Here is a 72,089-nt window from a genome sequence, read left to right on the forward strand (position 1 = left end):
CGAGGGAGAGTTTCGTCAGCACGACGGCGTGATGACGGTGATGATGAAGTTACCGACGCAGGGCTTCGCCTAATCACCACTACGATATGACCGAGGTGGAATATGGTGGAGGGGGGCACTGCACATGGTTTGGAACAATCAACTTGTGTGTCTTAGGGTGCCCCCCCGCCCCCGTATATAAAGGAGCAAGGGGGGAGGCTGGCCGGCCTTGGTGCGCCTCAAGGAGAGGAGGAATCCTCCTCCTAGTAGGAGTAGGATTCATCCTTTCCTAGTCCTACTAGGAAGGGGGAAGGGGGAAGGAAGGAGAGGAAGAGGGAGAGGGAAAGAGGGGCCGCGCCCCCCTCCCCTAGTCCAATTAGGAATCCTCATGGAAGGGGGTGCGCCACCTCCTGGGCTGCTGCCCTCTCTCTCCCCTCAGGCCCACTAACGCCCAATACTTCCCCGGGCGGTTCCGGTAACCCCTCCGGCAATCCGGTTTTCTCCGAAACTTCTCCGGAACACTTCCGATGTCCGAATATATCCGTCCAATATATCAATCTTTATGTCTCGACCATTTTGAGACTCCTCGTCATGTATGTGATCATATCCACGACTCCGAACTATCTTCGGTACATCAAAACACATAAACTCATAATACCAATCGTCACCGAACGTTAAGTGTGTGGACCGTACAGGTTCGAGAACTGTGTAGACATGACCGAGACACGTCTCCGGTCAATAACCAATAGCGGAACCTGGATGCTCATATTGGCTTCTACATATTCTACGAAGATCTTTATCGGTCAAACCACACAACAACATACGTTGTTCCCTTTGTCATCGGTATGTTACTTGCCCGAGATTGGATCGTCGGTATCCAATACCTAGTTCAATCTCGTTACCGGCAAGTCTCTTTACTCGTTCCGTAATGCATCATCCCGCAACTAACACATTAGTTGCATTGCTTGCAAGGCTTATAGTGATGTGCATTACCGAGAGGGCCCAGAGATACCTCTCCGACAATCGGAGTGACAAATCCTAATCTCGATCTATGCCAACTCAACAAGTACCATCGGAGACACCTGTAGAGCACCTTTATAATCACCCAGTTACGTTGTGACGTTTGGTAGCACACAAAGTGTTCCTCCAGTATTCGGGAGTTGCATAATCTCATAGTCATAGGAACATGTATAAGTCATGAAGAAAACAATAGCAATATACTAAACGTTCAAATGCTAAGCTAAAGGAATGGGTCAAGTCAATCACATCATTCTCTAATGACGTGATCCCGTTAATCAAATGACAACTCATGTCCATGGCTAGGAAACTTAACCATCTTTGATTCAACGAGCTAGTCAAGTAGAGGCATACTAGTGACACTCTGTTTGTCTATGTATTCACACATGTACTAAGTTTCCGGTTAGTACAATTCTAGCATGAATAATAAACATTTATCATGATATAAGGAAATATAAATAACAACTTTATTATTGCCTCTAGTGCATATTTCCTTATGTCTCCCACTTGCACTAGAGTCAATAATCTAGATTACACAGTAATGATTCTAACACCCATGGAGTCTTGGTGCTGATCATGTTTTGCTCGTGAGAGGGGCTTAGTCAACGGGTCTGCAACATTCAGATCTGTATGTATCTTTCAAATCTCTATGTCTCCCTCCTTGACTAGATCGTGGATGGAATTGAAGCGTCTCTTGATGTGCTTGGTTCTCTTGTGAAATCTGGATTCCTTTGCCAAGGCAATTGCACCGGCATTGTCACAAAAGATTTTCATTGGACCCGATGCACTAGGTATGACACCTAGATCGGATATGAACTCCTTCATCCAGACTCCTTCATTTGCTGCTTCCGAAGCAGCTATGTACTTCGCTTCACACGTAGATCCTGCCACAACGCTTTGCTTAGAACTGCACCAACTGACAGCTCCACCGTTCAATATAAACATGTATCCTGTTTGTGACTTAGAGTCATCCGGATCAGTGTCAAAGCTTGCATCGATGTAACCATTTACGATGAGCTCTTTGTCACCTCCATAAACGAGAAACATACCCTTAGTCCTTTTCAGGTATTTCAGGATGTTCTTGACTGCTATCCAGTGATCCACTCCTTGATTACTTTGGTACCTCCCTGCTAAACTTATAGCAAGGCACACATTAGGTCTGGTACACGACATTGCATACATGATAGAGCCTATGGCTGAAGCATAGGGAACAATTTTCATTTTCTCTCTATCTCCTGCAGTGGCCGGGCATTGAGTCTGACTCAACTTCACACCTTGTAACACAGGCAAGAACCCTTTCTTTGCTTGATCCATTTTGAACTTCTTCAAAAAACTTTATCAAGGTATGTGCTTTGTGAAAGTCCAATTAAGCGTCTTGATCTATCTCTATAGATCTTGATGCCCAATATATAAGCAGCTTCACCGAGGTCTTTCATTGAAAAACTCTTGTTCAAGTATCCTTTTATGCTATCCAGAAATTCTATATCATTTCCAATCATCAATATGTCATCCACATATAATATTAGAAATGCTACAGAGCTCCCACTCACTTTCTTGTAAATACAGGCTTCTCCAAAAGTCTGTATAAAACCATATGCTTTGATTACACTGTGAAAACGTTTATTCCAACTCCGAGATGCTTGCACCAGTCCATAGATGGATCGCTAGAGCTTGCACACTTTGTTAGCATCCTTTGGATCGATAAAACCTTCGGGTTGCCTCATATACAACTCTTCTTCCAGAAATCCATTCAGGAATGCAGTCTTTACATCCATTTGCCAAATTTCATAATCGTAAAATGCGGCAATTGCTAACATGATTCGGACGGACTTAAGCATCGCTACGGGTGAGAAAGTCTCATCGTAGTCAACCCCTTGAACTTGTCGAAAACCTTTCGCGACAAGTCGAGCTTTGTAGACAGTAACATTACCGTCAGCGTCAGTCTTCTTCTTGAAGATCCATTTATTCTCGATGGCTTGCCGATCATCGGGCAAGTCAACCAAAGTCCACACTTTGTTCTCATACATGGATCCCATCTCAGATTTCATGGCCTCAAGCCATTTCGCGGAATCTGGGCTCATCATCGCTTCCTCATAGTTCATAGGTTTGTCATGGTCAAGTAACATGAACTCCAGAACAGGATTACCGTACCACTCTGGTGCGAATCTTACTCTGGTTGACCTACGAGATTCGGTAGAAACTTGATCTGAAGTTACATGATCATCATCATCAGCTTCCTCACTAATTGGTGTAGGAGTCACAGGAACAGATTTCTGTGATGAACTACTTTCCAATAAGGGAGTAGGTACGGTTACCTCATCAAGTTCTACTTTCCTCCCACTCGCTTCTTTCGAGAGAAACTCCTTCTCTAGAAAGGATCCATTCTTAGCAACGAATATCTTGCCTTCGGATCTGTGATAGAAGTTGTACCCAACAGTCTCCTTTGGGTATCCTATGAAGACATATTTCTCTGATTTGGGTTCGAGCTTATCAGGTTGAAGCTTTTTCACATAAGCATCGCAGCCCCAAACTTTAAGAAACGACAACTTTGGTTTCTTGCCAAACCATAGTTCATAAGGCGTCATCTCAACGGATTTAGATGGTGCCCTATTTAACGTGAATGCAACCGTCTCTAAAGCATAACCCCAAAACGATAGCGGTAAATCAGTAAGAGACATCATAGATCGCACCATATCTAGTAAAGTACGATTACGACGTTCGGACACACCATTACGTTGTGGTGTTCCGGGTGGCGTGAGTTGCGAAACTATTCCGCATTGTTTCAAATGAAGACCAAACTCGTAACTCAAATATTCTCCTCCACGATCAGATCGTAGAAACTTTATTTTCTTGTTCCGACGATTTTCCACTTCACTATGAAATTCTTTGAACTTTTCAAATGTTTCAGACTTATGTTTCATTAAGTAGATATACCCATATCTGCTCAAATCATCTGTGAAGGTGAGAAAATAACGATATCTGCCGCGAGCCTCAACATTCATCGGACCACATACATCTGTATGTATGATTTCCAACAAATCTGTTGCTCGCTCCATTGTTCCGGAGAACGGCGTTTTAGCCATCTTGCCCATGAGGAATGGTCCGCAAGTACCAAGTGATTCATAATCAAGTGATTCCAAAAGTCCATCAGAATGGAGTTTCTTCATGCGCTTTACACCAATATGACCTAAACGGCAGTGCCACAAATAAGTTGCACTATCATTATGAACTCTGCATCTTTTGGCTTCAATATTATGAATATGTGCATCACTACTATCGAGATTCAATATAAATAGACCACTCTTCAAGGGTGCATGACCATAAAAGATATTACTCATATAAATAAAACAACCATTATTTTCTGATTTAAATGAATAACCGTCTCGCATCAAACAAGATCTAGATATAATGTGCATGCTCAACGCTGGCACCAAATAACAATTATTCAGGTCTAAAACTAATCCCCAAGGTTGATGTAGAGGTAGCGTGCCGACTGCGATCACATCGACTTTGGAACCATTTCCCACGCGCATTGTCACCTCGTCCTTAGCCAATCTTCGCTTAATCCGTAGTCCCTGTTTCGAGTTGCAAATATTAGCAACAGAACCAATATCAAATACCCAGGTGCTACTGCGAGCATTAGTAAGGTACACATCAATAACATGTAGATCACATATACCTTTGTTCACCTTGCCATCCTTCTTATCCGCCAAATACTTGGGGCAGTTCCGCTTCTAGTGACCAGTCCCTTTGCAGTAGAAGCACTCAGTCTCAGGCTTAGGTCCAGCCTTGGGCTTATTCACTTGAGCAGCAACTTGCTTGCTGTTCTTCTTGAATTTCCCTTTCTTCCCTTTACCCTTCTTCTTGAAACTGGTGGTCTTGTTAACCATCAACACTTCATGCTCCTTCTTGATTTCTACCTCCGCAGCCTTTAGCATTGTGAAGAGCTCGGGAATCGTCTTATCCATCCCTTGCATATTATAGTTCATCACAAAGCTCTTGTAGCTTGGTGGCAGTGATTGAAGAATTCTGTCAATGACACTATCATCCGGAAGATTAACTCCCAGTTGAATCAAGTGATTGTTATACCCAGACATTCTGAGTATATGCTCACTGACAGAACTATTCTCTTCCATCTTGCAGCTATAGAACTTATTGGAGACTTCATATCTCTCAATCCGGGCATTTGCTTGAAATATTAACTTCAACTCCTGGAACATCTCATATGCTCCATGACGTTCAAAACGTCGTTGAAGTCCCGGTTCTAAGCCGTAAAGCATGGCACACTGAACTATCGAGTAGTCATCAGCTTTGCTCTGCCAGACGTTCATAACATCTGGCGTTGCTCCTGCAACGGGTTTGGCACCTAGCGGTGCTTCCAGGACGTAATTCTTCTGTGCAGCAATGAGGATAATCCTTAAGTTACGGACCCAGTCCGTGTAATTGCTACCATCATCTTTCAACTTTGCTTTCTCAAGGAATGCATTAAAATTCAATGGAACAACAGCACGGGCCATCTATCTACAACAACATAGACATGCAAAATACTATAAGGTACTATGTTCATGATAATTTTAAGTTCAATTAATCAAATTAGTTAAGAACTCCCACTTAGATAGACATCCCTCTAATCATTTAAGTGATCACGTGATCCATATCAACTAAACCATGTCCGATCATCATGTGAGATGGAGTAGTTTTCAATGGTGAACATCACTATGTTGATCATATCTACTATATGATTCACGCTCGACCTTTCGGTCTCAGTGTTCCGAGGCCATATCTGCATATGCTAGGCTCATCAAGTTTAACCCGAGTATTCTACGTGTGCAAAACTGGCTTGCACCCGTTGTATGTGAACGTAGAGCTTATCACACCCGATCATCACGTGGTGTCTCGGCACGACGAACTTTCGCAACGGTGCATACTCAGGGAGAACACTTATACCTTGAAATTTAGTGAGAGATCATCTTATAATGCTACCGTTGATCTAAGCAAAATAAGATGCATAAAAGATAAACATCACATGCAATCAATATAAGTGATATGATATGGCCATCATCATCTTGTGCCTTTGATCTCCATCTCCAAAGCACCGTCATGATCACCATCGTCACCGGCACGACACCTTGATCTCCATCGTAGCATCGTTGTCGTCTCACCAACTATTGCTTCTACGACTATCGCTACCGCTTAGAGATAAAGTAAAGCAATTACATGGCGATTGCATTTCATACAATAAAGCGACAACCATATGGCTCCTGCCAGTTGCCGATAACTTTGCTACAAAACATGATCATCTCATATAATAAAATTTAGCATCATGTCTTGACCATATCACATCACAGCATGCCCTGCAAAAACAAGTTAGACGTCCTCTACTTTGTTGTTGCAAGTTTTACGTGGCTGCTATGAGCTGAGCAAGAACCGTTCTTACCTAGGCATCAAAACCACAACGATATTTCGTCAAGTATGTGCTGTTTTAACCTTCACAAGGACCGGACGTAGCCACACTCGATTCAACTAAAGTTGGAGAAACTGACACCCGCCAGCCACCTGTGCGCAAAGCACGTCGGTAGAACCAGTCTCACGTAAGCGTACACGTAATATCGGTCCGGGCCGCTTCATCCAACAATACCACCGAATCAAAGTATGACATGCTGGTAAGCAGTATGACTTGTATAGCCCACAACTCACTTGTGTTCTACTCGTGCATATAACATCTACGCATAAACCTGGCTCGGATGGCACTGTTGGGGAACGTAGTAATTCCAAAAAAAATCCTATGCACACGCAAGATCATGGTGATGCATAGCAACGAGCGGGGAGAGTGTGTCCACGTACCCTCGTAGACCGAAAGCAGAAGCGTTATATCAACGCGGTTGATGTAGTCGTACGTCTTCACGATCCGACCGATCCTAGCACCGAACCTATGGCACCTCCGTGTTCAGCACACCCTCAGCTCGATGACGTCCCTCGTACTCTTGATCCAGTTGAGGCCGAGGGAGAGTTTCGTCAGCACGACGGCGTGATGACGGTGATGATGAAGTTACCGACACAGGGCTTCGCCTAAGCACCGCTACAATATGACCGAGGTGGAATATGGTGGAGGGGGGCACCGCACACGGCTTGGAACAATCAACTTGTGTGTCTTAGGGTGCCCCCCCGCCCACGTATATAAAGGAGAAAGGGGGGCGGCCGGCCGGCCTTGGTGCGCCCCTAGTAGGAGTAGGACTCATCCTTTCCTAGTCCTACCAGGAAGGGGGAAGGGGGAAGGAAGGAGAGGGAGAGGGAGAGGGAAAGAGGGGCCGCACCCCCCTCCCCTAGTCCAATTCCGACTCCTCATGTGAGGGGGCGCGCCACCTCCTCGGCTGCTGCCCTCTCTCTCTCCTCAGGCCCACTAAGGCCCAATACTTCCCCGGGGGGTTCCGGTAACCCCTCCGGCACTCCAGTTTTCTCCGAAACTTCTCCGGAACACTTCCGGTGTCCGAATATATCCGTCCAATATATCAATCTTTATGTCTCGACCATTTTGAGACTCCTCGTCATGTCTGTGATCATATCGGGGACTCCGAACTATCTTCGGTACATCAAAACACATAAACTCATAATACCGATCGTCACCGAACGTTAAGCGTGCGGACCCTACGGGTTTGAGAACTATGTAGACATGACCGAGACATGTCTCTAGTCAATAACCAATAGCGGAACCTGGATGCTCATATTGGCTCCTACATATTCTACGAAGACATACGTTGTTCCCTTTGTCATCGGTATGTTACTTGCCCAAGATTCGATCGTCGGTATCCAATACCTAGTTCAATCTCGTTACCGGCAAGTCTGTTTACTCGTTCCGTAATGCATCATCCCGCAACTAACTCATTAGTTGCATTGCTTGCAAGGCTTATAGTGATGTGTGATACGTCTCCGTCGTATCTACTTTTCCAAACACTTTTGCCCTTGTTTTGGACTCTAACTTGCATGATTTGAATGGAACTAACCCGGACTGACGCTGTTTTCAGCAGAATTGCCATGGTGTTATTTATGTGCAGAAACAAAAGTTCTCGGAATGACCTGAAACTCCACGGAACTTATTTTTGGAAAATATTAAAAATATTGGCGAAAGAATCAAGGCCAGGGGGCCCACCACCTGTCCACGAGGGTGGGGGGCGCGCCCCCTGCCTCGTGGGCCCCCTGGAGCTCCACCGACCTCAACTCCAACTCCAACTCCATATATTCGTGTTCGGGGAGAAAAAAATCAAAGAGAAAGATTCATCGCGTTTTACGATACAGAGCCGCCACCAAGCCCTAAACTCTCTCGGGAGGGCTGATCTGGAGTCCGCTCGGGGCTCCGGAGAGGGGGATCCGTCGCCGTCGTCATCATCAACCATCCGCCATCACCAATTTCATGATGCTTACCGCCGTGCGTGAGTAATTCCATTGTAGGCTTGCTGGACGGTGATGGGTTGGATGAGATTTATCATGTAATCGAGTTAGTTTTGTTAGGGTTTGATCCCTAGTATCCACTATGTTCTGAGATTGATGTTGCTATGACTTTGCTATGCTTAATGCTTGTCTGGGCCCGAGTGCCATGATTTCAGATCTAAACCTATTATGTTTTCATGAATATATGTGAGTTCTTGATCCTATCTTGCAAGTCTATAGTCACCTACTATGTGTTATGATCCGGCAACCCCGAAGTGACAATAATCGGGACCACTCCCGGTGATGACCATAGTTTGAGGAGTTCATGTATCCACTATGTGTTAATGCTTTGGTCCAGTACTCTATTAAAAGGAGGCCTTAATATCCCTTAGTTTCCATTAGGACCCCGCTGCCACGGGAGGGTAGGACAAAAGATGTCATGCAAGTTCTTTTCCATAAGCACGTATGACTACATTCGGAATACATGCCTACATTACATTGATGAATTGGAGCTAGTTCTATGTCACCCTATGTTATGGTTGTTACATGATGAACCACATCCGGCATAATTCTCCATCACCGATCCAATGCCTATGAGCTTTTCACATATTGTTCTTCGCTTATTTACTTTTCCGTTGCTACTGTTACAATCACTACAAAACCCAAAAATATTACTTTTGCTACCATTACCGTTACTTCCATATTACTTTGCTACTAAATACTTTGCTACATATATTAAGTTATCCAGGTGTGGTTGAATTGACAACTCAGCTGCTAATACTTGAGAATATTCTTTGGCTCCCCTTGTGTCGAATCAATAAATTTGGGTTAAATACTCTACCCTCGAAAACGGTTGCGATCCCCTATACTTGTGGGTTATCAAGACTATTTTCTAGCGCCGTTGCCGGGGAGCATAGCTCTATTCTTTGAGTCACTTGGGATTTATATCTGCTGGTCACTATGAGGAACTTGAAAGACGAGAAAACAAAAATTTATCCCTCAACTACGAGGGGAGGTAAGGAACTGCCATCTAGCTCTGCACTTGATTCACCTTCTCTTTTGAGTAAGCTTGCGACACCTAAACCTGCTTCTGCTATTAATTCTGATATGTCGCATGTTATTGATGATGCCACTTCTGCTATGCATGATACTTATGATGAAACTACTTCTATGCTTGATACTAATGTGCCACTTGGTGAATTTCTTAATGAACAACTTGCTAGGGCTAGAGAGAATGAAATTATTGAAACTGATAATATTGATGATAGTGATGATGAAGACTCTCTCCCTAATAAATATGAATTGCCTATTGTGCCTGAGGGCTATGTTATGGATGAAGAAACTAAAGGAGACTTTCTTGCTTGCAATGATAGAAGTGATCTTAAGAAATTATTAGCTAAGCTTAAACAAAAAACTCTAAATGCTAGAATGAAATATGATCCTGCTTATGCTACTTCACCTATCTTTGTTACTGATAAGGATTACGAATTCTCTATTGATCCTGATATAATTACTTTGGTTGAATCTGATCCTTTCTATGGCTATGAATCTGAAAATGTTGTGGCACATCTTACTAAATTAAATGATATAGCCACCCTGTGTCACTAATGATGAGAGAACCCGCTACTTTTATATCCTTAAAATATTTCCGTTCTCATTAAAGGGTGATGCTAAGATATGGTTCAACTCTCTTGATCCTGGTTGTGTGCGTAGTCCCCAGGATATGATTTATTACTTCTCTGCTAAATATTTCCCTGCTCATAAGAAACAAGCTGCTTTAAGGGATATATATAATTTTGTGCAAATTGAAGAAGAGAGTCTCCCACAAGCTTGCGGGAGGCTTCTCCAATTACTTAATGCTTTGCCTGATCATCCTCTTAAGAAAAATGAAATACTTGATATCTTTTATAATGGACTAACCGATGCTTCCAAAGATTACCTGGACAGTTGTGCCGGTTCTGTTTTCAGGGAAAGAACACCAGATGAAGTTGAAATTCTATTGAATAATATGTTGACCAATGAAAATAATTGGACAGTTCCTGAACCAACTCTAGAGCCAACTCCAAACAAGAGGGGTGTTCTATTTCTCAGTCCTGAAGATATGCAAGAGGCAAAGAAATCTATGAAAGAAAAAGGTATTAAAGCTGAAGATGTTAAGAATTTACCTCCTATTAAAGAAATACATGGTCTTAATTTACCGCCTGTTGAAGAAATATATGGTCTTAATCCATCACCTATTGAAGAAACTCATGATCTTGATAACCTGACACAGGTAGTAAAGGTAAATTCTCTCTATAGATATGATAAAGCTGAAATCCCTCCTACTAAGTTTGCTAGCTAATGTTTGGATGAGTTCGACAATTTTATTGTTAAACAAGAAAATTTTAATGCTTATTTTGGTAGACAATTAAAACAAAATGCTTATATGATTGAACACTTGGGTGATTATATGTCTAGAGTTAAAGGTGAACTTAAACTCATTAGTAAACATGCTTCTATGGTTACCACTCAAGTAGAACAAGTACTTAAAGCTCAGAATGATTTGCTCAATGAATTGAATAGTAAAAATAATGACTATGCTGTTAGAGTGGCTACTAGAACTGGTAAAATGACTCAGGAACCTTTGTATCCTGAAGGCCATCCTAAGAGAATTGAGCAAGATTCTCAGAGAAATAATATTGATGCACCTACTCCTTCTAAAAAGAAGAAAAAGAAAAATGATAGGACTTTGCATGCTTCTAGTGAACCTGTTGCTGACACACCTGAGAATTCCAATGATGTTTCTATTTCTGATGCTGAAACACAATCTGGTAATGAACATGAAACTAGTGATAATGTTAATGATGATGTTCATGTTGATGCTCAACCTAGCAATGACAATGATGTAGAAATTGAACCCGCGGTTGATCTTGATAACCCACAATCAAAGAATCAACGTTATGATAAGAGAGACTTTGTTGCTAGGAAACACGGTAAAGAAAGAGAACCATGGGTTCAGAAACCCATGCCTTTCCCTCCCAAACCATCCAAGAAAAAGGATGATGAGGATTTTCAGCGCTTTGCTGAAATGATTAGACCTATCTTTTGCGTATGCGATTAACTGATATGCTCAAAATGAATCCTTATGCTAAGTATATGATAGAAATTGTTACTAATAAAAGAAAGATACCGGAAGCTGAAATTTCCACCATGCTTGCTAATTATACTTTTAAGGGTGGAATACCAAAGAAACTAGGAGATCCAGGAGTACCACTATACCATGCTCCATTAAAAGAAACTATGTTAAAACTGCTTTATGTGATCTTGGAGCCGGTGTTAGTGTTATGCCTCTCTCTTTATATCGTAGACTTGATTTGAATAAGTTGACACCTACTGAAATATCTTTGCAAATGGCTGATAAATCAACTGCTATACCTGTCGGTATTTGGTTTGAGGATGTGCCTGTTGTGGTTGCAAACGTTACTATTTTAACGGACTTTGTTATTCTTGATATTCCCGAGGACGATAGTATGTCTATTATTCTTGGAAGACCCTTTTTGAATACTGCAGGGGCTGCTATTGATTGCAACAAAGGCAAGGTCACTTTTCATGTTAATGGTAATGAGCTTACGGTACACTTTCCGAGGAAACAACCTCAGGTCCATAGTATCAATTCTATTGAAAAAATTCCATCGATTATTTTTGGAGGTTTTGAATTTCCTCTTCCTACTGTCAAGAAGAAATATGATATTCTTATTATTGGGGATGTGCATATCCCCGTTGAGGTAACATAGTGTCATTCGGAATTTCTCCGGTTCCAAGTTATTCGGAATGAATTTGTTAACAAGACTTGATCAACCTTGTTAGTGGATTCCTTTTGATGAGCATGAGATGGATGAAGTTACAAAGCACAACCTTCTGTACCCTCTCTCTACTTTCTGTTATTTAGTCGAAATAAAGTAAAATTAGTATTTTCCTGTCAGTTTTCTGAATTATCCGTGCAATATAAAAATACCCCAAAAATAAAAGTTCTCCAAATGCCTTGCCAATTTAATATGATTTTTTCTGGAATATTTGAGAATATCTGGCACTGAGAACACAGCAGGGGAGCAAGCACCTGGCCACGAGGGTCCAGGGCGTGCCCCCTGCCTCGTGGGCCCATGGTGGCTCCCCTCCACTTATTCATGCACCCACACACTTCTTCTTCCTCCCCAAAAAATCACCATCCAGCTCAAGCACGAGTTCTAGCTCATTTTGCTGCGATTTTCGATCTCCTTGCTCAAAGCACCTCTCACAAAACTGCTTTGGGGGATTGTTCTTTGGTATGTGACTCCTCCATTGGTCCAATTAGTTTTTGTTCTAGTGCTTTATTCATAGCAAATTTGTGCTGCCTAGGTGACCATGTTCTTGAGCTTGCGTGTCAAATTTATATGGTTCCAAGTAGTTCTAATGCATGATATAGTCTCTAGGCACTTGTGGGAGTAGTTGCTATCAATTTTGTTGAGCTTGGTTCACTTTTATTTGAAGTTACTAAAAATTTCAGAATTTTTCAGAAAATAATGAAGAGATTTTTGAGGGGCTCAGCGAGCCGAAGCTCGAAGGAAAAGCAAAGTGAAGAAGCAGAGAGGCCCAGATATAATCTGCCTCGCACCGCGGAGGTTCGGCCGTGTGAATGGCGTTCCGATGATTTCTTGAGAGCAGCCGGGATTTATGATGATTTTTATGAATTGGCCGAGAATGCAGGCCTCACCGACTTCCTCCGCGACCAACGCGAACAGTATCTCATACTCACCAGCACTTTTGTGCAAAACTTCTACTATTATCCTAAGGAATCACCTCCTTCGGTAGAGTTTCATTTATATGATGTGGTTAAGAAGATGTCACTAGATGAATTTTGCAGGGTTTGCAAAATACCTTTCGAGGGTAGCTTAGAGGAACCACATCGTAAAGATGTGGACGGGTTTATTGATACTATTACTGTAGGGGAAACTAGGAAGGTTTCCGATGCAAGAATCACTAGCATACATTTTCCTGTTTTATGCTACTTTGCAATATTTGCTAGCCGTTGCTTAATTGGTCACGGAACTGTGGAAACCTTAGCGTTCCTGATATTATTATTTTGTTCCATGGGTTATTCCGTGATGACTCTATTAGTATGGGCGGTATTATTGCCAAACGTTTAAGTCTGAACCGTACAAAGGGCCCCATCTTTGGAGGTGTCTATGCTTCACGCCTTGCTACATATTATAACATACCCATTAGGCACTATGAAAAATAAGAAAAATTGCTGCCCACTGTTTATTTAGATTATAAGAGTATGGTAGCGCATGATTTTATTGTTAAGAACAGGGAAAGGGCGCTTAAATACAAATTGTTCTTTGATAAACATCACCCTGAGACTATTACCTTGCCTGCTCCTTCCTTGTTTGATTTATCTGCAGGCCAGTATCTCGTTCCGCTGGCGGCCATTCACGCCTACCGGAACCCTAGGTCAGCTACAGAGCCAGAGCCGGAACCACAATTTGATCCTCCACGACAGTCTAATTACCAGTGGGATCCGGAGATGATTGCCAACCAGTGGCAATCAGGGGCTTCTTCATCGCAGTAAGACCCCAGCTATAACTTTGGATATCCACCAGGCCATCCGTGGCAATAAACCAACTTAGGCAGAAAGCCTAAGCTTGGGGGAGTACGTATTCTCACCGACATTACATTCATGTTCACACACACTCATTGCTAGATGTCGGTGCTCATACTTTTTCACTGTAATATCCATGCTAGTTTATTTTCTTTTTACGCTTTCTTCTTGTGTGTTTAATAAACCTTAAGAAAAAACCAAAAAAAAATTAGTTGTAGCTTTTAGTTAGTTTACTTTTCTTGCTGTAGTAATAATTAAAAGAAAACCCAAAAATATTTCATGTTCTTCTTTTGCTTGTTGGGAGCTTTCCCATGTAAATAGTTTTATTTCTTTCTTTTCTTTGGGGGTCGATAGGAGAAGACCATGATAAAATTGTTGAAGTGGCTTTATTATGCATTATTGTTGATTTAACCAAGAGCCCATATTGCCTTGTCTTCTCCTGTTTATTGAATGCTCACAGATTCCAGCTTAGTCCAATGCACGTGCACAATTATTATTATTCACATCGTTCAGTCGTGCAAGTGAAAGGCAATTATGATGATATATGATGGACTGATTGAGATGGGAGAAGCTAGTATGAACTCGACCTCTCTTGTTTTTGTAAATATGATTAGTTCATCGTTCCTGATTCAGCTTATTATGAATAAACATGTTTGCAATGACAATTAGAGATTATAGTTGCTTATGCCATGCTTGATTAGCTATGAGTTATAATGGTTTACCTTGCGTGCCAACATGCTATTAAAATGGTTGTGATGTGGTATGATAGGGTGGTATCCTCCTTTGAATGATTCAAGTGACTTAACTTGGCACATGTTCACGCATGTAGTTGAAACAAAATCAACATAGCCTTCACGATATTTATGTTCATGGTGGATTATATCCTACTCATGCTTGCACTCAATGTTTATTAATTTTAATGCATGTTCACGACTGTTGTCGCTCTCTAGTTGGTTGCTTCCCAGTCTTTTGCTAGCCTTCACTTGTACTAAGTGGGAATACTGCTTGTGCATCCAATCCCTTAAATCCCAAAGTTATTCCATATGAGTCCACTATACCTTCCTACATGCGGTATCTACCTGCCGTTCCAAGTAAATTTGTATGTGCCAAACTCTAAATCTTCAAATGAAATTCTGTTTTGTATGCTTGAGTAGCTCATGTATCAACTAGGGTTGTCCGTATTTTCCATGCTCGGCGGGTTATTCTCAAGAGGAGTGGACTCCGCTCCTCACTCACGAGAAAATGGCTGGTCACCGGGATGCCCAGTCCCATGCTTTATGCAAATCAAATCAAAATAATTGCAAACAAAACTCCCCCGGGATTGTTATTAGTTGGAGGCACTCGTTGTTTCGAGCAAGCCATGTATTGATGCTTGTTGGTGGAGGGGGAGTATAAATTTTACCATTCTGTTTGGGAACCGCCTATAATGTGTGTAGCATGGAAGATATCGCCATCTCTTGGTTTTTATGTTGACAATGAAAGTATGCCGCTCAAAATATTATTTATCTCTGCTTCAAAATCGAGCTCTGGCACCTCTACAAATCCCTGCTTCCCTCTGCGAAGGGCCTATCTATTTACTTTTATGTTGAGTCATCACCCTCTTATTAAAAAGCACCGCTGTCATTTGCATTCATTACTATTAATTTATATTGGGTATGACTATGACTGGATCTCTTTTACCATGAATTACAATGTTTAGTCAGTCCTTGATCTTTAAAGGTGCTCTGCATTTATGTTTTGCGGTCTCGGAAAGGGCTAGCGAGATACCATCTTGTTATATCATATCATGATTGTTTTCAGAAAGTGTTGCCATCCGAGATTTATTATTATTGCTCGCTAGTTGATTATGCCATTGATATGAGTAAACATGAGACCTAAGTGTTATTGTGAATATGGTTAGTTATAATCTTTGCTGAAAACTTGAATGCTGGCTTTACATATTTACAACAACAAGACCAAACAGAGTTTGTAAATTTTTTTCTTTACCACTTTCAGTTTATCAACTGAATTGCTTGAGGACAAGCAAAGGTTTAAGCTTGGGGGAGTTGATACGTCTCCGTCGTATCTACTTTTCCAAACACTTTTGCCCTTGTTTTGGACTCTAACTTGCATGATTTGAATGGAACTAACCCGGACTGACGTTGTTTTCAGCAGAATTGCCATGGTGTTATATGTACAGAAACAAAAGTTCTCGGAATGACCTGAAACTCCACAGAACTTATTTTTGGAAAATATTAAAAATATTGGCGAAAGAATCAAGGCCAGGGGGCCCACCACCTGTCCACGAGGGTGGGGGGCGCGCCTGCCCCCCTGGGCGCGCCCCCCTGCCTCGTTGGTCCCCTGGAGCTCCACCGACCTCAACTCCAACTCCATATATTCGTGTTCGGGGAGAAAAAATCAGAGAGAAAGATTCATCGCGTTTTACGATACGGAGCCGCAGCCAAGCCCTAAACTCTATCAGGAGGGCTGATCTAGAGTCCGTTCGGGGCTCCGGAGAGGGGGATCTGTCGCCGTCATCATCATCAACCATCCTCCATCACCAATTTCATGATGCTCACCGCCGTGCGTCAGTAATTCCATCGTAGGCTTGCTGGATGGTGATGGGTTGGATGAGATGTATCATGTAATCGAGTTAGTTTTGTGAGGGTTTGATCCCTAGTATCCACTATGTTCTAAGATTGATGTTGCCATGACTTTGCTATGCTTAATGCTTGTCACTAGGGCCCGAGTGCCATGATTTCAGATCTGAACCTATTATGTTTTCATGAATATATGTGAGTTCTTGATCCTATCTTGCAAGTCTATAGTTACCTACTATGTGTTATGATCCGGCAACCCCGAAGTGACAATAATCGAGACCACTCCCGGTGATGACCATAGTTTGAGGAGTTCATCTATCACTATGTGTTAATGCTTTGGTCCGGCACTCTATTAAAAGGAGGCCTTAATATCCCTTAGTTTTCATTAGGACCCCGCTGCCGCGGGAGGGTAGGACAAAAGATGGCATGCAAGTTCTTTTCCATAAGCACGTCTGACTATATTCGGAATACATGCCTACATTACATTGATGAATTGGAGCTAGTTCTGTGTCACCCTATGTTATGATTGTTACATGATGAACCACATCCGGCATAATTCTCCATCACCGATCCAATGCCTACGAGCTTTTCACATATTGTTCTTCGCTTATTTACTTTTCCGTTGCTACTGTTACAAGCACTACAAAACCCAAAAATATTACTTTTGCTACCGTTACCGTTACTTCCATATTACTTTGCTACTAAATACTTTGCTGCAGATATTAAGTTATCCAGGTGTGGTTGAATTGACAACTCAGCCATGTGCATTACCGAGAGGGCCCAGAGATACCTCTCTGACAATCGGAGTGACAAATCCTAATCTCGATCTATGCCAACTCAACAAGTACCATCGGAGACACCCGTAGAGCACCTTTATAATCACCCAGTTACGTTGTGACGTTTGGTAGCACACAAAGTGTTCCTCCGGTATTCGGGAGTTGTATAATCTCATAGTCATAGGAACATGTATAAGTCATGAAGAAAGCAATAGCAATATACTAAACGATAAAATGCTAAGCTAACGGAATGGGTCAAGTCAATCACATCATTCTCTAATGATGTGATCCCGTTAATCAAATGGCAACTCATGTCCATGGCTAGGAAACTTAACCATCTTTGATTCAACGAGCTAGTCAAGTAGAGGCATACTAGTGACACTTTGTTTGTCTATGTATTCACACATGTACTAAGTTTCCGGTTAATACAATTCTAGCATGAATAATAAAAATTTATCATGATATAAGGAAATATAAATAACAACTTTATTATTGCCTCTAGGGCATATTTCCTTCAGGTACCAGCATGCATGCCAATGAATGTCACATGGTCTGTCTAATCTCTAATGCTTGGTTCGTCATTCTTTTTCCTAGTTCATGATTTCTTTTCAATTATGCAATTAAGAATGTAAGTATGTTTATTATGCCATTATAACATGTTAGCATAGGTTATGAAGGACGGTAAAGTGAAGTTTGGTACAGAGTGGACTGTTCTGAATGGCCTGTCGGAAGTGAGGTGTCCTCATAGCCGAGGAAGATGATGTGCAAACATTGGAGAAGATTATGATTAGAATTCCAGTGATACTATTGATTAGTGTCTAAATAAAAAATTCCATGATTTTCTACTTATAAATTTTAGGCTCCACTATAACATTGCTAGTGATAGATTAGCACAACATATTCTTGTAAGACTAGTGCTAAATATTCTTGCTGGCTTCGAACTATTTGGATAAAATTATGTATGCTTAGTGTGTTTCCGTTCATCCCAAATAATAAGGATGAAGCGTTTTCACTCTTTACAATACCCAGGTGCCAACAACAGGTGGGGTGAGAATCAATGCAATTCTTGATGTGAATCTCCAATTCTTCAAAATGTGATTTTGAAAGCAATTGGTGTTGATGGAGCCAATTTAGGCAACATCACTCCTTAGTACACAGCTCAAGATGTTGGCAGAAGTGTTATTCTTTTCATTGTTTTCGAGCATGTTTAGGCTCTAGTGTTGATGTAGGCAAGCATCACCACTGTTTCTGTTCCTGTGGGTATGTTTCTTGTACTTTGGATGAAGTTTTTGGTGGTGATGACCGGCTGGAAGTATTGTTATATTTCGGATCCATATGTATTCCTGGTTCTGGCAAACAATTGGTGCTTCATTGGTTTCTGTTTGATATATGTTCATATATTCCTTGAATAAACACAAATCCATGGGTGTTAATTAACTTTCACTTTTGTGTACACGTATAGTACATGACAAGCAATTAGTAGATGACATTTATGTCGACAAGCTGATAATTCATGATGTGCTAGTTGATATTATCTGCACCCAACACATGACATCATGAAAAATACTGTGATCCCAAAGACACAAGGTTTGACTTATTCATCTCACTTGGTAAACGTGCAAATAGATAAAATTAGTGTTAATCCTTGGATATGACCTTAATAATTTGTTTTATTCATTTATAAGCACTCTAGCCCGTAGTAACGCATGGGCGTACTAGTCTTCCTAGTTTTAAACTATTAGGAACATAAAATTTGTACATAGTGGTTTTATGTTTAACACAGATGCATATATCTTTGCCTGGCCATGCATTCAAACTGAATTTCCTTTAATTTCGTGTGCATATATTGGGGTATTCTCACCTGAGACTTAATCATAACAATCCATCCACTTGCTATCCTTCCAACATTAAAGTGGCTATCCCCAATCGCCATTTATCCTCTCAACCAAACAACAAAAGTTAGCTATCCCTAAGTAGGTGGACAAGGATACCCTCAGCAGATCCAACATCGTCATTAAACCAAACACCCCCTATATCAATAACCACAACCAGCTTTATTCTTTTCTATTTGATTTGCTATTGTGGTGAGTGAGGAAGCAAATAGTCAAAAGCATCATCTATGGAGAAAGTAGAGCAGTAGATGCAAAAATAGACCTCAATCAAGAAAAAAGAATGACCCACTTAGACCTCGTTAGCTAATAGCCAAGAGAAACATGTATATTACCTCCTCAACAAGCTTGTGGACGCGTTCCTGCTTTTGTCGTGGACTTGTCCACTTCCAACTACATACATGGAAGGAAAGATTTTCAAGCAATCAACCATGATAGTCATTGGTAAATTCAATCATAAGAACAAAAAGTTTCATCCTTGTATGGCCAAGCGATACATCGCCCTTGAGCTAGCCAAAATGCAGTAAGAATGTCATCATCTATAAGAATAAAAGCATATCACATGATATGTCCACATATTGGATTTCGCGAAACACAAACAAAGATGCTACTACTTTTGGGCATCAACTAAACAACTTAGCCAGGTGGACTAAACAAGTGGGCTGACGACATAAAATAATTAGCATTCTTTCATCTCAAATTAAAATGAACTCTAATAAACTAAACAACTTAGTTAGGTGTCAACGAATCTAATTAAAGTATGCACTTGTTAATCACCCCCCGCTAGATGTACTATAGAGAAATTCCAATATCACAAGTTCTACTACTGACCCATATATGCTTTAAGGGACTTCAGTTTTAGAATAAACTCAAATATTAATATTGTGGTGTTTTGTCAAACTCTGGCAACTTCAAATTTGAATAATCACCATTTTAATACCAAGTTTTTTTCTGTTTTTCTTTGTTTCACTACCGGATTTCTTCATTTTTTTTCTTTTTCCCCTTCTTTTTGTGTTATTTTTTTTTCAACACATGTCTACTTATTTCCAATACACAATGCATATTTTTAGTATACATGTTGAACATTTTATTATACACATTGCACATTTTTCAAATGCACAATGTACATTTTTTCAAATACTTGATATTTTCACATACCCGTTGAACATTTTTTGAAACTACACATACATTTTTTTACATTGTATACACATTTTTATTTAAATGACATTAATATTTTTTTCGAACGCATGCATATTTCTTTCAAATGTCAGATAAACTATTTTCAATGGTACTCCCTCCGTCCCATAATATAAGAGCGTTTTTGACACTGCACTAGTGTAAAAAACGCTCTTATATTATGGGACGGAGGGAGTACTTAACATTTCTTTATACTACTCGTATATTTGTTTTGCATTGTATAAACGTTAAAAATGGAATATCACATAAGTTTTCTTGAAACAAGGGAACATTTGTTTGAAATGACATGTAGAATTGTTTTGAATGGTATGCTTTTTTTTAATCATGTGTACATTTTTCTTCATTTTATAAGCATATTTAAAAAACTATTACGTACACCCTCCTATCCGAATTACATGATGCAGCCTCTATACAATGTAATTGTATACCTCTATACAATGTAATTTTTATAGTGTAGCGGCTGCGTTGTTTAATTTGGATCAGAGGGAGTACATTTTGACAAGATGTGAACATTTTTTAAATCTCACAAACATTTTTTGTGAATGCTATCAACAGTTTTTAAAAATTACACTAACAAATTTAATAGACCACGTAATTGTTTATCAATTTTGTTGTTTTTGAAAAATATATGTATTTTGAATATTTTCAAAAGTATGAAAAAACGACAAAGAATAAAAAAAGGCAAAAAAAAAGAATTAACCTGCATGAAGCTACTTGGGCAGTCCCATTAGTAGCATTGCCGCCACATGTGGTAATCGTCTATGTGGTTGCATAATTCCTATTTGGGGCTTCCAGCGCTGTTTATAGTGCTACTGTTACAACGCACATACTCTCCCTCCCTTTGTTTGATATAGTGGGCCAACGCATGTAAGGCCCGAGCGGGACACTCCCCTTCCCCAGTTTTAGGAAGCTTTTAGATGCGTCCGAACTTTTTCAAATGCATGCATTTTTTCAACTGTTTGAACCTTTATCCAAATTCATGAACATATATCAAAGCCCGTGTAGTTTTCTAAAATTTGTGTTTTTTATTCAAAATACATGTTTTCTTTCAAAAAATTAAACTTTTTCCATATTTGTGAACTTTTTTTTTGTAATCTAGGATTTGTTTTTCCGAATCCACTTTTATTTGATTTTCATTTTTTATGAATTTCCCAATTCATTTTATTATTAAGACTGTGGAAACTTTTTGCTTTCGGTCATGGCCACTTCCAGTGTTATTCCTATTTTCTTTTGAAAATAAAAATATAAAGCATGTCAAATTTTTGAATGGGCCAACACTATTATTTTTGGGCCAATACTTTCTTAATTAATATGCAAACTTGTTTATTTTCAGTTTTTTCCAGGCGAACACTGATTTTTACACTGGTGGTGAGTGGGTTGTAGTTCGCCACTTTTTTGGGCCTGGAGCCACACTCGCAAAAGTCGTTGGGGAATTGGTTCTTTTGATCGAGCCAACTCCAGCGATATCTCTCGAAGCAACCCCCAGCTAATGTCCCCCAACTAACGGGGTCCTAGTATTAATGTCTTGGTATATACCAAAAACAAAGATGCATTTAATAACCAGCTGTCGACAACCTATATTTTGGCATGTATATTCCAATAACTCTTATGATAGTATTAATGTCTTGTATATAAAGAACAAGAAGACATTTAGTAACCAGTTGTTGACATAATATATTTGGGTATATTCCAATAACTCTTATAATAGTATTAATTGACATGAGTTGACTATGCATATAGATACAAAGGATGACAACACTAACATTGGATTCTCCATTATTTTCTTCCTGAAATGAAGATGCTCCGAGATGTGATAGTGCCTCTATATAATACCACAATAAGGACTCAAATAGAACAAGCAATATCAACCTCAAGGAATATCTTGCAAGGGAGGAAAAAAAATAGGTACCCACACTTCTGATGGCACTTACCAAGAACAACACAAATGCCTTGTGTTTGGTAATTCTTATGATGTCTACCACTTTGTTGCCATGCGAGGCAACGGGGAGAAACAAAGGTACCCTCATTTGTTTAGACCAGTCAAATTTTGTATTAATATACACAGACTATAGGTTTTGAGACATTCTTGAGTAACATGTGTAATTTATACTACATTACTAATCCGAAATGGGACTTCTTTGGGCGTAGGTACAATTGCATTGATTGATGTGTGCAAACCTGACCGGTTATGCGAGAACCCGATAGGATACAATGTTACCTTGTGTAAGGTTTCATGTGAATGGTCTGGCTACAGTTTCGACAACAGCTATTGTGAAGAGGGTAAATGCTGCTGCGCATCCTAAGGAATTAAACGAGGTGCCAAAACGCCATGCTTGGAAGATATGGTGAATATCAATAAACAATAAAAGTTAGTTTTGGCACGACTGTGCAACTTCATGATTTCATCAATATGAATGCTATATCCAAGTTATTTTGATATCAAAACCATGTTTCAAAGTCGTCAAGAGACGAGGGATGACTAATTACTGTGTCACACTCTCCTTTTGTACTTGCAGTCCCTCTTACCAAAATCGCTTTTCTCCCTCTGAAGATCCAGGACCCTTTGCCAAGTGCGGCGACACCGAGGATGAATTAGCAAAACCGTTTTTAATAACAAAATAACACAAATTAGCAAAACAATTTTCATATCGAAAATAACTTGAATTAGCAAATTATTTCATATCGAAATAATTTGAATAGTGTCTTCAATGATCTTCAAGAACATGCGGGCGAGGAGCTCTCTTCCAATACCATAATCGCTAAAGTACCGATCTAAAAAAAATCGCTAAATTACTTTATTCGCTAGCACCGCAGGATTGGAATCGTTTGAGTTCATTAATTTGCCCCACCGCGGTGACGAAGGCGGCTCGGCCACGGCTGGCCGCTGGACCACATGTGACCCGTCGCGAACGCGTGCGTACTTAGCTGGTGTATGAAGAATGAAGTTCACGTGGAATTAATCCCGTGGCCTATGCGTTTTCGGCCGTCAAATTTCGTGATCTAGCCGTTTATTAGTGAATAAGACATGCACTATTGTAAGTTCTTCCTCCGTTTCAAAATAAGTAACTCAACTTTGTATTAGCTTTAGTATAAAGTTATTTTTTTTGAAGATCAACTTTAGTATAAAGTTAGAACAAAATTGAGTCACTTATTTTGAAACAGAGGAAGGATGTGTTTAATAAGGTTAAAACAATGTAATTACTCATGTTTTTTTTAACTAATCACAAGGACCATAGCACTATAAGGAACTGAGATTTCACGATGCACTTGCACATGCGATCCATTACTACTAACTAGTAGAATACCCGTGCATTGCTACGGGCTACAATGCGTATAAATGAATCAAACAAATGATTAAGTTCGTCTTCAAGGTCGAAGCTCATTTCTTCCTCGTACATCCGAGCGTTTTCGAACATCAAACGGTCGCCCAATAAGCTTCCAAAAATTCAACACTAATGTTATCAAATACTCCTCCTCCTCTATCTTTTCCTTAGCAGTAACACTAATGTTTTCCTTAGCAGCAACAACAAAAATTCATCCCTACTGATCCAGGAGTACATCAGCACTCAAAGCAACACGGATCCTCCTCCTCTTTTCCTTAGCAATAATAACACAAGCACTTAAAAAGCAAGCAATCACCTCATCCATGGGAGAAAAGGAGAACGTCCTCTTTTTTCGACAAAGGGTGAATTTTATTATCTCAATATGAAGCATCAAGCCGATACAAACATAATGAGCACACACCCGGCCTCTGCATAGCTACGATGCACACAATCAACACCAACACACACACACACACACAAAACCTAGCAAATAGCAAAGTCATATAAGACCATTGCTATGCCCGAGCAAGGAAAAAACCCCGAAGAGATCAAATTCGCGAGCGACAAACTACAACCATGACCATATTCACACCAACCATCTCATAACACCACAAGGACATCGACATTCTTCAACAACAACACCTTCAAGAAGGGAGTGATGCTCAAGCGCCGCCATCACCGGATCCAACCGCCATATGTCAGTCTATGCTTTCACCTTGAAGAACCAGTTCGAGCATTTCCGAGCAATGCCTTCAAAAACTAATGATGCATAAACATCACCATTGCCAAGTATAACCAACTCGGGTCAGAACTAGGTTTTCACCTCGAAGCTCGTCGAAGTCAATCATGTATTGTTGCCACCACTTTTCCACAATCCCAGCACCTACATGCAATTGGGTTAAGAAACCATCCGCCGCTGTTGCACAACCATACCCTCTGCGTCAAGTCGTCGTCCGTAGATTGCCTATCACCGCTGAAGGCAACCATCGGATCTATTAAGATGATCCCTCACAAAGACCTTTCGATGGCCACCAAAATCAGCAGTGATGTCGCTGCCGTAGGTCGGAGTGGCTAGCTGTTGCCGTCCCAGCTGCCGGATATGAGGAAGCCGAATCCGCAAAAAAAACCGGTCCAGCCGGCATCCGCGAGGACGCGACTACCCCAACACAACCATGGAGCGATCAAGCTCTACTACACTGTTGTATACCGGCGGCGGCCGAGGCCCCCGATCATCACTGTCATGCCAGTCCAGATCTAAACCTCGATGGCGGCAGGGACCATGTCCGCGCGGGTGGACGTTGAGGCCGGAATCCGCCAAGGCCGGGGAAGAGTCGCGGGAGGACGCCCAGCCAGGACGGCGGCAACGGCCCGAGCCGTGCATGAGCGGCAAGATCCAATCGAGCTAAGACTTTGGAGGAGGAGGCACATGTGTTGGAGAGCTCCCGCCGCCACCGACCACCGCGAGGGGCTTTGACCCGGTGGCCCCGGCCAGCGGCGGCGAGCGGGAGAGGAGGCGGAGGAAGCCTAGTATGGCGGCGGCGGTTGTGCCGCATGAGTCGCCCGCTGGACGACGCGGGGGCCTTTCTTTGGAAGTTACGGCATTGTCTCCAAAATAGTTTCTCGGAGAACGTCCTTGTTGGCGACAAACCCTAAACCCTAGCCTGCCTCTCTCTCTGCACCTCGCTTGCTCTCTTGCTCTCTGCGCTCGAACGACAGAAACAGGAGGAAGAACACGGTTGACACGGTGGTTTTTCCGGCGCACGTACGCCTTTCTTTTTTTGAGGTGAGGGGGTTTTATACCCGCGAGCACTGACATGCCAGGCCTCGCCTACACGCACTCGCTCCCCCCGCTTCCCACGCCCCGCGCGCTCTGGCTCGCGCCCGCTCATCGTGCACGTACACGATCGCTGCGGCCTCCCCGCGTGCCCGACGCGGTCGCCTCCCCTGGTTCCCTGCTAACAACCCACGTGGCCCCGCGCACACTCGCGCTAGCTCACGCACACACACACACACACACACACGCCTATGCTCGGGCATGCTCACACGCACCCGAGCCCTCCCACGGACCAAGCCCGACGCGGCCACCGCACGCACGCACGCGCACACCGCGCCCCGGGCTCGCCGCGGCTTATTGCCCAACACTCTCCCCCTAAGCCGTGGCCTAGAGGAGACCGTCTTCCTCGACTCCGGCATCCGCCAGCAGCGCCCGCTCCGCCGCCGGCGCCTTCCGCAACTCCGGGCAATCGCGCTTGAAGTGGTCGCGCTCGCCGCACTTGTAGCAGCGGCCGCGCCTGTTGCCGCCATCCTGCGTCGCCATGCTGCGTGCATCGTCGTCGTCGTCCCGAGCTCCCCCTTGACGCCATTCCCGCGCTCGCCACTGCGCCGCCGTGTACAGAAGCTGCCCGTCCGCCCGCTCGCCGCTGCTCTGCCCGCGGCACCACATCCGCTCATCGAATGCGCGCAGCCGCCCGAGTTTCTCGTCGTACGTCAGCTCCTCGAGGACGCTGAACTGCTCGATGCCGGCGACGACAGGGAACAGCCGGTCCGGCACCGTGTCCAGGAGCTTCTTCACCAGCTCCGTGTCGCCCAACGTCTCGCCCAGGCCCGCGAACCGCGCCACCATGCCCGCAAGCCTTCCGGCGTACGCGTCTAGGGACTCGCCGTCCTCCATCTTTGGCCGATCCAGCTCGCCGCGCAGCGTCGCCCTACTCGCCGCGCGCACCCGCTTGGCGCCGACAAAACACACCTTCAGAGAGTCCCATACCTCTCTGGCGGTGGGCTTCATCGCCACCAAGAGCAGCACGTCCTCCGGCAGCCCTGACAAGATCAGCGCCCTCGCCGTCTTGCACTTCTTCCCGTTGACCGCCGCGTCGTTTGCCGGCGCCACCGCCTCCCACAGCGTGTGGGCATCAAGGATCGCCTGCGCCTTGATCGCCCACACGGTGTAGTTCTCCGGCGAGAACATTGGCATGTTCATGGACACCGATCGGCTCGCGCCGCCGCCGCCGTGTTGAACCAGCGCCATGAACTCTGGCGAGCTGCTCAACCTGAAGCTCTGATGCCAATTGTTGGCGACAAACCCTAAACCCTAGCCTGCCTCTCTCTCTCTCTGCACCTCGCTTGCTCTCTGCGCTCGAACGACAGAAACAGGAGGAAGAACACGGTGGACACGGTGGTTTTTCCCACGCACGTACGCCTTTCTTTTTCCCTCGAGCACGAACTCGATGTGTCAACGAGCTACACATAGGTGACGGGGTTTTATACCCGCGAGCACTGACATGCCAGGCCTCGCCCACACGCACTCGTTCCCCCCACTTCCCACGTCCCGCGTGCTCCGGCTCGCGCCCGATCATCGTGCACGTACACGATCGCCGCGGCCTCCCCGTGCGCCCGACGCGGTCGCTTCCCCTGGTTCCTCGCTAACAACCCGCGTGGCCCCGCGCACACTCGCGCTAGCTCACGCACACACACATCCACGCCTACGCTCCGGCACGCTCGCACGCACCCGAGCCCTCTCACGGGCCGAGCCCGACGCGGCCACCGCACGCACGCACTCGCACACCGCGCCCCGGGCTCGCCGCGGCTTATTGCCCAACAGTCCTCTGAAGCTCCAGTATTTACAAAGTTCAGTAAATTGCATCAAATCCACATGAGGAGGAAGAAGGCACCGTGTTTCTCTGGATGCTTTGGACGAGGAAGATAGCAGTAGGAGGAGGGCTGGCAGCCAAAGGGCCCTGCTCATCGATGTCGAACCGCTCGTTGGAGACGAGGACCGCGTCGAACCCCACCGCTGGGATCCGCTCCATGGTCGACGTCGTCCTCCGGTATTGGGCACACGCAGGCAACCCACGGAGGAGGGGAGGCGACAGTGACAGGTTAAGGAGGAAGACGGAGATGGCGTGAGGAGGAGGCCGTCGCAGCCTCGCTTGGGAGGCACTATGTCGATATGAGGTGGAGAGCCGGATCAGGTGGCTCGCAAAGGAGGGTCATCGGCGTCCCACACGTAGCGGCCATCAACGACCCATGCGATGACGACTCGATCTGCATGAATCCGGCTCCGGCGAGCTCCATCTCGCTCGTCGGGCAAGCGGGCAAGCCGGGGTGGTTCTCATCGCCTCGGCGTCGACGCGTGCGACTTCTTTCGTTCTGAAAATATCGGGCTAGTGATAAAAAAAAATCTGTTTTTTGTGTTTTGAAACAAATTGCATTACTGAGAGGGATCGATTGATTTGGATACCCAGGCGGCTGCTGCATATAAACATCCTCAGACAGATAACCATGAAGGAATGCATTGCTAACATCAATCTGCCGAAGACTCCATCCTCAAGACACTGCAAGAGAAAGAACCAGATGAACTGTAGCCGGCTTGACAACCGGACTGAACGTGTCTCCATAGTCCATGCCAAGCTGCTGTGTGAAACCACGAGCGACAAGTCGTGCCTTATACTTACCAACAGAACCATTTGAACGATGCTTGGTCTTTAATATCCACTTACTCCCCACAATGTTAACCCCTAGCAGACGAGGCACAAGAACCCATGTCTTTGTGTGACGAAGGGCTGCGAGCTCATCAATCATCGCTGCACGCCAGGCAGTCTCACGGAGAGCATCGTGATGAGAGACATGCACCGCAAGAAACGCGCGCCGGCGAGGATCATAACGCACGGTCAGATCAGTAGGCACGAGCTCACGCCTGGTATTATCTCGGGTGCGCGTGACCATCGTGTGGCCAGGAGTAGCTGGACGCGTCGCGGTCGAGGAGGAAGAGGTTCCCTCGACAGAAGGCTACGCGAGCTGATCCGCCGGCGTCAACCGAGCATCGACATCCGCCTGCACCTGAACTGCGCCAGGTGAACATATCGAGGATGGGCCGGGCGAGGCGTCCGCAGAGGCGCAAGGCGATGGGACCGACGATGGGCCGGGCGAGCGTAGCACATGCGACGTGCATGCGCCATGCACGTCGCTCACCGGAGAAGGACAGCCGTCTGTCGCGTGTGGTCGAGGAGCATCACACGCGACTGGAGGTTCCTGCACGAGAGGAAAGCTGCCTAAAACAACCGAGTGAGTAGACAAATAGGACAGGTCATATTGACGCATATTGTCACCCGTAGCCGGTTCATTGGAAAGGAATGAAAGCACATCAGCCAATGAGGAGACATCTATGGTGACACCAGGGGTGGAGTAGGGAAAGAAAGACTCGTCGAAAACGACATAACGAGAGATGTATATACGTCCCGTGGAGCGATCCAAGCACTTGTATCCCTTATGCATCTGGCTATACCCTAAGAACATGCACATGATGGAACAGAAAGCAAGCTTATGTGCGTTATATTTGCGCAAACCGGGCCAGCATGCACAGCCAAACGTGCGGAGGAAGGTGTAATCGGGTTTCACCTTGAGAAGACGATACATGGGTGTATCTTGTTGTAGAACAGGTGTGGGCATGCGATTAATGAGGTAACACGCAGCAAGAAACGCTTCATGCCAAAAACGCAATGGGAGAGAAGAATGGGCCAGCAAAGCAAGACCTGTTTCTATGAGATGACGGTGTTTGCGTTCAGCAACCCCATTTTGCTGAGATGTATGTGGGCAGGACACACGGTGAGATATCCCAGTGCGCTGAAAATAACAGTGCAATTTATGGTACTCGCTACCACAATCCGACTGAACGGCTATGATTTTAGTGTGAAGAAGACGCTCAACATGAGCCTGAAAAGCGTAAAACACTTGCTCAACATTAGACTTGTGCTTGAGGAGATATATCCAACAAAAACGAGAGTAATCATCAACAAAGCTGACATAATACTTATAACCTCTAGAAGAGGCAATAGCAGGCCCCCAAACATCAGAATAGATTAACTCAAGAGGCATAGTAGAAACACGATGAGATAAATTATATGGCAATTGTCGACTCTTAGCACGCTGACAAGCATCACACACTGAAGTCTGACTCTCAGAAGAACACACTAAATCATTACTGCTAATAATGTTTTGAACTACATTATTTGAGGGATGAGCGAGACGCTGGTGCCACTGGGACGGGGTGATCTTGATGCTAAGAGACTCTTGGCGAGTGGAGGAGGACGATGCACGACTAAGCGGGATGGGGTAGAGGCCGCCATGACTTCTACCATGAAGAAGGATTTTCTTCGTGGCCTTGTCCTTAACAATGAAAAAGAAACGATGAAATTCCACAAAAAACATCATTATTGGTGGCAAGACGATAAACAGAAAGAAGGTGTTGATTAATGTGTGGAAGATGAAGAATATTTCTTAAACGAAGAGATGAACCGGCTAAAGTGGATTGACCAATATGCGAAATAGACAAATCTGCACCATTGGCCACTTGCACTTGATCCTTCCCTCCATAGCGCTCGTGGAAGTGGAGACGTTCGAGATCACTCGTCAGGTGGTCCCTTGCTCTAGAGTCCGTGATCCAGTGCGGCGGCTCATGCGCGGAGGAGGAGGTGAACGCGGAGTTGGCGGCGCGGTTGTCATGATCATAGCGGCTACGACAATTGTCCGCCTCGTGCCCCCAGTTTTTGCAGATTTGACACTTGGGGCGCCAGTGCCGGTTACGACCATTGCCGCCACCGTTCCCTCCGCCATTGCCGGGACCGTTGCCGTTTCCACTGTTGCGGCGTGGGGCACCACCACTCTGACCTTGGCTATAGCCACTTGGTCCTTGCAGGAGAGGACCGCCAGTAGGGTGACCGCCACTCAGACGTCCAGAGTCATACGCGCGACCTGGGTTGTTGTTGTAGACCGGCCGCGACGCAGCGTTGACAGAGGATTGCCAATCCTCGATATCCGATTGCTGCTGCTGTAGGGCCTCGTAGTGAAGACACTCGAGTAAAACGCATGAAGCGTGATAGGCACGACCCCGAAGTTCATCGAAGCAGCAATGGGGTTGAACACCGAGCCGAGCCCGGTCAGCATGTAGTCGATGATTTCGTCATCGCGAAGAGGAGAGCCAGCGGCGGCCATGGCGTCAGCAAGCGCCTTCACCTTCTTCATGTACTCGCCGGCGGGCTTGTCTCCCTTCCTCAGCGCCTGGATCTGATGCCAGAGATCACGAACGCCAGTGCTATTTTCTGCGGCGAACATGGTGTGCATGGCTGTCCATGCACCAGAAGCCGTCTTGCAGCCGATCAACTGTGCGGAGATCTCCACGTGCATCGAACCGAGGAGATGCACGAGGACCTTCTGATCAGGTCCACCACTGCTCGTACTCCGGATTGGACACGGTCCGAGCAGCGTCGCCGATGCCTGTCGTCACGGTTGGCTGCAGCGCCTTTGCCGAGCCATCAAGAAAGCCGTGGAGGCGTACTCCGGCGAAGTTGGGGAGGGTGAGAGCCCTCCACAGCATGAAGTTGCTGCGGTCCAGAGAGACCGTGATGGGCGGAATGACCGGGACGGGTGCAGATGACGAAGGTGGAGCGATGATTGGGGCGGACACAACAAGGGTGAGCGCGGAGGTGGTTGTCATCGTGGCAGCAGCGAGAGAACACTACGGCGGCGGAGGAAGGAGCGGCGGCAGCGGCTAGGGTAAGCGGCGGCGGCGGCTAGGGAAGGCTCCGATACGAAGTTTGAAGGATAGGTTTATGGCTTTTCCGTGGGGCAAAGCCTCTACACGTCTTCCTATATATATAATGATCAGCAAATACAGTTTACATACATACAAATACGTGTACAGAGAACATGACCCGCTAGACATATTTCAACAACTAGTACTAGTTTCCTAATTACCCTATCAACCTAAGACTACCACCACGCAGGCTCCTAGCTGATTAGGACTTGATACATGAGGCAAGATTATTGCCAACAGTTGCTGCCACCGCCGGATGAGGTTGCCTGGCGGATGAGATTGCATGTCGATGTGTGAGTTGCTGTCTTGCTGATATGTTGGTGCATTTGTTTTAGAGTTCCCCCATCTTAATTTTTTTCATCTTGCGCCACTGACCGCTGATGCGTCAAGATGGCAACCGGGCCCCAAAATCCGTGTCCCCATGGCTTTTTACCCTATTAAGGAACGGGGATGGGCGTCTTTCTAACCCCACAGGGCTACTGATGGGTACATTATAAAACCCGGCATGTTTCGCGGGTTCAAACCCGTTTCAGTCCGGGGGTAATCCTCCTTTTCTAAAAAAATCGTTTCAGTAGTACTCTAACCCGAAACACGGCATACCCGTCAAAATACGTCCATCTACTGATCCAGCCCATCCAGATACACGAACACGGCCGGCCCAGCGGCCTTAGCCCAGCGCCCCAGCCCCTCGAGTGCACGAGCAACCCTCGCTCGATCGTTTGAGCTGTCCCGCACAGGGCACAGCCGCACAGCACACCACACACGGGACGCACTCACACACACAGTCCTAAACCTAAACCTAGTCATCTCGCAGCGCCGCCCGGGCTGCTGAAATATGCTCTTTTTTGCTGCTGATATATACTATGTTTGTTATTGAAATGCTATTCTTTGTGGCTAATATTTATCGTATGTTGCTGCTGCTGAAATATACTACATTTGTGGCTTAAATATGCTGATTATTGCTGCTGCTATTGCTCTAATATACTCTTGTTTTTCTTTCAAAACCTGCTGTTTTTGCTGACTGCTCGCGGGGACAGGTTTTCCGTGGGTTTAGAAAACCCGACGGGTTTAGGGGACATGCAAAAAACTGGCCCCGCGCACGGCAACGGGGACGGGACGGGCTTGCGATTTTCTCGCAGGGACTGGTTTGGGCAAGCAAAACTCGGTGGGTTTCATCCCCGTTGCCGTCTTGACCGATGCGTCTCCACTTGCCGCCACCGCCCATGTCGTCGGGATCACGGAAACCAATGGATCTGATGCCAAATGTTTGTACTGAAAAACACGCGCGATCACGGTGGAATGGATGAGAGAAGAGACACAAACACAACACACAACGCAAGAACAATTTTGTGCCGTGCGCAATCTGCGGCTTTTCTGATCTCTTCATTTTATTCTCTTGGAGCGGAGCTCTCCGTACATGCATAACTAATCGTGCCTATCGCAGCTCGTACGCTGACCGTGTCATCCCACGATCTGCACTAGCTGGAATTTTATTTTATTCAGTATATTTTTGATGCAGGGGAGAGCTAGAAGAGATATTTGCTACTTGGTGTACTCTAGGGCCCAGAAGTTGGCGTAGATATAGGTGGATTTGACGCTGGCAAACCCGGCGCCCATGGCGAGCTTCTCGAGCTCCCTCTGGTACCTCTCCTTGCCACCATTGCTGTAGGCGAGCAGGCTCATGTCGATCTGGATCAGCCCACGCGCGCTAGGCGTCGGGTCCGGGTTCACCGGCATGATGCACTCGATGTTGATCACCTTGCCGTGCGCCGGCAGCGCGTCATAGCAGTTCTTGAGCAGCGTCGCGCACTGCTGGTCGCTGAAGCAGTTGAGGATCCACTTCATGAGGATGGCATCGGTGCCGGAGGGCACCTGCTCGAACATGTCGCCGCCCACGTGCTGCACCTGCACGCCAGGGTATGGCGGCGCCTCGGAGATGACATGGGGGAGGTCGTAGTTGATCCCCTTGATGCTCGGGTACTTGGAGGTGATGGCGTGGATGGTGGTGCCGATGCCGCCGCCGACGTCCATGAGGGTGCCGAGCCCATCAAAGCCCGTGTACAGCTCGAGGAGCTTCTTGGTGATGATGCCGGAGTGGTGCTTCATGGCCTCGTTGTAGAGGTGGTTGAAGCGCATGTCGGTGCCGGCGTAGTCGAACCATGACATCCCGAGCGCCTTCTTGAACGGGCTGCCACCCTCAAGGACGGCATCCTTCAAGTAGCACCTTTTTTCCGATGAAAGGCAATACATACATTAATATCAAGGTAATACCTGATATATTTTGCTTTGTTGTTCTGTTATCATTTATAGTGGAACCCGATCCATTTTGGATCGAATGGGAAAAAAAATCAAGCTGGTACCAAGTGTTAAATCGTTCAGATTATTAATTGAAATTTTGCTACTAGTTTTAGTTTATATATACTGAATAAGTTGTTATCAATTAGCTTATGAAATTTGGTAACAGAAAAAGATCATAATTAAGACCAGACCAGGTGTCCATGAAGATCTTGTCCTGGGCGATGATGGCCCAGGCGGCCATGGAGACGCCCTCCTCGTTGGGGGTGAGCCACTTGCACACCGGCGCGGCGCCATAGCGACGGGAGAGGCTGCCGTCCTTGCCCTCCTCTACCACGCACGACACGATCTCGTGCGAGGCTAGCACCCGCAGCATGCGGTCTACCATGGCCGCCGCCTCCGGGTTGGCCTTGGCCGGCAGCTTTGCGGCCACCTCCTCCGGACTCAGCGTCCCCTCGCCGGCACCCACCAGGGTCTCCAGCAGGCCCAGCTCGATGGCGGCTTTGAGCGTCATCGGCAGCACCGACGACAACGCCAGCTGCACCGCGTACATGCAACCCTCCTCGTCGGCCATGTCGCTAGTTCTACGTGCGTGCTGGTGCTGCTGCTGGTGGTGGTGTTGTTGTGATCTAGACCTGGACTGGGACTGATGATGGCAGTGTGTTTGAAAGGGGTTTATATCGAGCAAGCTTGCAGTGCTACATGGCCATGCCGGTGGCTAGCAGCAGCGTGCCTAACCCATCGGTCACCAGCAAAGTTTAAGGCCGGTCCCAATGCAATGCTCCTACTCAGCCGTCTCTTAGCCGCCTCCATGTCGCCGTCGCCCTTTACTATTCTTGGCCTCCTTCCGGCGAGTGGCCGCCCGGTTGCTTCGCGCCTCGCCCGTGCCGTCGCTGCCGCTGCAGGACTGCTCGCCCGTACATATCCGTGAGGTATTTTCGTCAGACTTATTACAATTAATTATGTGATGTACTTCCTGCTTGGATAAAGCTAGACGTACGGGCTGCAGCCAACGGAACATACAGGAGGGAAGATTTGTTCTCTTTTAATTGCGGCTAAAATGGACTCACGGTGCACCGGCGATTGTTAGACTTTGTAACGTAGCCCAATTGTGTAATCTGTATATTGTGTAACCTTATAAATATATGTGATAGGCCACCCCTAAAGGGTTGAGCCAGTTCCCACAAATCCTATGTTTAACATGGTATCAGCCTAAACCCTAGGTCCTACTCCACCTCAGCCGCCGCCGCCGCCGTGCCCCAACCCTAGGGCCGCCGTCGCCGCAGCTGCCATGACCGCTTCCGCCTCCGGTTCCGCCAGCTCCGGGGCCCTCCCTGCCACGCTGGCCGCCTTCTCAATCTCCCCGCCCACGCCGGTGCGTCGCCGAGGCCCCAATTCTTCGGCACCACCACCGTTGGCTCGATGTTCTCGGCTCCGATCCCGCCATCTCCCGCGACGTCGACGGTGGCGGCCTCCACCGTCGCGATGATGGCGCCACCCGCGGCCCTCGCCGTTCGTCCCCGACACTCGCCATCCTACCGGCGGCCTCGGGGGCCTCCGATGATCCGCTCGCGGGTGTGGCACCCGCAGCCCCTGCGGCGTCCGCTGTTGCTACCACTGACGCCGCCATGTTCTCCGGGCCTTTTCACTTCGACAACCTGATCACCACTCGTTTCACTCCGGACAACTATCTGTTTTGGCGTGCCAAGGTTCTACCGCCGCTCCGCAGCCGCTCCCTCCTTGGCTATGTTGATGGTTCCCTGCCATGTCTGCTGCAGGTTATCCCCACTGTCCACGGTCCGGCCATCAACCCAGCGCACCGTGTGTGCGTGCAGCAAGACCAAGCGACCCTCTCCGCCATCCAGGGCTCCCTAGGAGACGGGGTCGCTGGCCTTTGCCTCTTTGCTGCCTCCTCCTTGGATGCGTGGACAACTCTGGAACCTGCGTTTGCCCAGACCTCCACCGCCCACTCGATGGCTTTCGCAGCAAGCTCGATGACATCAAGAAACTGGACTCATCTGCCACAACATACTTCAACAAAATCAAGGTCTTGGCGGACACACTGACCTCTATTGGTCGACCGCTGAGTGATGAGGAGTTCGCCGGCTACGTTATCAAGGGTCTCGATGTCGAGTACGACAACCTTGCCGAGGCCGTCCACAACGCCAAGCCGCCGCTTCCTCCGCATGAGCTCTTCTCCCGTCTTCTCTTCACCGAGCAACGCATCGAAGCTCGCCAGTCCGTCACCACCATCGCCGACCAGCCAGCGGCCTTTTGGGCATCGCGTGGCCAGCGCCCACCTGCGCCCTCTTCGCCTGCCCGGATTGCCACCCCCCTGCGCCATCCTCGGGTGGGGGCCCCGTGCGGTGCCAGCTTTGCGGCCGTGAGAGGCACCTCGCCTCCAAGTGCCACAAACGATTTCAGCGGAGCTTCCTCGGCATCGGTAATGATGGCAAAGGCAATGAGCGCCAATTTGCCATGGCAGATTTTGGCCCTCCTGCTGCCCATGTTGCCGCCAAGGGCAAGGACACACGCGTCGACCAAGGTTTTACGCAGTCATACCCGATTGATCCTGCATGGTATATGGACACCGGCGCCACGAATCATATGACGAACGAGCTCGCCAAGCTGTCCACTCACCAGCCCTACTACGGTCACGACAAGGTTCACACCGCCAACGGTGTAGGTATGCCCATCTCTCACGTTGGTCAAGCATCTCTCTTAACTAGTCATCCATCTAGGCGGCTTCATCTTCGTAATATTTTACGGGTCCCCTCGGTGACTCTTAATTTGTTATTTGTTCCAAAACCCACTCTTGATAACAATGTCCTATGTGAATTTCACCCGTTTGATCTTTTTGTCAAGGACCGAGCCACCCGGGAAATTCTGCTTAGCGGCCGCGTGAGCCATGGCTTATACCGCTTGGAGGATCCATCCGCCCCGCGCGTCTTCAGCGGTGTTCGTGTGTCGCCATCCCAGTGGCACTCTCGCCTTCGTCACCCCGCCACTCCCATAGTTCGCCATATACTTCACCGTCATGAGCTGCCTATCGAGTCTAGCAATAAGAAGATGTCGGTGTGTGATGCCTGTCAACAAGGCAAGAGTCATCAATTACCATTTGTTTCCTCTACTCGGGAAGTAACAAGTCCTCTTGAGCTTGTGTTTTCCGATGTGTGGGGTCCCGCACAAACATCTGTAAGTGGTCACAACTACTATGTTAGCTTTATTGATGCCTATAATCGCTTTACCTGGCTTTATCTTCTTAAGCGCAAATCTGATGTGTTTGATATATTCATTCAGTTTCAAGTGCATGTTGAACGTCTTCTCAAGCATAAAATTATTCATGTTCAGTCCGATTGGGGGGGGGGGGGCGAATATCGCAACCTCAACACTTTCTTTAATAAGCTTGGGATCTCTCATCGTTTATCATGTCCTCACACACATCAGCAGGATGGCACTGTTGAGCGCAAACATCGACATGTAGTTGAGACCGGACTCACACTCCTGGCTCACGCCTCCGTACCGTTTCGCTTTTGGAGTGATGCCTTTGCTACTCCGTGTTTTCTTATTAATAGACTACCTACGCGTGTTCTGAATATGAAAACTCCTATTGAGCTTCTTTTACATGAAACTCCTGACTATACCTTCTTTAAGGTGTTCGAGTGTGCCTGTTGGCCTCATCTTCATCCATATAATCATAGAAAGCTTGAATTTCGGCAAAAAAATGTGTGTTCCTGGGTTATAGTTCTCTGCATAAAGGCTACAAGTGCCTTCATGTGCCAACAAACCGTGTCTACATATCCCGTGATGTTGTCTTTGATGAGAACGTCTTCCCCTTCTCCGCCATGCCGCAGCAACCCACCACACCTCCATCTATGCATTCATCTCCTATTATGCTTGGCCAATTTGAAGATGTTGCATATTCGCCTGTGTTGTTACCTAATCATGGTGCAGGAATTGGACGCGGTGCTCGCTTGGAACTACTCCCTGATGCATCCCCTGAGACGCACGTCGATCGGCCGGTGCACATGCATGCACCGCCTCCCGCCTTCGACCCCGCCTCTGGAACCACGCCTGCCCATGCAACTGGGCCGGCGCCTACGATGGCCTCCGTACCTGGGCCGATGTCTGTCACGGCTGCCTCTGCGCGGCCCACGTCACCGATGGCCTCACCCGAGAGGCTTGAGCGGTCCTCATCACCGTCTCCATGCCCGGCTTCGCCTCCGTCATCGCCTACGTCGCCTGCCCGTACGTCTTTGCCACCCCTCTCACCAGGGTCGGCTGAGCCTCTCGTCGCCTCGCCTGGGCCCCCGTCGCCCGATCCTCCTTCACCGACTCCTCAAGGATCAGTGCCGCCTGCTCCTGTCATCGTTGCACCGCAACGTCCGCACACTCGCAGCCGCAGCGGTATTGTTCTTCCCAAACAGCGTCATGATGGAACTGTCACATACCTGGCTGCTAGTCTTGCTCATGCTGTTGCAGATCCCACCGCTGAACCACGCAGTCATGAGGCCGCTATGAGTATTCCTCACTGGAGGGCTGCTATGGAGGAAGAGTACCACGCTCTTATGCATAATGAGACCTGGACACTGGTTCCCCCTCCACCTCGCGTCAACATCATTGATTCGAAGTGGGTTTTCAAAGTCAAGAGACATGCAGATGGATCTATTGAGCGCTACAAGGCGCGTCTTGTGTCCAAGGGGTTTAAACAGCGTCAGGGTCTGGACCATGAGGACACATTCAGCCCCGTTGTTAAACCTACAACTATTCGGCTTCTCCTGTCTCTTCAAGTCTCTCGTGGTTGGTCTCTTCGACAGCTCGATGTGCAGAATGCTTTTCTTCATGGGTTGCTTGAAGTGGAGGTGTACATGCGGCAGCCACCAGGGTTTGTTGATCATGCGCAGCCTCATCATCTCTGTCGTCTGACGAAGGCTCTCTATGGACTGAAGCAGGTGCCCCGTGCCTGGCATGCTCGCCTTGCTTCGGCCCTTCGTACTCATGTCTTCGTTCCATCGACAGCTGACAGCTCACTGTTCTTATTTCAACGCCCAAGTGTGACTGTGTATTTGCTTGTGTACGTGGATGATATCATTCTGGTCAGCTCCTCTGCAACGGCTGCTAACTCTCTTGTGACTGCACTTGGCAGAGATTTCACGGTTAAGGATTTGGGACGGCTCCACTTCTTCCTGGGTATTGAAGTTGCGCATCAGTCTCGCGGCAGCTTAGCTCTCACCCAGAAGAAGTACTCCCTTGACCTCTTGCGCCGCGCTGGTATGCTCAAGTGTAAGCCATCCCCCACACCAATGTCCTCCAGTGACAAGCTCTCGGCCACTGCTGGTACGATTCTGTCTCCTGCGGATGCAACGGAGTATCGGAGTATTGTTGGTGGCTTGCAGTATCTGACGATCACACGCCCTGATCTTTCCTTTGCGGTTAACAGGGTATGCCAATATCTTCATTCACCTACTGATGTGCACTGGTCTGTTGTGAAGCACATTCTTTGTTATGTGCGTCTCACTGTCTCCTACGGTCTTCATCTGCGACCCAGTTCCTCTGCCGTTCTATCTGCATTTTCAGATGCTGATTGGGCTGGGTGTCCAGATGACAGGCGATCCATAGGGGGGCATGCTGTATTTTTGGGTCCTAATTTGATCGCCTGGAGTGCACGCAAGCAAGCCACTGTTTCTCGCGGCAGCACAGAAGCCGAGTACAAAGCAGTTGCCAATGCGACTGCTGAGGTTATCTAGATCGAGTCTTTACTTCGAGAGCTGGGAATCTCCCAGTCACATCCTCCAGTTCTTTGGTGTGACAACATCGGTGCTATGTTTCTTTCGACCAACCCGGTGTTCCATGCACGAACCAAACACATTGAAATTGACTATCATTTTGTGAGGGAACGTGTTGCACAGAAGCTACTACAGATCAAGTTTATCTCCTCGAAGTATCAACTTGCCGACATCTTCACCAAGCCTCTACCTTCTCCCATGTTCGAGGTCTGTAGGCGCAATCTCAACCTCCTAGATGCATTAGGAGTGAATTGAGATTGAGGGAGGGTGTTAGACTTTGTAACGTAGCCCAACTATGTAATCTGTATATTGTGTAACCTTATAAATATATGTGATAGGCCACCCCTAGAGGGTTGAGCCAGTTCCCACAAATCATATGTTTAACAGCGATCACCGGAGATAAGGACAGAGGGCAGGAGGATGGACACAGAGAGTTTGGTGGCGCACAAATTCCTTGCCGCACCGACGACTTTTCTGTTTTTTCACACCACCACGAACTCGATCCACCGGCTACAATACACAGGAGGGAGGGGGACTTATACTCGCGCGCACTGACGCACCACGCCGCGCTCCCAAGTCCCAACGCACCCCACTCGCACACTCTCCACGTCCCGTGCTCCACGGCTCGCGCGCCCGACGTGCACGCACGCGTTCGACGCAGCCGGGTCCAACGCCCCGACGCGGTCACTCCTCCAGCTTTGTCGCCACCTACCACACCCACGCACGCACACACACACACGGACACACACACACACATACGCTCGTGCCCTGCACGGACCGCACCTGGCGCACACCCACGCCGGTCGCCACCGTGCCAGTTATGGATTATTCCCAACAGTCACCCCCTAAGCCGTGACCTAGAGGAGTGCCGGCCCAACGTCGTCAATGTCAGCGAGGAGCGCTCTCTCCTCCTCCTCCACTTTGTTTGGCTTCCTGCAGTCTCTCCGGAAGTGGCCGCGCATGCCATAGTTGTAGTAGCGGCCGCGCCGCCTCCTCCGCCCAACGCCGTGCCGCCGCCGCCGTCATCTTCGTGGTCGAGGCCGCCGTCGCGCTGAAGCCGCCGTACTCCCCATTGTGCCGCCATGAGCATCAGCTGCTCCTCCGCCTGCTCACCGCCGGCCTGCGCGCCGACGCAAACGCTCTTCGAAGGCCTTCAGCCGACCGAGCGATTACTCGAACGGCATCGTATCGATGTTGTAGAACTGCTCCATGCCGGCCACCGCGGCGTACAGATGGTCCGACACCGCGGCGTACAGACGGTCCGACACCGTGTCTAGGAGCTTCTTCACCATCACCGCGTGGCCCCGAGCCCCGCGTAGAGCGCCGCATGCCTCTGATCTTGCCGGCGTATGCGTCGAGAGACTCGCCGTCCGCCATGTGCAGCCGGTCGAAGTCGCCGCGGAGAGTGGACAGCCGTGCCGCCCTAACTCGATCCACGCCCATGAACCGCGTCTTGAGGCTGGTCCACGCCTCCGCCACTACAAGAAATATGTCAACTTTTGACCTTCTCTTAGTGACCCTGAAAGAATTGGTCATAAATCGACGACCATTTGTGACCAATTGGTCAAAAGATGTTCGGGGGCTCCAAACCCTAAACTATAACGACCATTTTGGTCAGAAAGGTCGTAATTTCCTTACACGAAATGGTCATAAATCAAACAGCACTGGTCCCCTTCCTCATTTCTAGCTGATAACAACCAATATAGATGGTCATAGCCATGTAAATTGTGGTGCATTGCTATGACTAGGCGCCATCTCATCAGTTTTGCCTATGTGTCATGTCTATGTGTCAATTTTTGCCCTAGGTTGTGCAGCAGCCTATATTTCTGTTATTCCCAAAATTCCCTAAAAAATTGGGCATTCTTTACTATCCAAATCATTGCCTCATGACAATATTCAGCTCTATTTGCCTGGTAAATCTTCCTCAGAAAATTTCCAAAGTTTTTGTTCAGCTTAGGCTTTTGTGAAGGAAGTACTAGCTAGGCATATCCTAATGAGCTGAATTTTTGCCACATCTTCTATATTCCCAAATCATAGCTCTCCACAAATTTGAGCCACGTCTAACAATCCATGTGAGCTCACCATCCAATCTTTGTTTCTGGTAATATTTTCAGTTTGTTAAGCAACTATATTTTATGTTAATTTATAATTGCTAAAAAAATTCCACGACATGACCCTGCCATAGAACCTCGCTCCACCAAATTTTAGCTCATTTATATAGCCAATTTCCCTCAATATTTTTCCCAATTTTCTGTTCAGTGGAGAGCAATGTGAAGGAAGTACCATTTTTATTTATTCAAATGGCATGAAAATTTTCAAGTGCCTTCATATGCCCAAATTATCATCTTCCTCCAAATTTTAGATCAATTCATTCATTCATTTGAGTCCAGCTTCAACATTCTTATTTCTGTCTAGTGTGGTACTTTGCAAAGCAAGTGACACCTAGGCTCCTCTATTTGAGCTGCAAATTTTCTAAGAAAGTTTCCTTAGTAGATGATCATGCTCGGCCAAACCTTAGGCACATTGGCCATGTGCATTTTTCCTATCATTAATCAAACACTTGGCTGCTAATTCATGTTTAAGCTTAGTTCAGTCTCCTCGTGAGATTCTTCTATTGCCTTCTTCGTCATAACACCTACCGGGGGAGTTCCCAACCCAGTAGACATGCCTAGGCAGTCCAGAACGCGTGGCGAAGCCACGGTCACGCAGTGACCACACGACGGGCATGTGAGTTTACGCGCTCTAGAGTTGGGGCCATTGGCCACCATCCAAACCTCGACGTATCGCCACCAAACCATGTATTTCCGATTAAATAAATACTTATGCACCTATAAATAATTTTGGCAAAAATAAAGAGCAAAATATGAGGCAGCTGTAGTTGAAATTTGACCCGCTTCCTACTGGATCGGCGGAAATTTGTCTTTTTCACCAGAGGTGCATAAAAACTTTTGACAACCAACCATTTTGTCACTTGTACATTAAATATGGTCTAATATATTATCAAAATGATCTGGTCCCATTTTGCAACAAATATATGGTAGGTCGTTCACAAAAAAAACTCATTTTGGGCACTCGAAAAATAGAAATGAATTTTTCGTCCAACGAAAATGAAAACTTTCTTAGGCAACATTGTTTGAAATTTCAATATGCACCCTTGTGCGCAATATGAGATCATTTGAACAGACTATGCCATGAATGTGGCCATGAGATTGATCATTTGGCTTGAAAGCCATGCATCTTCACACATGATAGATCATTTCTGAAAACACTTTTTTAAATAATTACCGTATTATAAGTTTTTTATTTTTCATGGTAACTTTATCACATATAATGACACAAAGCGAAGGTTTTCCAATTTGTTGATTTTTTTTGAATTTTTCATGCCCGTTTCAAAATGCGGTCAAAACGGCAGACATGACCGTTCCTAGATAGTGGTTGAATATTTAAATACTTTTGGTGTTTATCTTATTAAATAGATACTTATGTGCCTAGAAATATTTTTTGTAAAAAACAAAGAGCAAACTATGAGGCAGCTACAGTTCAAATTTGACCCGTTTCCTACTGAATCGGCAGAAATTTGTCTTTTTCACGAGAGGTGGATCAAAACTTTTGACACCCAATCATTTGGTCAATTGTGAATTAAATATGGCCTGGTATTTTAGAAAATTGATTTGGTATAATTTTGCAACAAATATATGGTAGGTCGTTCACAAAAAAACTCATTTTGGGCAATCGAAAAAATGAAAAATTGATTTTCCGTTCAAAGAAACTGAAAAGTCACTTAGGCAACACTGTTTGCCATTCCAAGATGCACCCTTGTGCATAATATGTCGCCATAAGATTTATATTTTGGCTTGAAAGCCATGAATCTTCACACATGATGGCTCATTTATGAGAATATTTTTTTTAAGAATTGCCGTATTACAAGTTTATTAATTTTTCTGGTAACTTGGTCACATATAATGACACAATGCGAAGGTTTTCTAATTTTCTAATTTTGTTTTTAGTTTTTCATGCCCATTTCAAAATCTGATCAAAACGGCGGGCATGACCGTTCCTAGCTAGTGGTTGAATATTGGAAAAAATTTGATGTTTCTCTGATTAAATATATACTTATGTACCTAGAAATAATATTTGGAAAAAATAAAGAGCCAACTATGAGGCAGCTACATTCCAAGAAAGTGAGAGTCAGTTAGTTTGGTAAGGAGAACTTCGATTCTCGTGTACTACAACATACTATGGGAGCCCCTGGAACTCATTCGAATGAGATGTAAAATGGTCTCAGTCGGATGACGTATTGATGACGTTGGTTGTTGTCCCAGCCCGTTCCTCTGGCAGACCGAACTAGGCTTATTTCTTTGTCTGCCGCAGAAAACAGATAAAAAGCTCAATTGGCTTGTTCCATTTTCGTTTGTCAGTTATGGGTTGTCTGTTTTGGGTTGTGGGCCCTTTTGGTTTGTGGGCCTCTTTGTGAAAATGTTATTCAACAAAACAAAAGAGAGGAAAAAAAGACAAGGGCCCGGTGTATAGACAAGAGAAAAGTTGTTCTGCTTTTCTCCCTCGCCCTTCCTCCCAGCTAATCTCACATGTCCCTAGGGTAACCTTGGTTGAACTACACCAGACCCAGGCTCACTGAGCACAGAACACACATAGATACGATCTCCCCCTAGAGGTGAATTTGAGCTTTTGGTCCCAGTTGATTACCAAAAAAATGTTTCAGACAACTAACGAAAAGAATGATAGTGACCAAATGTTTCAGGGTTCAAAAGCTTGTACGAGACAAAGGGCATGAGCACAAAACATTCAAACTGACTAAAAACATTTCCAAAAATCCCACTCACTGGCCCCATTATTGCCTCAGTGCTTTGTTTGTGATTGTCATTTTCTCATCCAACTAGGTTGTTTTTGCAATAGCACATGACCCTAATTAATCATTTCAGGATTGAGCCTGGATCCAAAAGGAACAGTTGGCATAGGCACAAGTAGCAACCATCCGTGTCACCATCCAACAAAACTACTCATTGTCGTGCCGAAAATGTCATCGCTTCCAATCAGTGCAGCTGAGTGTCCCACTATTTGAAAAAAAATCATTGCATTTATACCTGGGGTTATATTCGTGCTTCATACTAGCGAGCAATGTAAAAATCGGAATGTTTGACTAAAACCAATTTGATTGCACCAATTGCGTGAGTGTTGTGACAGTTGCAGTTGCGACACCCTCCTTCCGACCTCCTGTTGTGGTGACATTTATGTCTTGCAGTTGCGCTATGGTGCGCTGAGTTGCAGTTTCGCTCGGATTGGGGCGGTTGTAACTACAACAAAAAAATGTGAAAAAGATTTCACCGGTGCCGACAACCCCACGCCTTGACCCCCCAGTTGCGGTCACGTTATACGTCTTGCGGCTGCGCTTGGGTGTGCTAAGTTGTAGTTGGGCTCGGGTTGGGGCGGTTGCAACTACAACAAAAATAAATAAATAAAATGACCTCACCTATGGTGACAACCCCACCCCTCAACCCCTCGGTTGCTGTCACATTATACGTCTTGCGGTTGCACTTGGGTGTGCTGAGTTGCAGTTGCGCTCGGGTTGGGCGGTTGCAACTACAACAAAAAAGTTATTTTTTTAAAAGAAAACTTCACCAGCGCCGACAACCCTCCCCTCGACCCCCGATTGCGGTCACATTGCACGTCTTGCAGTTGCGCTTGGGTGTGCCGAGTTGTAGTTGCGCTTAGGTTGGGGCGGTTGCAAGTACAACAAAAAGAAAAAGAAAGACTTCACCACCGCCGACAACCCTCCCTAGACCTTGCGGTTACGGTCACATTATACATCTTGCGGTTGCGCCAAGGTGTGTTGAGATGCAACTGCGCTCGGGTTGGGGCGGTTACAACTACGACAACAACAAAAAAGACTTCGCCGGCGCTGACAACCGCCCCCACCCCTGGTTGCGGTCACGTTATACGTCTTGCAGTTGCGCTTGGGTATGCTGACTTGCAGTTGCGCTTGAGGTGGGGCGGTTGCAACTACATCAAAAAATTGAAAAACACTTCGGCAGCACTGACACCCTCCCTCCGACCCCCGGTTGCGGTCATATTTAGGTCTTGCGGATGCGCTGTGATGTGCTGAGTTGCAGTTGCGCTCGGGTTGGGGCGGTTGCAACCACAACAAAAAAAACTAAATTTTTTAAAAAGAAAGAGTTCGCCGGCGCCGACAACCCCACTCGTGGACCCCCTAGTTGCGGTTACATTATATATCTTGCGGTTGCGTTTGGGTGTGCTGAGTTGCAGTTGCACTCGGGTTGGAGCGGCTGCAACTACAAAAAAATGAAAAAGAAGACTTCCCCGGCGCCGACAACCCCACCCCATGACCCCCGGTTGCGGTCACATTATACGTCTTGCAGTTGCGCTTGGGTGTGCTGAGTTGCAGTTGTGCTCGGGTTGGGGCAGTTGCAAGTACAAAAATAATATGAAAAAAGACTTTGTCGTCGTTGACACCCTCCCTCTGACCCCTAGTTACAGTCACATTTATGTCTTGCGGTTGCACTATGGTGTGCTGAGTTGTAGTTGCGCTCGGGTTGGGGCGGTTGCAACTACAACAAAAAAAATAAACAAAAAAATGAAAAAGACTTCGCCAGCACTGACAACCCCACACCTCGACCCCCTGGTTGCAGTCGCATTGTACGTCTTGCGATTGCTCTTGGTTCTGCTGAGTTGCAGTTACGCTCGGGTTGGGGCGGTTGCAACTATAACAAGAAAAACAAAAAGTAATGAAAAAGACTTCGTCGGCGCTGACAACTCCATGCTTCGACCCCTAGTTGCGGTCACATTACACATCTTGCGGTTACGCTTGGATGTGATGAGTTGCAATTCTGCTCGGGTTGGTGTGGTTGCAACTACAACAAAAAAATGAAAAAGACTTTGTCGGCGCTATGGTGTGCGGTCACATTTATGTCTTGTGGTTGCGCTATGGTGCGCTGAGTTGTAGTTGCGCTCAGGTTGGGGCGGTTGCAACTACAACAAAAAAACAAAAAAACTTCGTTGGCGCTGACAACCCCACGCCTCGACCCCCCCGATTGCGGTCACATTATACGTCTTGCGTCTGCACTTGGGTGTGCTGAGTTACAGTTGCACTCGGGTGGGGCGGTTGCAACTACAACAAAAAACTTCAAAAAACTTTTTTTAAAAATTCACCGACGCCGACAACCCTTCCCTCGACCCCAAGTTGTGGTCACATTATACGTCTCGCGGTTGCGCTTGGGTGTGCTGAGTTGCAGTTGCGCTCGGTTTGGGGCAGTTGTAATTACAACAAAAAGGAAAGAAAGACTTCACCAACGCAGACAACCCTCCCCCAACCCCCCCGGTTGCAGTCACATTATATGTCTTGCGGTTGTGCTTACGTGTGCTGAGTTGCGGCTGTGCTCGGGTTGGGGCGGTTGCAACAATAACAACAACGAAAAAGACTTCGTCGACACCAACAACCCTCCCCCTGACCCCTAGTTGCGGTCATATTATACGTCTTGCGGCTGCGCTTGGGTATGCTGAGTTGCAGTTGCGCTCGGGGTGGGGTGGTTGCAACTACAAAAAATATATAATGAAAAAGACTTCGCCGGCGGTGACACCCTCCCTCCGACCCCGGTTGCAGTCACATTATAAGTCTTGCGGTTGCGCTTGGGTGTGCTGAGTTGTAGTTGCACTCGGGTTCGGTCAGTTTCAAATACAAAAAATAAATGAAAATGACTTCGCCAGCGCTGACACCCTCCCTCTGACCCCCCGATATTTAGGTCTTGCGGTTGCGCTACGGTGTGCTGAGTTGCAGTTGCGCCTGGGTTTGGGGCGGTTGCAACTACAACAAAATAAACAAAATAAATTGAGAAGAAAGACTTCGCTGACATACACACACAATCTCAACATTTTTTTGAAAATAACTAAAAAAATCTATATATAATGAAAAAGTACAAACAATGAAACTTTAACTGAAACTAGTTGGACTGTAGAAAGGTTGTGTGTGTAATATGTCTTTTGCAAATTGTGCATAGTTTGGTTGTATGTGTAGTTACACGCGGAGGACAAAATATATGAGTAAATAGTAAAAGATTTAAAAACAAACAAAGAAAATGAAATGATTAAAAAGTTGGGCCATTTCGTGTCACTACTCTTTCCCACTTTCTATCAAAAAGAAGAAATCAAAAAATCATAAAAAAGAAAAACATTGTATTCATAAAGAAAAAACAACCTGGACGCAGCTGTAGTTGCAGTCAGACTACAATGTTTGCAGTTGCATCTTTAATGGTGGACATACAACTGGCCCAACAAAACTCCTTCCGACCCCAGTTTCAATCGGATTACAACATATAAAGTTGCATGTCTAGTAGTAGACATGTAACTGCAACTGGTAAAACAACTATTAAAAATTGTACTAAAAAATCTACAGCAATAACTTTACATAAAAAGAACTACTAAAATTTGTATACGTTCATAATGAAAAATTATCTCTTAGAAAAAAGAAACAACCGCTGCTGAAGACAAGAACGAAGGGATAAAAATGCGACAATGATGCTTGGTGGCATCGAACAGGGAAACAAGCATAGCTTCTCAATATAGAAAGAAATAAAGCCACCTAAAAAGGCTGCTCCAGGCGCTCCCTACATGGGCCACGGGCCTGCACTACTCATACGACGACATGAACAACCGGTTCGCTCATCTCGCACGAATAAGGCTAACTCCACCGCGCGACCCATCCCGTTCGGCCCCGTTCGTTTGGGGTAAAAGGGACAAACCGGTCGGCCCAGCGCGTGACGATCCGGACCCATCCTGTCCGTTTTGTGTCCGGACCGACCCATTTCAAGCGCAAACATGCGTCGGGTTTGGGTCGCGCCGGACAGCAAACGGACGAGCGCTCGTCCGCGTCGGGGCCGCGTGGCAGGCGGCCACCTACCTCCCACCCGCCAATATCAATGCGCACGTGCGGCCGGGCCCGCCTGTCATCCGCCCAGGGAAAGGTCGCGGCCCTTCTTAAATGCGGAAGCCGTGGACCGGTCGTCGTCCACACTCCCCACTCCACCCCGCAGCCTCCTCGAAACCCAACACTCCCAAACCCTAGCCTCGAACTCGCCGGCCGGCCGCCTCGCAGCCAAGGGCGGCCTGTGGAACTACGACCGCAAGGGGAAGCACGACCGCGAGGCTGGCTCCTCGTCGGGACGCCGCCGTGGCTCCGTGAAAAAGGAGGCCGTATCGCCCCCGCGCCTGCCCCCTTCACCATCGCCCCTAGGCCCGCCGGCGAGCGCGACCGGCAGTACCTCAGCGCCGATGTGTGCCGGCGCTACTGGGAGACGAGGCCGCAGGTCCCGTGGAGCGACGTCCACCTCCCCAACAATTGGCACCTCTCCGCCGACCGGGTCCCGATCCCGCCGGTGCCGAAGAGCGTCCGTGCGCGCCGTGATGAGATCAAGCGCCGCCGCCGCCTCCTCTCCGATGACCTCTACTTCGATGATAGGTATGCCCCCGATTCCGGCCTCTGGGACACGTGGCTCCAAGACGAGCACGACACGCGGCGCGCGTCCTACTTCGCCGGCACGGTGTCGGGGCCGCGGCGGCCACATCGGAGGTGCGCGGGCGTACACGGGTGCGCGGCCTCACGCACAAGCCGTCGCCTTCCCCGTCTCCGTCACCACCTCCACCTCCTCGCATGACAGCGGAGGAGGAGGCCCGGCTCATGCAGCGTCTCATGGGGGACTCCACGAACACGCATGATGAGCGCCAATGGCCGGGCCTAGAGGAGACGATGGCCCTCTCTGGGTCCGGCGACGTCGCCATCCCTGAGCTGGATATGGTGGCGGCGAAGGAGGCGATGGAGGATGCGCCGGTGGCCGCGTTCCACCCGGATCAGGTGGGCCAGCAGTGGAGCTGGTCGTGCACGGCTCCGGAGATGGCCAACGCCGTGGGGGGCGTGAACTGGTGCCCCACGCCGCCGCGGTCACCGGAGCGGGAGGCCTCGCCACGGGAGAAGGTGGTGCAGGAACCTCCGGCCTTCCAGCCCGCCCCCGTGTACCACGCGCCGCCGTCCCACCTCTGGACACCGCCGGCCTACGTCGACCTTGTCAGCGAGAACGACGACACCGGCGGCCACGACATCGACGGGCGCGGCAGGAGCGCGCGGGCGGCGTTTTTTATTTAGTTTTTATGTTAATTATGGCACTGGGCCGCTAAGTGAACTGTGAAATTGGGCCGTTTTGTGGCCGTGACCCCTAACTAATGTTTTATGTTTTTTTAACTGCGTTTATTTACTTATTTTAGTCATTTTATTTACGTTTTTCCGTTTTTTAATCACGTCCAACGCGGACATGATTTGGGGTGTGGCCGCACGGTGGGCGCTCGCACGACCCAATGGACAGAAGCGGACATGGGCGAACCCATTGCCGCCCCAGAGGGACAAAATCCGGCCAAACTGGACGTCTGTTTGGGGTCGTGCGCTGGAGTTGGCCTAACCATGCTTTTAATCCACAAAGTGAATGAGATCAAATTAAATTTCAGCTTGCAGAGTTTTAGCAATCGCCATATACTATAACCTCTTTATTGATTTGTGATTCATGAATGAATTTTTGTAGAACCGTGCAATGACCCTCAAATTAATTCTTACATCCTAGATGGGAGAAGATCCAGGGAGTAGCAAATCTTGTTGAACGCAGTGACATGATCCTCCGCGATGGCCATGAAGAGGTCGACGCTGCCCTTGGCGGTGCGCGACGGCACGAAGACCATCAGCCCCTCGACCGGCAACCCCGGCGGCAGGAACGCCGAAGGCTGTCCGGTTCCAAAGTCGAGCTGATGGAACCTAAACCCCAGCCAGCTTTCCGCCTCTGTGTCCGGACAGAGCATGGCCCCGAAACTTGACGTCGCCGCGAGCTGCTCTCCGTTGGCGTCCGCCACACCGCCGAAGTCCACATACGACTGGATGTACTCGTCGTCGATGCGCGCCACGGCGTCGCGGATGGCACCTACCACGCAGCCGTAGCTCAATCCCAGCACGTCCCGGACCTGAAGCCTGGGGAACGCCCAGAGCACCATGTTCCCGAAGAAGTCCATTGGCACGGGTGGGCTGGCCCTGCCCCTGCAGTTCACGCCCACCCTCACCTGCGTGAACTCCTCAGGGTTCAGACCGCGCGCCGCCGTGATCTTCTTCCACACGTGCGCCAGCAGGCACTGGAACGTGCTGCAAGGTGCATCAACGCGGGACTTGAGCTCAGCGATGAACTCTACAGGGAAGTGCACGGCGATGTTCTTGATCTTGTCCATGGGTACAAGGGCATGGGACTGGCTAATGGAGCTGCCTCTGAACTCGATGGACCGGTGGTCCAACACCGGCTTCGGCGTGCTGCGAGGCACGGCGGTGGCCGCACGGTCTAGGAAAGGGGACGGCACGCTGAAGCCCTTGCCCTCGCGCACCGCGGTCGCCCACGCGCCGTAGAATGTGCTCGCTGCCATGCCGTCGGCGATGTGGTGGTGGGATATGACGCCGAGCAGGAGGCCGCCACACCTGTACCGGCTGAGCTTCACCTGCAGCAGCGCCGCTCCAACGCTCTCCTGTACTCATTAGAAAACACATCATTAAAATAAAACCTCTGCATGCATGCACGCACGAATATACTGGAGTACTACATACGCAGGCAGTACGTGAATGCGACCGACGTGATATATAGTACCTCGGGCACTGTAGGGTAAAAGCCGGCGACGTCCGTGGTCATGCCGCCGGTTGCGAGCACGTCTGCCAAGTCGGCCGGGACATCGGCCTCTATGACAAGCACGCCCTCGTTGTTGAGGTGCAGGAAGCGCCGGCCGTGGCCGTCGACGGCGAAGCGCCCTAGCAGGTGAGGGTAGAGCGCGATGGCCCGGAGGAGGCCCTCCTTGAGCGCCTCGTTGGACGGCGCCGGGGCGAGGTAGGCGAGCACGATGGGGACGTACGTGTCGATGGCTGCGCGGTCGAAGACGGTCAGCTGGACCTTGTCGCCTGCCAGAGGGTGCGGCACGCGGTACACCGGCCTCAGCATCGTGCTCTGCTGCTGCTGGTTTCTTTCTGCGTACGAACGCGTGCACAAGGTCGATCTACACCCATGGTTTTAAATAGCGTGCTATAGCGGAAGTGTTTAGAAGAGGTCCTGCGCTAAGGCTAGTTCTACGTGCGTGCTGCTGCTGCTGGTGGTGTTGTTGTGATCTAGACCTGGACTGGGACTGATGATGGCGGTGTGCTTGAAAGGGGTTTATATCGAGCAAGCTTGCAGTGCTACATGGCCATGCCGGTGGCTAGCAGCAGCGTGCCTAACCCATCGGTCACCAGCAAAGTTTACGGCCGGTCCCAATGCAATGCTCCTACTCAGCCGTCTCTTAGCCGCCTCCATGTCGCCGTCGCCCTTTACTATTCTTGGCCTCCTTCCGGCGAGTGGCCGCCCGGTTGCTTCGCGCCTTGACTTGTCGTCCGTGCCGTCGCTGCCGCTGCAGGACTGCTCGCCCGTACATATCCGTGAGGTATTTTCGTCAGACTTCTTATTACAATTAATTATGTGAGGTATTTCCTGCTTCGATAAAGTAGACGTACGGGCTGCAGCCAACGGAACATACAGGAGGGAAGATTTGTTCTCTTTTAATTGCCGCTAAAATGGACTCACGGACTCACGGTGCACCGGCGATCACCGGAGATAAGGAGAGAGGGCGGGAGGATGGACACACAGATTTTGGTGGCGCACAAATTCCTTGCCGCACCGACGGCTTTTCGGTTTTTTCACACCAGCATGAACTCGATCCACCGGCCACAATACACAGGAGGGAGGGCGACTTATACTCGCGCGCACTGACGCGCCACGCCGCTCTCCCAACGCACCCCCACTCGCACACTCTCCACGTCCCGTGCTCCACGACTCGCGCGCCCGACGTGCACGCACGCGTTCGACGCAGCCGGGTCCAACGCCCCGACGCGGTCACTCCTCCAGCTTTGTCGCCACCTACCACACCCACGCACGGACACACGCACACATACGCTCATGCCCTGCACGGACCGCACCTGGCGCACACCCATGCCGGTCGCCACCGTGCCAGTCACGGATTATTCCCAACAGTCACCCCCTAAGCCGTGACCTAGAGGAGTGCCGGCCCAACGTCGTCAACGTCGGCGAGGAGCGCCCTCTCCTCCTCCACTTTTTTTGGCTTCCGGCAGTCTCTCCGGAAGTGGCCGCGCATGCCACAGTTGTAGTAGCGGCCGCGCCGCCTCCCTCCACCCGACGCAGTGCTGCTGCCGCCGCCGTCGTCGTGGTCGAAGCCCAATATTCCAACAGCCCGGCACGGCAGTTCCATACACAACACTTATTGTTTCAACAGCCCAATATTCCATGAAGGAACAAGAATAGTCTTTGGTGAGAGAGGTGGCTAGAAGAAATAGCCCAACACGGCAGTTCCATACACAACACTTATTGTTTCAACAGCCCAATATTCCATGAAGGAACAAGAATAGCCTTTGGTGAGAGAGGTGGCTAGAAGAAATAGCCCAACACGGCAGTTCCATACACAACACTTATTTGTTTCAACAACCCAACAGTCCACAAAGGAATAAGAATAGTCTTTCGTGAGAGAGATGGCAAGAAGAAATAGCACAACACGGCAGTGCCACACACAACACTTATCTATTATATATAAAAGTAATATAAGGTGAACAAGAAGCAATTAAAATCGGCTAGAAAATTCCACGTTAATCAGAAAATACTAGCCCCTGATCTTTCGGAACTCCTAAATATAATACTACGTGACCGTTCAATCTATGTAACATGGTGGGCCTAAGAGGACTTACGTGACATGTTCAAGGAAAAATATATTTGGTACAGCCTCCGACGTATAGCAATACAAAATAAAAATATTGGTACAGCCTTCAACGTATAACATTAGAGAAGAAGAAAAAACAAAATTGAACCATCCCATAGCCCCTAGCGTGAATGAACCAACAAATCAGCCATCCAAAATAAACTAAACTCTTGGTGGAAAAAAAAGCTAATTAATGTGCTGCCCTCGAGGATAGAAAGGATAGATGACCAGCTACATGAAAAGAAGGACATGTACGTCCCATTTTTTTTACATCGCATGCACGTTCCCTCCTTATAAAAATAAAAATACAAAAAGGTGCATATACGTATATAGTTCACAAACACATACATGATGATTAACTAAAAAAGATTGTGCTACTTTGTGATGACTTGAATGTTGTATATGATGCGATCACACGCTTCAGAGTCGATCGCGCTATGAGGCATGTGTGTGAGCATTCCCATACAATCGATCCCAAAAAACTGGCAGACGCATGATCATCCACAACATGCTTATATATGATACAATTATAAAAATTACGCAGTTCTATAATTTTATTTAGAACTTTAGGTAGTTAGTTACACATTTAAACATTTTTTGGATTGTGAAAAAACAATGGGAATTCTTTTGTTGGCTGGCGGATTATTTTTTATGTTATAGCATTTTCGATATCTTAAATGTATCTGGTTTTAGTGGCAGGTGGATTAAATTTAAAATTCAATTTATTGGTCATATATTAGTATTTTCTAAACATTCATTTGGCACATCAATCTGTTCACGGCATAATTTTAAATTTTTACTCATGATTATACGTCATGACACTATACAAAAAGACAAATAATCTAAGTCACATTCTGAGCTTTACTTTCACGAACTGATAACTATAGAACTAAATATTATATGGACAAATGAACTCGGAGCACACAACCAAAAATCGACGAAGCTTCCAACCCTTAAAACGGTTCATGGGTGAGCAGATTTTGCTAACCCGTCAAACCTTTATATTTTTTATCCTTGCACTGTTCTGATGCATACTTATTGTTTTCCAGGGCCAAAGCCAGAGCCAGAAAGAAGGCTAAAGTGAATAAACCGGCTGAAGACACCAATCAGGATGAAACGGAAAAGGCTCCTGAACCGTCACAACCGGATGCTGACAATATTCCTGATGGCCCGTCGTTGCTGGACCAAGCAACTGAAGCTGAACACATGGATATTGATCCATCGTCTCATGCTTATGATCCGCCAAGCCCGGCTAAAGGTGCTGATGACGATGTTATCATTACTGGCATCGTTTGTACCTCCCCTGGCAATCCCATCGCTTTATCAAAGCATAGTGCCAAGGAAGAATTTTTTGCTATGGACAAGGGCAAGTGGAAAACAGATTTATCAAGCTATGCCCACCTCAACGCCCAAGACACTGATTTGTCATTTTACCAGACGATTTATGATGCCAACAACAAACGGGTTAACGCACCAACTTATGATGTGCAAAATCTTATCCCGCCAATCCGTAAGCATACCTACGCCCCTGATGTTGACCATCCACCCTTATAAGTGATGAAGCTGTCTTCCAAGCCTTAACTGGGATTGACTGGGAAACCATTGACTTCCAGCCACTGGGTGGAGAGGAGGAGGATGAACCGACATAGGATGATCCACAGCCTTCAAGTCGGCCCGGTGAAGAATCTTGATCCGGAGGCCGGTTTAGCTTCTGCACACTGCAATCCGTGTGATAAACAATTATCCTTTTGGGGCATCAAAGCGCCTTGTAATAGGCTAGTTAAACACTTGGTCTGCTATGACACCGTGCATATTCCCTTTGCATAATACTGTTAATCTGTCATGATTATGCTATGTCTGCTTATGATCCTCAGCAGCTATACTCAATCCTATTTCTGCATGTGACAAGTTTAAAGTGTCCTGGCGGTTTATCGCCAGACGGGTCATAATACCCAACATAAAACCAGGGTTTATAACCAAGGTTGTACTTTTAAGAAAATATGAAATATATCATACCTATGACATTGAACCACATCGTTGGTTTACCAACTTATTGTACTAAGGGTGATAACCCAAATTTTGAGTACTGATAACTCCCCCCATGTTTGCGGGTTTATAATGAAACCGTGCCGGGTTGTAATAAACACCGGTATCCGTATATCATACTGGCGACTTGTAGTTGAAGCTAGACCGGGTCAAAAAACACCGGTTTGAACATAAACCTCATCAAAATAAACTGCTAAAAGAAAGATTTGAGAAGAAAAACATGCAAAAAGGCGAGGCTTTTCATGGGCTGCCAGGCCACTGAGTTAAACCATTTTACAAAGCCTTATAAGATGGACCTCACATTAACCAATCGTCATTTTAACTATGACAAGTTCAGGGTCTTTATAAGGTTGACTTGGCAAACGTTCGACGGGTCTTACCAGGATTACCTGGGTGGAGTGACTTACTTAAAAAGGCAGGATAACCCGGGGTTTTAGGTGAATACACCTGGCTTACAAGCCTGGATTTTATAGCCTATTACAAGGTTATAGACTCTTTGTTCTTGTAGAAGCAAAGAGCCCCCAAGTAATATTTTGAGCTGTGCTCAATGGGCGCCTATGTTTGAATTGTGCTTTGCAACAAACTCTCTTTGGCTCCTTATGATTTTGGGTATGAAGCCCCCAAGTTTTTTTAGTGGATTTATAAGCCGGATTAATAGACAATCAGAACTCTGCTTTACAAACAGAAGCCCCCATGTAACCAAAAAACTTTTTTAAAGAAGAACGGCAGAGGCCCCTCTTTAGCAGGGATGCCGGTTTATTATATGATCATAATATATACATTGTCAAGAATATGTACATAATAGGAGCCTGTGGCTCAGGTGTAGTATGGCCGAAGATGAGCAATATTCCACGGCCGGCGGGTCTCCTCCTCCGATTTGCGTGAGTCTTTGTGCTCTCGAACATCGATAAGGTAGTATGACCCGTTGTTCAGATTCTTGCTGACCACAAAGGGTCCTTCCCAAGGTGGGGATAACTTGTGCATATCGGTCTGATCCTGGATAAGCCGGAGCACTAAGTCGCCTTCTTGAAAAGCTCTGGTTTTAACCCGGCGGCTGTGATAACGCCGCAGATCTTGCTGATAAATCGCCGAACGAGCTGCAGCTATGTCCCGTTTTTCATCTAGCAGGTCCAATGCGTCTTGGCGTGCTTGTTCGTTGTCCGCTTCAGCATAAGCTGCCACCCGAGGGGAGTCATGGCGAATGTCACTGGGAAGAACTGCTTCTGCTCCGTACACCATGAAGAAAGGTGTATAACCTGTAGATCTATTGGGGGTGGTATTAATGCTCCACAATATGGAAGGCAACTCTTCCACCCAACAACCCGGTGTCCTCTGCAAAGGAACCATAAGCCGGGGCTTGATGCCTTTCAGGATCTCTTGATTAGCTCTCTCAGCTTGACCATTAGACTGGGGGTGAGCCATGGATGACACATCAAGCCGGATGTGCTCACGTTGACAAAAGTCTTCCATAGCACCCTTGGAGAGATTCGTGCCATTATCTGTTATGATGCTGTGTGGAAAACCAAAACAAAAAATCACCTTCTTCATGAATTGAACCACCGTGGCTGCATCACACTTGCTGACTGGCTCCGCCTCTACCCACTTAGTGAATTATCAACCGCCACCAGAAGGTGGGTCTTCTTATCCTTGCACCTTTTAAAGGGCCCAACCATATCCAGCCCCCAAGTTGCAAACGGCCAAGTGATTGGGATCATCCTCAATTCTAGAGCCGGAACATGAGCTCGGCGTGAGAACTTCTGACAGCCATCACACTTTTTCACCAAGTCTTCAGCATCAGCATGAGCCGTCAGCCATTAGAAGCCGTGACGAAAAGCTTTAGCTACCAAGGATTTTGAACCGGCATGATGACCACAATCCCCTTCGTGGATTTCATGCAAAATCTCACAACCTTCTTCAGGAGAAACGCAGCGCTGAAACGCCCCCGAGACACTGCAGTGATGTAACTCGCCATTGATAATAGTCATGGACTTGGACCACCGGATTATCTGCCTGGCCAAACCTTCATCCTTGGGTAGCTCGCCCCTGGTCATATACGCCAGGTATGGCACCGTCCAATCAGGGATAGCATGAAGAACCGCCACCAATTGAGCCTCCGGGTCAGGAACAGCCAGATCCTCCTCCGTCGGTAGTTTGACCAACGGGTTATGCAAAACGTCAAGAAAAACATTGGGCGGCACCGGTTTACGCTAAGACCCCAGCCGGCTTAAAGCGTCCGCCGCTTCATTCTTGCGCCGATCAATGTGCTCGACCTGGTAACCCTTGAAGTGACCAGCCATAACATCCACCTCACGCCGATAAGCCGCCATGAGTGGATCCTTAGAATCCCAAGTACCAGAGACTTGCTGAGCCACTAAAACGGAGTCCCCAAAGCATCGTACCCAGATTAAGTTCATTTCCTTAGCCACCGGAAGACCGTGGAGCAAGGCCTCATACTCAGCTGCATTGTTAGTACAAGGAAACATCAAGCGGAGAACATAACAAAAATTTTCACCTCGAGGGGAAGTAAGAACCACTCCATCCCCCGAGCTCTCCAATTGTCTGGACCCGTCGAACTGAATAGTCCAGTATGTGTTATCCGGTTTATCCTCCGGCGCCTGCAACTCTGTCCAGTCATTGATGAAGTCCACGAGCGCTTGGGACTTGATGGCCGTACGAGGCATATATTTTAACCGTGAGGCCCAAGCTCAATGGCCCACTTGGCAACCCGGCCAGTTGCTTCTCTGTTTTGAATTATATCTCCCAAAGGGGCAGAACTGACCGCAGTGATGGGATGACCCTGAAAATACTGCTTAAGCTTCCGGCTGGCCATGAAAATACTGCACACATCGCTGATAAGTCGCCTGGGCACTCTTGAGCCCAAAAGGCATAGATACATAGCAGAAGGCTCCAAAGGGAGTTATAAAAGATGTCTTCTCTTGGTCCTTAACTGCCATTTTGATCTGATGATAACCAGAATAAGCATCCAGAAAGCTCAAATGCTCACAACCCGCCCTAGCATCAATAATTTGATCAATACGAGGGAGAGCAAAGGGATCAGCTGGACAAGCCTTGTTCAAATCTGTGTAATCCACACACATACACCAAGTGCCGTTCTTCTTAAGTACTAGCACTGGGTTAGCTAACCACTCAGGGTGAAAAACCTCCGCAATAAACCCTGATGCCAAGAGCCGGGCTACCTCCTCACCGATGGCCTTGCGTCTTTCTTCATTGAATCGGCGGAGAAACTGCTTGACCGGTTTAAACTTGGGATCGACATTAAGAGTGTGCTCAGCGAGTTCCCTCGGTACACCTGGCATGTCAGAATCTTATGCTTCTACGACTATCGCTACCGCTTAGTGATAAAGTAAAGCATTACAGGGCGATTGCATTGCATACAATAAAGCGACAACCATATGGCTCCTGCTAGTTGCCGATAACTCGGTTACAAAACATGATCATCTCATACAATAAAATTTAGCATCATGTCTTGACCATATCACATCACAACATGCCCTGCAAAAACAAGTTAGACGTCCTCTACTTTGTTGTTGCAAATTTTACGTGGCTGCTACGGGCTTTAGCAAGAACTGTTCTTACCTACGCATCAAAACCACAACGATAGTTTGTCAAGTTGGTGCTGTTTTAACCTTCGCAAGGACCGGGCGTAGCCACACTCGGGTCAACTAAAGTTGGAGAAACTGACACCCGCCAGCCACCTTTGTGCAAAGCACGTCGGTAGAACCAGTCTCGCGTAACCGTACGCGTAATGTCGGTTCGGGCTGCTTCATCCAAGAATACCGCCGAACCAAAGTATGACATGCTGGTAAGCAGTATGACTTATATCGCCCACAACTCACTTGTGTTCTACTCGTGCATATAACATCAACGCATAAAACCAGGCCCGGATGCCACCGTTGGGGAACGTAGTAATTTCAAAAAAATTCCTACGCACACGCAAGATCATGGTGATGCATAGCAACGAGAGGGGAGAGTGTTTGTCCACGTACCCTCGTAGACCGAAAGCGGAAGCGTTAGCACAATGCGGTTGATGTAGTCGTACGTCTTCACATCCGACCGATCAAGTACCGAACACACGGCAGCTCCGAGTTCTGCACACGTTCAACTCGATGACATCCCTCGAACTCCGATCCAGCCGAGCTTTGAGGGAGAGTTTCGTCAGCACGACGGCGTGGTGACGATGATGATGTTCTACCGACGCAGGGCTTCGCCTAAGCACCACTACAATATAATCGAGGTGGATTATGGTGGAGGGGGGCACCGCACATGGCTAAGAGATCAAGAGATCAATTGTTGTTTCTATGGGGTGCCCCCCTGCCCCCGTATATAAAGGAGCAAGGGGGGAGGCGGCCGGCCAAGGAGGAGGGCGCGCCAAGGGGGGAGTCCTACTCCCACCGGGAGTAGGACTCCTCCTTTCCTTTTTGGAGTAGGAGAGAAGGAAAGAGGGGGAGAGGGAGAAGGAAAAGGGGGCTGCACCCCTTGTCTAATTCGGACCAGAGGGGGGGTGCGCGCCTCCTTCCTTTTTGTTTCTCTCCTCTATTCCCGTATGGCCCAATAAGGCCCAATACTTCTCCCTGGCGAATTCCCGTAACTCTCCGGTACTCCGATAAATACGCGAATCACTCGGAACCTTTCCGAAGTCCAAATATAGTCCAATATATCGATCTTTATGTCTCGGCCATTTCGAGATTCCTCGTCATGTTCCCGATCTCATCCGGGACTCCGAACTAGCTTCGGTACATCAAAACACATAAACTCATAATATAATCGTCATCGAACTTTAAGCGTGCGGACCCTACGTGTTCGAGAACAATGTAGACATGACCGAGACACGTCTCCGGTCAATAACCAATAGCGGAACCTGGATGCTCATATTGGCTCCCACATATTCTACGAAGATCTTTATCGGTCAAACCGCATAACAACATACGTTGTTCCGTTTGTCATCGGTATGTTACTTGCCCGAGATTCCATCATCGGTATCTCAATACCTAGTTCAATCTCGTTACCAGCAAGTCTCTTTACTCGTTCCCTAATACATCATCCCGCAACAAACTCATTAGTTGCAACGCTTGCAAGGCTTACCGAGAGGGCCCAGAGATACCTCTCCGACAATCGGAGTGACAAATCCTAATCTCGAAATACGCCAACCCAACAAGTACCTTCAGAGACACCTATAGAGCACCTTTATAATCACCTAGTTACGTTGTGACGTTTGGTAGCACACAAAGTGTTCCTCCGGTAAACGGGAGTTGCATAATCTCATAGTCATAGGAACATGTATAAGTCATGAAGAAAGCAGTAGCAACATACTAAACGATCAAGTGCTAAGCTAACGGAATGGGTCAAGTCAATCATATCATTCTCCTAATGATGTGATCCCGTTAATCAAATGACAACTCATGTCTATGGCTAGGAAACTCAACCATCTTTGATTAACGAGCTAGTCAAGTAGAGGCATACTAGTGACACTATGTTTGTCTATGTATTCACACATGTATCAAGTTTCCGGTTAATACAATTCTAGCATGAATAATAAACATTTATCATGAAATAAGGAAATAAATAATAACTTTATTATTGCCTCTAGGGCATATTTCCTTCATCTAGAGTATTAAGTTCATAAAGAACAGAGTAACGCATTAAGAAAGATGACATGATGTAGAGGGATAAACTCATGCAATATGATATAAACTCCATATTTTTATCCTCGATGGCAACAATACAATAGAGTAAATTGCATAGAAGTACCACAATTGGGGCATTGGAAGAAGATTGGTACCAAGATTGGTAATTTTTACGTGTCAGTACCAACTTTGGGGCGAGGCGTTGCAAAAGAGGCTAAAACAGTTGTTTATACGTATTGACACGGAAACTGACCGGTTGGGCCCGCCTGTCGGGTGCTGACATGGCATGTTTTTTGCAGAAAACTCCCTGGAATCTCCTCTCTCTCCCCCGAACGCTCTCCCCCTCCACTGTTCTTCCCGCCCGAACGCCTCCGACCCACGTCAGCAGTTGACGCCGGCGACCAAAGGCACGGCGGTGGCACGCCGGAGTTGCTCGGGACGGCGCTACAGGCGGTGATTTGCGGCGCGGTTTGGAGCTACGGCGAGCTGGCGTCTGCGCGCATCTAGTGGAGCAATCAGTTTCACTGGGGGCGACCTAAATCGACGGCGGCGAGCTCGAAGGTGGCGGCCGGAGTTCGGACATCGATGGAAACGGGGCTACGGAGCACCAGGGGAGGAGCTGGTGAGTGCATCGTGCTCCTAGGGGTGCGCTGAGCGTGCTGATGAGCTCGGACGCGGGTGGCAGCAGCTGTGGCCGCGGCGGCGCCATGGACGGCGGCAGCGAGCTTCGGCCGAGGTGGAAAACACGGCTAGAGGACGAACGCGTCGACGGGGCGAGGGGCGAGGGCGTAGGAGCTCACAGCGGTTCCGCAGGGTTGGTCAGTGGGCTCGGGGAGGGGCCGGAGCAAGCGGGGCGGTGATGGAGATCTCCGGCGTCGGGTGGTTGAAGAAGACGGCGTGGAGGCACTCGGGGGCATCCGGTGTTGCACAGCTCGACGAGGAGGAAGAGGGGTACTAGGAGAAGCTCTTGGGCATCTCAGGGCGTCGCCGGGATGGCGGTGTCCGCGGTGGTGGCGAGCGGCGGCGACGGAGGCGTTCGGGCGGGAAGAACAGTGGAGGGGGAGAGCGTTCGGGGGAGAGAGAGGAGATTCCAGGGAGTTTTTTGCAAAAAACATGCCATGTCAGCACCCGACAGGCGGGCCCAACCGGTCAGTTTCCGTGTCAATACGTATAAACAACTGTTTTAGCCTCTTTTGCAACGCCTCGCCCCAAAGTTGGTACTGACACGTAAAAATTACCAATCTTGGTACCAATCTGCTTCCAATGCCCTAATTGTGGTACTTCTATGCAATTTACTCAATACAATACGTGCCTTGGTGCCCCTGCTGTCAGTGGGAAAGGACACCGCAAGATTGAACCCAAAGCTAAGCACTTCTCCCATTGCAAGAAAGATCAATCTAGTAGGCCAAACCAAACTGATAATTCGTAGAGACTTGCAAAGATAACTTAATCACACATGAATGAATTCAGAGGAGATTCAAATATTTCTCATAGATAAACTTGATCATCAACCCACAATTCATCGGATCTCGACAAACACACCGCAAAAAGAGTTACATCGAATAGATCTCCACGAGAGAGGGGGAGAACATTGTATTGAGATCCAAAAAGAGAGAAGAAGCCATCTAGCTAATAACTATCGACCCGAAGGTCTGTGGTAAACTACTCACAACTCATCGGAGAGGCTATGGTGTTGATGTAGAAGCCCTCCGTGGTCGATTCCCCCTCCGGCGGAGCGCCGGTGAAGGCTCCAAGATGGGATCTTGCGGATACAGAAGGTTACGGTGGTGGAAATAGTTTTTCGTGGTCGCCTCTGATGGTTTCGGGGTACGTGGGTATATATAGGAGGAAGAAGTAGGTCGGTGGACGCCCGAGGGGCCCACGAGATAGGGGGCGCGCCCACCAGGGAAGGGCGCGCCCTCCACCCTCGTGGCCTCCTCGATTGCTTCTTGATGTGCACTCCAAGTCCTCTGGATCACGTTCGTTCCAAAAATCACGCTCCCGAAGGTTTCATTCAATTTGGACTCCGTTTGGTATTCCTTTTCTTCGAAATACTGAAATAGGCAAAAAAACAGCAATACGGGCTGGGCCTCCGGTTAGTAGGTTAGTCCCAAAAATGATATAAATATGTAAAGGAAAGCCCATAAACATCCAAAACAGGTAATATAATAGCATGGAACAATCAAAAATTATAGATACGTTGGAGACGTATCAAGCATCCCCAAGCTTAATTCTTGCTCGTCCTCGAGTAGGTAAATGATAAAAACAGAATTTTTGATGTGGAATGCTACCTAGCATAATTCTCAATGTAATTTTCTTTATTGTGGCATGAATGTTCAGATCCAAATGATTCAAAATAAAAGTTCATATTGACATAAGAAATAGTAATACTTCAAGCATACTAATCAAAGTAATCATGTCTTCTAAAAATAGCATGGCTAAAGAAAGTTATCCCTACAAAATCATATAGTCTGGCTATGCTCTATCTTCATCACTCAAAGTATTTAATCATGCACAACCCCGATGACAAGCCAAGTAATTGTTTCATACTTCAGTAATCTCAAAGTTTTTCAATCTTTCACGCAATACATGAGCGTGAGCCGTGGACATAGCACTTTATGTGGAGTAGAATGGTGGTTGTGGAGAAGACAAAAAAGAAGATAGTCTCACATCAACTAGGCGTATCAACGGGCTATGGAGACCATGTGAGTGAGTAGGGATTGCCATGCAACGGATGCACTAGAGCTATAAATGTATGAAAGCTCAACAAAAGAAACTAAGTGGGTGTGCATCCAACTCGTTTGCTCACGAAGACCTAGGGAATTTTGAGGAAGCCCATCATTGGAATATACAAGCCAAGTTCTATAATGAAAATTCCCACTAGTATATGAAAGTGACAACATAGGAGACTCTCTATCATGAAGATCATGGTGCTACTTTGAAGCACAAGTGTGGTAAAAAGGATAGTAGCATTGTCCCTTCTCTCTTTTCTCTCATTTTTTTATTTTTTGGTGGGCTTCTTTGGCCTCTTTTTTTATTTGGGCTTATTTGGCCTTTTTTTATTTTTAAAGGCCGGAGTCTCATCCCGACTTGTGGGGGAACCATAGTCTCCATCATCCTTTCCTCACTGGGACAATGCTCTAATAATGAAGAGCATCTCACTTTTATTTATTCACAACTCAATACTTAGAACAAGATATGACTCTATATGAATGCCTCTGGCGGTTTACCGGGGATATGCAATGAATCAGGAGTGACATGTATGAAATTATGGAGGTGGCTTTGCCACTAATACGATGCCAACTACATGATCATGCAAAGAGCAATATGACAATGATGATGCGTGTCATATAAACGGAACGGTGGAAAGTTGCATGGCAATATATCTCGGAATAGCTATGGAAATGCCATAATAGGTAGGTATGGTGGCTGTTTTGAGGAAGGTATATGGTCGGTGTATGGTACCGGCGAAAGTTGCACGGCACAAGAGAGGCTAGGAATGGTGGAAGGGTGAGAGTGCGTATAATCCATGGACTCAACATTAGTCAAAAGAACTCATATACTTATTGCAAAAAGTCTACAAGTCATCAAAAACCAAGCATTACGCGCATGCTCCTAGGGGGATAGATTGGTAGGAAAAGACCATCGCTCATCCCCGACCGCCACTCATAAGGAAGATAATCAATAAATAAATTATGCTCCGACTTCATCACAAAGTGGTTCACCATACATGCATACTACGGGAATCACGAACTTCAACATAAGTTTTTTTTAAATTCATAATCACCCAACTAGCATGACTCTATTATCACTACCTCCGTATCTCAAAACAATTATCAAGTATCAAATTGATCAAAGCTTCCAATTCACTTTCTATGATAGTTTTTATTATACCCAACTTGGATGCCTACCATTCTAGGACCAATTTTATAACCATAGCAAATACCATGCTGTTGTAAAAGACTCTCAAAATAATATAAGTGAAGCATTAGAGACTAACAATTTCTTCAAAATTAAGCCACCGCCGTGCTCTAAAAATATAAGTGAGGCACTAGAGCAAAAACTATTTAGCTCAAAAGATATAAGTGAAGCTCATAGAGTATTCTAATAAATTCTAATCATGTGGGTTTCTCCCAAAAGGTGTGTACAGCAAGGATGATTTTGGCAAACTAAAAAGCAAAGACTAATATCATACAAGATGCTCCAAGCAAAACACATATCATGTGGTGAATAAAAATATAGCTCCAAGAAAAGTTACCGATAAACGAAGACAAAAGAGGGGATGCCTTCCCGGGGCATCCCCAAGCTTAGGCTTTTGGCTATTCTTGAATATCTTGGGGTGCCATGGGCATCCCCAAGCTTAGGCTCTTTCCACTCCTTATTCCATAGTCCATCAAATCTTTACCCAAAACTTGAAACTTCACAACACAAAACTCAACAGAAATCTCGTAAGCTCCGTTAGTGAAAGAAAGCAAAACACCACTTCAAGGTACTGTAATTAACTCATTCTTTATTTATATTGGTGTTAAACGTACTTTATTCCAACTTCTCTATGGTTTATAAACTATTTTACTAGCCATAGATGCATCAAAATAAGCAAACAACACACGAAAAACAGAATCTGTCAAAAACATAACAGTCTGTAGTAATCTATAACTAACGCAAACTTCTGGAACTCAAAAAATTCTACCAAAATAGGACGACCTATAAAATTTGTTTATTGATCTACTGAAATTGGAATCAATGTTTTATCACGTTCTGGTGATTTTAAACAATTGTTTTCGTGAACATAAAGTTTCTGGAATTTTCAGCAAGATCAAATAGTTATCATCCAAGAAAATCCTATAGGTTCTACTTGGCACAAACACTAATTAAAACATAAAAACACACCTAAACAGAAGGTAGATGATAAATTTATTACTAAACAGAAACAAAAACAAAAAACACAAAGAAAATTGGGTTGCCTCCCAACTAGCGCTATCGTTTAACGCCCTTAGCTAGGCATAAAAACAAGGATAGATCTAACTAGTGTCATCTTTGGCACTCAATTCATAAGTAGCTCGCATGATAGATTCATAAGGTAATTTGACTTTCTTTCTTGGAAAGTGCTCCATGCCTTTCCTTAATGGAAATTTGAATCTAATATTCCCAGCCTTCATATCAATAATTGCACCAATCGTTCTAAGGAAAGGTCAACCAAGAATAATAGGGCAAGAAAGATTGCAATCTATATCAAGAACGATAAAATCTACGGGCACCAAATTCCTATTTGCAACAATAAGAACATCATTGATTCTTCCCATGGGCTTTTTAATAGTGGAATCCGCAAGGTGCAAATTTAAAGAGCAATCATCAAGATCATGGAAACCTAGAATATCACATAAAGTTTTCGGAATCGTGGAAACACTAGCACCCAAATCACATAAAGCATAACACTCATGATCTTTAATTTTAATCTTGATAGTAGGTTCCCACTCATCATAAAGTTTTCTAGGTATAGAAACTTCCAAATTAAGTTTTTCATCATAAGTTTGCATCACGGCATCAACAATATGTTTGGTAAAAGCTTTATTTTGACTATAAGCATGAGGAGAATTTAGCACGGATTGCAACAAGGAAATAAAATCTTTTAAAGAACAATTATCATAATTAAATTCCTTGAAATCCGCAATAGTAAATTTATTATCTAGAGTTTTAATCTCTTCAATCTCACTTTTACCAATTTTTGCATCAAGATCTAGAAATTCCGAATTTTTGGAACACCTTCTAGGCAAAGGTGGATCATATTCAGTCCCATCATTATCAAGATTCATATTTCAAAACAAAGATTTAATAGGGGACACATCAATAACTTTAAGATCTTCATCATTATTATCATAGAAACTAGAAGAACACGCTTTCATAAAGCAATCTTTCTTAGCACGCAATCTAGCGGTTCTTTCTTTGCACTCATGAATGGAAATCCTCATAGCCTTGAGGGAATCATTGATATCATGCTTAGGAGGAGTAGATCTAAGTTTCAAAGAATCAACATCAAGCGAAAGTCTATCAACGTTCCTAGCCAAATCATCAACTTTAAGCAATTTTTCTTCAAGCAAGGCATTAAAATTCTTTTGAGAGATCATAAATTCTTTCACACTATTCTCAAAATCAGAGGGTATCTTATTAAAATTACCATAAGAATTATTGTAGGAATTTCCATAATTATTAGAGGAATTACTAGGGAACGGTCTAGGATTAAAGTTTCCTTTATAAGCATTGTTACCAAAATTATTCCTACCAACATAATTAACATCCATAGATTCATTATTATTCTCAATCAAAGTGGACAAAGGCATATCATTGGGATCAATAGAAACACTCTTAGTAGCAAATAATTTCATGAGTTCATCCATCTTTCCACTCAAAACATTAATTTCTTCTATAGCATGCACTTTTTTACTAGTAGATCTTTTGGTGTGCCATTGAGAATAATTAGCCATAATATTATCAAGGAGTTTAGTAGCTTCTCCTAGGGTGATTTCCATAAACGTGCCTCCCGCGGCCGAATCTAAAAGATTTCTAGATGCAAAATTCAAGCCGTCATAAAATTTTTGTATGATCATCCATAAATTCAAACCATGAGTAGGCAATTGCGAATCATCAATTTAATTCTTTCCCAAGATTGGGCAACATGCTCATGATCAAGTTGTTTAAAATTCATAATATCGTTCCTAAGAGAGCTGATCTTAGCTGGAGGAAAATATTTAGAGATAAAAGCATCTTTGCACTTATTCCACGAATCAATACTATTCTTAGGCAAAGACGAAAACCAAACTTTAGCGCGATCTCTAAGTGAAAACGGAAATAACTTAAATTGAACAATATCATTATCTGTATCTTTTTTCTTTTGCATCTCACACAAATCAACAAAGTTGTTTAAATGGGTAGCGGCATCTTCACTAGGAAGGCCAGAGAATTGATCTTTCATAACAAGATTTAGCAAAGTAGCATTTATTTCACAAGATTCAGCATCATTAAGAGGAGCAATTGGAGTGCTAAGGAAATCATTATTATTGGTATTGGAAAAATCACACAACTTGGTATTATCTTGCGCCATGGCGACAAGCAATCCAACACACAAGCAAATAAAAAGGCAAGCGAAAGAGAGCGAAGAAGATTGGGAAAGAGAGGGCGAATAAAACGGCAAGGGTGAAGTGGGGGAGAGGAAAACGAGAGGCAAATGGCAAATAATGTAAATGCGATGGAGATGAGTTTGTGATGGGTACTTGGTATGTCTTGACTTGACTTGACTTGATGGAAGCCTCCCCGGCAACGGCTCCAGAAATCCTTCTTGCTACGTCTTGAGCTTGCGTTGGTTTTCCTTGAAGACGAAAGGGTGATGCAGCACAGTAGCGCAAGTATTTCCCTTAGTTTTTGAGAACCAAGGTATCAATCCAGTAGGAGACTCCCCAAAAAGTCCCACGCACCTACACAAACAAACAAAGAACTCGCAACCAACGCAATAAAGGGGTTGTCAATCCCTTCACGGCCACTTGCGAAAGTGAGATCTGATAGAGATAATATGATAAGATAAATATATTTTTGGTATTTTATAATATAGATTGGAAAAGTAAAGATGCAAATAAAAGTAGATGGCAAACTTATATAATAAAAGATAGACCCGGGGGCCATAGGTTTCACTAGTGGCTTCTATCAAGATAGCATAAGTATTACGGTGGGTGAACAAATTACTGTCGAGCAACTGATAGAAAAGCGAATAATTATGAGATTATCTAGGCATGATCATGTATATAGGCATCACGTCCGTGACAAGTAGACCGACTCCTGCCTGCATCTACTACTATTACTCCACACATCGACCGCTATCCAGCATGCATCTAGAGTATTAAGTTCATAAAGAACAGAGTAACGCATTAAGAAAGATGACATGATGTAGAGGGATAAACTCATGTAATATGATATAAACCCCATCTTTTTATCCTCGATGGCAACAATACAATACGTGCCTTGCTGCCCCTGCTGTCACTAGGAAAGGACACTGCAAGATTGAACCCAAAGCTAAGCACTTCTCCCATTGCAAGAAAGATCAATCTAGTAGGGCAAACCAAACTGATAATTCGAAGAGACTTGCAAAGATAACTTAATCACACATAAAAGAATTCAGAGGAGATTCAAATATTTCTCATGGATAAACTTGATCATAAACCCACAATTCATCGGATCTCAACAAACACACCGCAAAAAGAGTTACATCAAATAGATCTCCACGAGAGAGGGGGAGAACATTGTATTGAGATCCAAAAAGAGAGAAGAAGCCATCTAGCTAATAACTATGGACCCGAAGGTCTGTGGTAAACTACTCACAACTCATCGGAGAGGCTATGGTGTTGATGTAGAAGCCCTCCGTGGTCGATTCCCCCTCCGGCAGAGCGCCGGCGAAGGCTCCAAGATGGGATCTCGCGGATACAGAAGGTTACGGTGGTGGAAATAGTTTTTCATGGTCGCCTCTGATGATTTTGGGGTACGTGGGTATATGTAGGAGGAAGAAGTAGGTCGGTGGACGCCCGAGGGGCCCACGAGACAGGGGGCGCGCCCACCAGGGAAGGGCGCGCCGTCCACCCTCGTGGCCTCCTCGATTGCTTCTTGACGTGCACTCCAAGTCCTCTGGATCATGTTCGTTCCAAAAATCACGCTCCTGAAGGTTTCATTCCGTTTGGACTCCGTTTGGTATTCCTTTTCTTCGAAATACTGAAATAGGCAAAAAACAGCAATACGGGCTGGGCCTCCGGTTAGTAGGTTAGTCCCAAAAATGATATAAATATGTAAAGTAAAGCCCATAAACATCCGAAACAGGTAATATAATAGCATGGAACAATCAAAAATTATAGATACGTTGGAGACGTATCAGCTGCCGATCCGGAAATCATCGCCGCTGCAGCTGAGGAGTGCTGCGTGGGCTGCATACCGACCATGAAGATCGCAACCCGGTTTGGCGGTTCAAAGGGGTCCGGAATACTGTCGCCATCGGAACAGCCCCCAAACCGGCCATCTTGCAGTTGGTACAGTGACTCGGTCTCACCGATGGATGATTCACCATCTGAATAGACAACCGTCTCGCCGTCGGATACCGGTTCAGACTCCGCACCATTGATGAATCCTACGAACGCATGCTTCATGGTGGGCTGAACCCGGGCAGGGCTTACACAGTGAGCCGTCTCAATGAGGTCGGCGCAGATGTTCGGATCAGGGCCCGGTTCGCTGATCTTGCCAATGAAGACATGAATTCCTCCAAAGGGGACCCGGTACCCGTACTCGATTGAGTCGGCGTCGGGGCCCCAGCCTGCGTCGTCGATGTAGAGCTTGCCGCGACGACTCTTGGTCATCCGGCCCACTGTGTATCCCTTGAGTCATTCGAAATTGCCCTCTAAGAACTTGAAACCATCATGCGATAGCCCCACGGTGGGTGCCAACTGTCGTGGAATTGTCATGTCAGATGTCCTAGTGTGAGGACTTAGTCGTGGAGCCATCGCAACGAGATTAGCTTAAAGGGGTTAAACCGGACAAAGGACACGGGGAGTTTATACTGGTTCGGCCCCTTGCGGTGAAGGTAAAAGCCTACGATCCAGTTGTGATGGAATTGATGGTGTTTCGATGACCAGGGAGCGAATTTGCTTTGCTTGGCTCTCAAGTTGTTGTTTCTTGTCCTTGAATCGTCGTCGGGTCGTCCCTTTATATACACAGGTTGACGCCCGGTGGTTTTCAGAATCCCGGCCGACTCATACACGTGTCCGGCTCGGTTGATTGAAGGAGCCATCAAGCCTTATCGTGACGACACAGTGGAACTCTCAATGAAAGCACCAATGTCGGTGTCAAAACCGGCGAATCTTGGGGAGGGGGTCCCGAACTGTGCGTCTAAGGCTAATGGTAACACGAGGCGGGGACACAATGTTTACCCAGTTTCGGGCCCTCTCGATGGAGGTAATACCCTACTTCCTGCTTGATTGATCTTGATGATATGAGTATTACAAGAGTTGATCTACCACGAGATCGTAGAGGCTAAACCCTAGAAGCTAGCCTATGATTATGATTGTTGTTGTCCTACGGACTAAACCCTCCGGTTTATATAGACACCGGTGGGGCTAGGGTTACACAGAGTCGGTTACAGAGAAGGAGATCTACATATCCGAATCGCCAAGCTTGCCTTCCATGCAAAGGAGAGTCCCATCCGGACACGGGACGAAGTCTTCAATCTTGTACCTTCATAGTCCAACAGTCCGGCCAAAGTATATAGTCCGGCTGTCCGAGCACCCCTAATCCAGGACTCCCTCAGTAGCCCCTGAACCAGGCTTCAATGACGATGAGTCCGGCGCGCAGATTGTCTTCGGCATTGCAAGGCGGGTTCCTTCTCCGAATACTCCATAGAAGATTTTGAACACAAGGATCGTGTCCGGCTCTACAAAACAAATTCCACATACCACCGTAGAGAGAATAATATTCCACAAATCTAATCTACTGACAACTTTTCATGGCATGACGTCACGCCGTGGCCCGGTCATTATTCGAACCGTTTCCCTCAACCAGCTACTGCACAATATTGTGAGGCGGTTTTATTGGCACGTCTTGTCAAAGCAGAGATCGTGTCCCCTTATCCCGGGATTCTCATCAATACGGGTGTGGGTAACCCAACCGCGCCGTCAACGCGGCGCTTGGGGGAATAAGCGAGTTTACCGGGCAAGTGGGGAGGCGCAGGATACCTGCTCCCTTTATAAGCATATAAGGACTCCCCTTTTTCACCCACGCCTTCTTCTTCCTCCGGTCATCCATTCCCCCTCGCTCGAACTCCAGCGCCCAAGCGTTCGTCTTCTCCGCCCGCAAAGGCCTTCCGAGAATGTCCGGATCCGGAGCAGGAGGCAAGTGGATGGCCTTTACCGTCCGGGAGAAGGATATCAAAAAGCTTCGGGAGGCCGGGTGTCTGGCCAAGAAAATTAGCCACCGTCTTCCGACGGCGGGACACCACCGTCTTCCGACGGTGGGACAGATTGTCCCTACTCCGAAACCCCATGAGAGGGTGGTATTCCTCCCTCATTT

General features: G+C 46.6%; 2 protein-coding genes across 2 annotated transcripts; both read right to left on the reverse strand.

Annotated features, from left to right (window-relative positions):
* Positions 1-32,741: 32,741 nt before the first annotated feature.
* On the reverse strand, positions 32,742-34,393 carry LOC123050874 (tricetin 3',4',5'-O-trimethyltransferase-like). Its single transcript, XM_044473596.1, has 2 exons — positions 33,880-34,393; positions 32,742-33,614 (listed from the first exon to the last, which is right to left on the reverse strand). Exons 1-2 carry the CDS (start codon positions 34,257-34,259, stop codon positions 32,933-32,935), a joined length of 1,062 nt encoding a protein of 353 aa, XP_044329531.1. The 5' UTR covers positions 34,260-34,393; the 3' UTR covers positions 32,742-32,932.
* A 15,634-nt stretch (positions 34,394-50,027) lies between these two features.
* On the reverse strand, positions 50,028-51,671 carry LOC123050875 (tryptamine benzoyltransferase 1). The gene is made up of 2 exons (XM_044473598.1): positions 51,165-51,671; positions 50,028-51,045 (listed from the first exon to the last, which is right to left on the reverse strand). Exons 1-2 carry the CDS (start codon positions 51,507-51,509, stop codon positions 50,098-50,100), a joined length of 1,293 nt encoding a protein of 430 aa, XP_044329533.1. The 5' UTR covers positions 51,510-51,671; the 3' UTR covers positions 50,028-50,097.
* Between the last annotated feature and the right edge of the window lie 20,418 nt (positions 51,672-72,089).

Source organism: Triticum aestivum, chromosome 2D, assembly GCF_018294505.1.
Source record: "Triticum aestivum cultivar Chinese Spring chromosome 2D, IWGSC CS RefSeq v2.1, whole genome shotgun sequence".
NCBI lineage: Eukaryota > Viridiplantae > Streptophyta > Magnoliopsida > Poales > Poaceae > Triticum > Triticum aestivum.

What these genes read in the sequence shown, in the direction of transcription:
- LOC123050874 (XM_044473596.1), bottom strand. Translation starts at nt 34,259, where the DNA reads ATGGCCGACGAGGAGGGTTGCATGTACGCGGTGCAGCTGGCGTTGTCG. An exon ending in AAGATCTTCATGGACACCTG is followed by an intron (nt 33,615 to 33,879) that starts GTCTGGTCTTAA and finishes ATCGGAAAAAAG; the next exon opens with GTGCTACTTGAAGGATGCCG.
- LOC123050875 (XM_044473598.1), bottom strand. Translation starts at nt 51,509, where the DNA reads ATGCTGAGGCCGGTGTACCGCGTGCCGCACCCTCTGGCAGGCGACAAG. An exon ending in TTTACCCTACAGTGCCCGAG is followed by an intron (nt 51,046 to 51,164) that starts GTACTATATATC and finishes TAATGAGTACAG; the next exon opens with GAGAGCGTTGGAGCGGCGCT.